The sequence below is a fragment of the Paroedura picta genome, chromosome 8 (assembly GCF_049243985.1).
Source record: "Paroedura picta isolate Pp20150507F chromosome 8, Ppicta_v3.0, whole genome shotgun sequence".
Taxonomy (NCBI): domain Eukaryota; kingdom Metazoa; phylum Chordata; class Lepidosauria; order Squamata; family Gekkonidae; genus Paroedura; species Paroedura picta.
Window position 1 is genome coordinate 17,333,792 of NC_135376.1, and position 72,089 is coordinate 17,405,880.

Here is a 72,089-nt window from a genome sequence, read left to right on the forward strand (position 1 = left end):
TGTCTTTCATCTCCTGTCACTTAGCATACCACTTTTGGAGGGGTCTCTTTGAACCTGAGCAGGTGTAAAGCAACAGCACATAGTGTTTTGGTGTGCAGCTCTGCAGACACAATGTGCATGTGAATTCTTCTATTCTTCTAGAGCCAGCTGTGAGCCGCTTTAAGGTCAGTTGTTGCTCAGTCCTTCTGTGACCTCTAATGATTTTGTTGCATAAGAAACACCTGAATCCATTGTGTCTAAAGTACCCATTCATAGAGACATCTAGACAAGTGATGGCTAAATGGGGGGGACATGATCTCTAAGTCATGTGGCTTTTGATTGTCATTCAGGGAGAGTAATTATTTTATAGGTATGCTGCAAATTTTGCCATACACATCTTCGAACAGACCATATTTTCCAGTAGCAATCAGAATAGCAAACAAAAAGGGACGTTTTGTATTTTGCAGCTTTGATGGTAGCATACAAACCTGGATGGCCCAGGCTAGCCTAGCATTATCAGGTCTTAGAAGCTAAAAAGTAGTGTTGATTCTTCTCTGCTGCTTTTCTCTACCCAAAGGAGTCTCAAAGTGGCTTACCTTCCCTTTCCTCTCCCTACAACAGACACCCTGTGAGGTAGGTGAGGCTGAGAGAGCCCTGATATTACTCCTCGGTCAGAACAGCTTGATCAATGCATTTTCAAAGCATTCTCCTGCAAAAGCACATTGAGATGACATTCTCCAAGGTGTGTGGGATGGGTCCAGTCTCTTCAGCTCTGAATGACTCCAATGCTTGATGAACATAACTGTTCTTTTGCATAACTGGGCAAGCACGGAAATACTGCTGCCACAAACAAATCCGCAGCCATTGATATCTCTAAGGACTAATTAGATGATCCCTGGATGATAGGATCCGTCTTCTTTCTTTCATTCCTATTACTATTTGTTCAACCCAGTGGTCTCGAACAGTCGCTGAGAGTTTATGGCTAAGCAATCAATGGAAAGGATGGTAGTGTATGCATGAAAACACTGATGGACAACTTTATGGCACTGCATTGTTAGGAAAGAAGATTTAAGCTACCTACCACAAAGCCATGAATATGTTAGTGATCCAGCAAACAGTCTGCCAAAAAAACGGTTCCTTGCTTGTGACTCCCAAGTGGGACATCACAAAACAGGGCTGGTCAATGAGACCTCCAAACTGGTGGCTGTTCAAGCATCCCTGTTTTTATTTTTATTTTTATTTTTATTATTATTATTATTATTATTATTATTATTATTATTATTATTATCATCATCATTATTATCATTATTATTCAATAATCTTGAAACCTGGAAATTTTAAATCTCATTCCTTCCACAACCAGAGAAGAACACTCATCTGGCTGCAGATTGTTCTTAATGCTGTTGATTAATTTCGTTTTATTAGTGTTGCTATTGGATTGTTGATTTTGAGACTCCTTCAGGTACTGAAAAGCATGGAATAAAACCCAACTCCTCCTCGTCCTCGTCCTTGTCCTCGAATCATAGAATAATAGAGTTGGAGGGTACCTCATGGGTCATCTAGTCCACCCCCCTGCACTCTGCAGGACACTCACAACCATATCGCTCATCCACTGTAACCTGCCACCCCCTTGAGCCTTCACAGAATCAGCCTCTCCGTCAGATGGCTATCCAGCCTCTGTTTAAAAATCTCCAAAGGTGGAGAAGCCACCACCTCACGAGGAAGCCTGTTCCTCCTCCTCCTCCTCCTCCTCCTCCTCCAAGTTCTTCCATATTCTGGTGAATTCTGTTTCGGTGGGCCATGCTGGGCGATTGCAATTTGTGCAGAAGGTTCTGCTACGGCTGTTTCATTATCAGATTTGACGGTTGCTTTATGCCCTGTTTGAAGTGTTCCTACATAACCATGCCGCTGGATCTAGCAGAAAACTTTGCTGGCGTCTCTCCATTTCAAGGTCATAAAACAGAGTCGTAGCATTGATTTCAGGCCTGCTCTGAGCTTCTTGAAGGATGTTGGGGGGGGGGGGGGTGAGAGGAGGTTGCCCCCTAAAACAGAAGCTCTTTTAAATGTGCGGGAACGCTTCCGGAGAACATTTGTTCTAAATACTTTTGCAGCCGTGTGCTTACTGAAGCTTCCAGCTCAATACTTCAATTACAGAAACAATATAAGAGAACGATGCCTTGAGTATATTCTGATGTATTCTATTATGCTCCAAAGGGTGCCATTATTGTTAGCTTGCTCGGAGAGATAAGTAATCACAAAAACAGATGAACATCCTTAAACCAGGCTAGCCCCATTACACGAAGGCAGTTGTTGGCCACGTCCGGCCAGGAGGATAGATTGACTAAAGAACCTTTGTACTTCCCCTGACCAGAGTTCACGGGAAAGAACCAAGGCAGGAGACGGGAATTGCTTCTGTTTCTTGTAAATAACTTTGCCGGTGCCATCGTGTCCCAATTGGGGGGGGGGAGGGGGAGGATGTTTCTTCCTCTTTCTAAAAGGCAATGAAAAGAGTCCCGACATCACTTTCATCACTTACATGAAAAAGAAAAAGTAAAAGCAATTGCATTGGCCTGCAATAGCTCCAGAGTGATGGATAGGATTCTTATTATTATTATTTGTCAGACTTTACCACGGGAGCCTGCCTGCCTTTCTGCTTGAAGCCACGGACAAGGGACTGAAAACAACCCCTTGTGTTTTAACACTGGCTTTTATTTTATTTATTTATCCCCAGAGTCTGTGTCCCATCTTTCTGCCGTTACAGGGGCCACTGAGGAAGCTAAGAATTTAAAATGCACCTGATAAAAAGCACATTCAGAAAACGTTAAAGTCAGTCCCCTGCCCTTCACACATGTCTGAATAGATTTTAAAACACAGTTTAAATAGATATACAAACAACGATTGATTAGGAGGGAAGAGTCGTTGAGAGACTGAAGAATGATACACTCTTTCTATCTGGGATAGTCACCTCTTCTTCCAAGTGTGCAGATTCGGAAGGGATGCACATGGAGTGGTGAGGAATGTAGGGGACACACCTGGCCAGATCAGTAGAATCAACCCTGGCAATTATGATGTGAGAGTCTTTGAGAGAATGCCAAATGAAACCGTCTAACCATCTGAGGGACCATCTAACTCCTCATGCCCCTTGCAGAGCTGTTTGCTCTGCAAATCTGAATAGTTTGGTGATCCCTGGCCTATGGGAAGTACGCCTGGCCTTGACTACTACTACTACTACTGCTGCTGCTGCTGCTACTGCTACTACTACTACTACTGCTACTATTACTATTACTATTATTACTATTACTATTATTATTATTATTATTATTATATTTAATTTATAGACCACCGTTCCCCAATTTGGTCTCACAGCGGTTCAAAACACAGCGTTAAAATACAATAAAATCCCCAATAAAACATCCCTCTTACATCATACAACATGTGTCATACATACATACATACATACATACATACATACATACATTGTTGTTATTGTTGTTATGTGCGAAGTCATGTCCGACCCATCGCGACCCCATGGACAATGATCCTCCAGGCCTTCCTGTCCTCTACCATTCCCCGGAGTCCATTTAAGTTTGCACATACATACATACATACATACATACATACATACATACATACATACTAAGGCCAGGGCCTTTTCGGGCCTGGCTCCTACCTTGTGGAATGATCTCCTGGAAGAGCTTAGGGCCCTATTGAAGCTATCACATATCCACAGGGACTTCAAGACAGAGCTCTTCCACCAGATATTTGGTTGAGGTCAGGGCAAGGAAGATCTGGTAGGTCCCTCCTTTGAACATCCTCCTTGAGGCATTGGGTTGAAGGCTCCATCAAGTCTGTTGGAGGGGTGGGACTATGCATTTGGGGGAGTTTTATGGGAATACAGGATTTTACTGTATTTTATGCTTACTGTTGTAAACTGCCACGAGCTGGATCGATCGAGAGCAGCAGTCAACAAATATAATATATAATAATTAATACATTAATTAATAAAACAAGAAATGTCATCTTCACCTGCTGGCACAGGACAGCAACAGAATATCCCTGGAAAGATAGTTCCAGAGCTTTGTGGCTATGTGTGAGAAGGCCCTCTGCCAGGATATCACTGACTTAATCTCATAAAATGAGTGTCCCTGAAGCAAGGTCTCCAAAGATGACTACAGTCATCGGACAGGTTCATAAAGGGGCTGCATATTACATCATATCTCCAGGGAATTCAGAACTGTGCATTCGAATCTCCATGATAACCCTGTGAGGTAGGTTAGGCAGAGAGAGGTAGAGACAGCTGGCAGAGGAATGAACATAGCAAAGGTGTATAACCTAATTGAAGAATAGATAAAGTTTTATTCTGTTATTAACATACTTGATAGGAAAGAGGAGAGAGGCTCCTAACTACATAGTCTGAGGAAGTGTGCTTGTGCTCAAAAGCTCATGCCTTGAATAAATCTTTGTTGGTCTTAAAGGTGCTACTGGACTCTGATTTTATTGTACATCTGTAACTGAGACAGAGAACCGAGTCTGGCACTTCTGAAAAGAAGCATGAAATTGCCCTGAGAGTAGCAATCTGGAGACAGACAAGAAATAACACTTAACTGGGGAGAAGGTGCTGTTGACCTCCCTATCATATCTCTTTGTTGTGGTTCTGCCCCCTGCGGGGTCATCACCTCTTCTTCTTTGTACACCAGATATTGCCTTTCCCAACAAAGAGAACCCCGGGTCTCCTCAGGTCTGTGTTCACTTGTTACACCACACCATGCTAACAACTTTCAGAAAGATGAGGACAGGTCAACAGCTAGTGACTTCCCTCCAAAGCTGCTCAAGAATAGCAATATTAGTTCCATAACAGGTTATTTTCTGGTGATAATTTTCAATATACCAGGCTTCTTTCTCACATGCCACTTCAAGAACTTTATCTGGAAAAGCAAGGAATATATTTTGGTAAAAAATCAATAATGAATAGTAAATGTCAATTCTCAAGACCTAGGATTTTTTTTAAGCTGTCCCACTTATTTTGTCCAGTTCTGTCAGTGAATTCCACACCCTCTATAAATACAGAGCTATACATAACTCATTGACGGAGCACATGTTTTGCATGCATAATGTTCTGGGTTTAATGCCTGACATTTGGAATGAAAGGGTTTTAAGGACTAAGACTGAGGCCCAGCCTGAGAAAAAGGTAAAGGTAAAGATATCCCCTGTGCAAGCACCAGGTCATGTCTGACCCTTGGGGTGATGCCCTCCAGCGTCTTCATGGCAGACTCAATACGGGGTGGTTTGCCAGTGCCTTCCCCAGTCATTACCAGCCTGAGATACTAGAAGACAAATGCTAGTGAAGATGCAGGGACTTGGATGGACAAAAGATTAGGGAGGACACCTTACTTCTTCTTTTTCCCAGTTGGATAGATTCAAATGAGTAGCTGTGTTGGTCTGAAGTAGCACAATAAAATCAGAATCCAGTAGCACGTCTACTAGACTCTGATTTTTCCCAGTTGTTGCTTATTTAGGGAGATGGATGGGCTGATAATCTGACTTGGGTTAAACCAACTACATATGTCCATTGCCTTTATGCCATTGCCTTTTCTTCCTTCTGCCTCATATGCCACATACAGAGGGGTGCAGGAGCAAAATTCATGCCCCCCCTTTCCATGGGTGAATTGGGTATATACAAATACAAGAAGGTGCCTGTGGTTCTCACTCCAAAATTTTCCACATATGTCATGAATTTCATGTTTCCAGTAGTGGTGGGGATGTGTGCCTGTGAGGAAACTTCTGCCCCCAGCTCCTGTTGCCTGCCACAATCTGGAACAGAAAAAAAGATGCAGTGGAAAAATGGAGTGACAAAGGCATCCTAGGAATCTCCAGAAACTCTTTGGTTTTAACCATATAATTTCCAGCAACTCTTAGAGCTACTCTTTGGCTCTTAAGGGATAACTCTTGCAACTGCAGGAAATGGTATGGTTTCACCTTAAAATTTCTGATGGCTCCGAAGGCCACCTATATCACTTAAAAAAAATCGGAAGTGGTATGATGGTGCATCCATGTTCATGCCCCTTTTGCAACCCTTCCCAAAGCCTTCCTGATAGTTGCTAGAGAATGACCAGCACCCTTATTACACATTCCTTTCTCCTAATCAGGAAGCTGTAGTTTTGTGCAAGGTCCCCCCTTGACATTACATGAGTAACTCACAAAATCTGTCATTTGTATGAGGAAGGTGGCTGATAGACAATGGAAACTAGGTGAAGCCTAAACTCTGTTCAAAGCATATGACTTTGTGTGCACATAGGAAGGTGAGTGGCCTCAGGCAACAGCCTTGTTGCAGAATCATCACAAATATTCAAGACATACAGTCAGCAATTAGATCCTTTCATCTGCCTTCCACAATGCCCTTTTCTGGATCTTTGGGGGGAGGGGGCATAGAAATGCTCCTAAAGTATTGTTGCTTTGTTTCTTAGTCACCCAACACAATGGATAACTGAAGGGGAGGAAAAAGAGCCAACTGGATTTAGCCTTAATCTAAACTTGGACCATTATCAGTACCTTATCCATCTTGGTCACTTAAGAAGAGGTTACAAAATCATTTTAGATAAGAAAATGTCACCCTGGTGGAGTGAGCTTTCTCAGCCTGCTGAGGTTAATCTGTATTGTGACAGTGCCCCCATGTGGTTGGAGTTTGATATAAAGATATACTTTGAACTTTTTTTTTTAAAGCCCCAAAACTAAGTTGTTTCAAAATGGTATGCTGTTTATATCTAAGCCTCTAGGGAGTCCCAAGAGAACTACAAGATAAGGTCATGTGCACTGACATTGGGGTTTTACTCTCAAAAATTGTGAGGTATGCACAGCCATTATATGCTCACAGATTGATGCAAATTCTCTTTCTCTCTCTCTCTTTCTCAAATACATGTGGGTCCCTGTGTTCTGACATGTCCCTGGAGTACATCTCTGCAAAATATGTTTAGACATTTCTATAAACTCACCTCTTTGTGCTCTTCACTGGAACATTGATGTTCATCATAATATACAAAATGATACACAAAATAGCCTCTAACGGATAGGTTCATACAAGTCGAAATCTAGAATTCTAATAATGTACATTAGATACTAGGAAGCCAGAACTCCCTATTTATATTGTAGAAAGGAAGCTCTCTCTTTTTTTGTTGGTGTTGTTGTTTCAGAAAAAAAATATTAAAATGTCAACTGATGGATGAACAGCAACTGTAAGCAGCAAAGGTTATCAGCTTGTCTCCATCTATCAGATGAACTTGCTAAGCATGAAGAATGTTATCCAGGAATGGTGGACATTTCTCAGCAGAAAGCCACATCCATCATAGGCCAGTCCAGCTGCTGAATAAGATGGAAGCTCTCAAACTTGTTTCAAAAAGCAGAAGTGAGAGACCAAGCTAAATCAGGAATCAAATGACCCCTTAAAGATAGAGTTCGCAAAGAGAATGTTTCCCTCCCTTTCTCAAAACACTGGAAAGCATGGGGATCCAATTTATTTATTTTTATTTATTTATTTAGATTTATATATCACCCTCCCCAAAGGCTCAGGGCGGTTTACATTAAAAATGAAGCAGAAGGGCAGTCAATTCAGAACGGACTAGAGGAAGTACTTCTTCACACAGAGAGTGATTAAAATGTGGAATTCACTGAGGGTGTAGTGATGGCCATAGGCACAGACTGCTTTAAAAGGGGATTAGACAGATTCATGGAAGATAGATCTATTGGTGGCCACTAGCCATGGTGACTAAAGGGAGCCTCCATGTCCAGAGGAGGACAGTCTCAGAATCCCAGTGCCAGAAGCCCACATCAGGAACAGGCCTCAGGCTCTATGATCTGTCGTTGACCCTCCAGAAGAACAAGCTGGCCACAGTGTGAGGCAGGATACTGAAACAGGTGGACCACTTGTCTGATCCAGCAGGGCTCTTCTTATGAAGAAGTGGGTAGCCGTGTTGGTCTGAAGCAGCAGAATAAATTTAGAGTCCAGAGGCACCTTTAAGACCAACACATTTTAATTCAAAGTATGAGCTTGTATCTGATGAAGTGTGCATGCCCACGAAAGTTTAAACCTTGAATAAAAACTTATGAAGAAGAGATGTTGTTTATACCCAGATTTTCACTACCCAAAGCGGATTGCAATGGTCTTCCATCCCCCTCCCCACAACAGACACCCTGTGAGGTAGGTGAGTGAGAGAGCTCTGAGAGAACCGTGACTGGCTCAAGGTCACCCAGCTGGCTGCATGGGGAGGAGGAGAGGGGAATCAAACTCAATTCTCCAGATAAGAAGCCGCCGCTCTTAACCACTCCACCACGCTGGCTCTCTCTCATATAGTCTTCTGTTACTGTCAACGTTTATTTCCACATAAATTTTTGCAAGCCAGATCCTATTACCTCAATACATCTATTCACAAAAACTTACATTGGAACAATTGCATTTCTCTTTTAAGTTGTCACTGGACTCCTGTTTCATTTGGCTGCCACCGGCTTACACGGCTACCTATCAAGACTGGAAGTGTTCTCTGTCGCAAGGACGATTCTTTAACACAGCCGTGTTTTGTTTGGTTTTGTTTTTTTGTTTAAGCTCCCATCATTTCTATCACTGTCCTCTCCCCCCACCGCAACGTACAATACAATCAGCATTTATCTCGTCTCAAAGGACCATTTAAGTTGACAGTCCTGTACTTACGTGCTGAAGTCTGAGAGTTGAAAATCACACTCGTTCTGTGTAATGGTGTGAGGTTATTGTTCCACAAACGTGCCTGATTGACAATGCAAGCCCAGAAGAGGTCACTGACTAGCTAACAGGCAGAACAGAAGAAGGTGTAGAGCAGCCATTGAAAAACCGTTGCAACATTCTTCAGGCTTCGAGAACCCCCAGAAGTGGTATAATTAAGCAGAATATCATTGGGAAGTATAGCTGTGTACATGCCCACCTGGAAGAACCCCTTCTCACCCACTCCAGGCCCATAATTGGCCATGGGGGTCAACATGACCATATATGGTCATATCACCCAATAAATGTTTAATAATTTATATATATATATATATATATATATATATATATAAATTAATTAACTCCCACCTATTTGGGAAACCCTTTCAGGGCCATCAAGAAAACCCAGGATTTCATGAAACCCTGGTTGAGAAAGCCCGGTGTAGAATATCCAGGTGGAGTATGAAGCTGCTAGTAATCAGTGCCTCTAAATATCTGAAGCAGCAGCATCTACCTGTGGAGGTGCATGGAATCTTGCCAGCTAGCAACCCTTCTGCATTATAGCAGGGCTGGCATGAGAAGCAAAGAAGGGCCCTGGAAAAGGATTCTTGCCAGAGGCTGCCCCCAAGTGAGGGAGGAGGGAGGAAGAGGAGGCCCATGCTCATCTTGCAGAGAAGTTGCTGGCTCGTGGTGACAATGGGGGTAGGTCATACCAACAAAACTTTCCTCTGTTTTCCTTAAAAATGGATGGAATATTGCTACCAAACAGCTTTTTATGCACACCACGGTTTAAATTGTAGTTATTTGCCTGCGTTATTAATGGTCTGCCTTTTCCATGGAGGCTCAGTGCAATAAAACAAGCCCAGTAATAGGACTACGACTATAGGAACCTGAAAACAAGGTATAGGTATGCAGCATGCTATGTTAATGCCCAGTAGTAGAATTACATAGAATTACATAGCGGGATAATAACGTAGTGAAAACAAGATAATACAGATAATATAGATAATACATAGTAGTGTAGCCCACTGTCTGACCCCTTTATTAAATCACTTTCTTGAACCAGTGGGTCATAATATAGCTAGTCCTATAGCCTTTATAAAAATGCTGTCCTAAGCAGTTTTGTTTTAAATATGAATGCCAGAACTGTAGGAGCCTTTGTGACCTTTTCAGGGGAGGCCATTCCACAAGGTGTGGCGGCCAGAATCACAATCTCAGACAGCTGGAAGAGACCACAAAGGACCATTCAGTCCACTTCTTTGGGACTTAAAAAATAACATACCTCTGACGGTTCTCATCCAATCTTCTAAAAACTTCCAATGAAGGAGAATCCATCACCTTCCATGACAACATATTCCAACTATGAACAGCCCCCACTGTCAGAAAATGCTTTCTAATATTTAGGTGGAACCTCCTTTCCAGTCATTGAACCCATTGCTCCTAGTCCTTGTCTCTAAAGCCGCAGTAAGAAAATTGCCCCCATCTTCAACACACAGCATGTATCTGTATAGGCAGTTGTTGTTCTCGCCCATTTGCAGGGCGATACCAAGTCCCTGCTCAGATGAGTGAAGCTGCCATGGTAGAGAATGGAGGGACCAGTGATCCTGCAGGTCTGAGGGTCCAATTCCCAGCCTTCTGGACATGCTAATTATATGGTTCTGAATCCCCATACACATTTTCTTGCTCATTCAAACACTATTGCATCCTTTCTCAACTTTTTTACCTTTGAGAAACCCATACAATTTTCTTCAGGTTTCAAGTGGTGTGATTGTGCAAAATAAGGTAGGGGAGCATGGATGTGTACATGCCCATCTGGGGCCGAACCCCTACCCTTCCCAACCACCCCATGCTCTTCATTGGCCATTTTGGGAGGGGGCAGTTCAACAGGACCATATATTGACATATCGCCTGATAAACGTTTAACAGATTTTAAAGGTATATACTCGCATATAAGCTGACCCGCATATAAGCCGAGATACCTAATGTTACCACAAAATCTGGGCAACCTTATTGACTCGCATATAAGCCAAGGGTGGGAAAAGCTCCATCATCACAGGCTCTCCCAACCAGCCTCCCCCCCCCCAACAAATACAGAAAAGTCAAGAGCTTGAATAGCTGCTGGTTTTTGTATCCCGCTTTTCACCCACAGAAACCAAAAGAATAGTTTGGACAAAGTGATTAAGAAAAGGAATAAGTGAAGGCAAAAGGGGAAAAAAAGATCAGAGTCACTCAGTCAAACCGTTGATGTCCTACAAGCTGCCAGAGCAATGATTGGCTGGCTGGAGCAGGCTTTTATTTCAATTACCATATATACCCACGTATAAACCGAGGAGGGCTTTTTCAGTGTGGGAAAAGGTGCTGAAAAACTAGGCTTATACACGAGTATCTAGGATAACTCATACCCATTCAGGAAACCCTTCCAAGGCTGTCAAGAAATTCCAGGATTTCACAAAACCCTAGTTGGAAAAGCCCACCCTATTGTATTAACTGAATGCATATATATATATATATATATATATATATATATATATATATATATATATATATATATATATATATATATATATATATATATATATATATATATATATATATATATATATATATATATATATATATATATATATATATATATATATATATATATATATATATATATATATTTAAATGTGGTTAAAGTTCCACTTAGACATGTGTCATCACCCATAATCTAAGGTAAAGGTAAAAGTATCCCCTGTGCAAGCACCGAGTCATGTCTGACCCTTGGGGTGACGCCCTCTAGCGTTTTCATGGCAGACTCAATACGGGTTGGTTTGCCATTGCCTTCCCCAGTCATTACCGTTTACCCCCAGCAAGCTGGGTACTCATTTCACCGACCTCAGAAGGATGGAAGGCTGAGTCAACCTTGAGCCGGCTGCTGGGACTGAACTCCCAGCCTCACGGGCAGAGCTTTCAGACAACATTTCTGCTGCCTTACCACTCTGCGCTACAAGAGGCTCTACCCATAATCTAGTGCGACTCAAAAGGAAGCATTTCATATCTTCTTCTCAATATTAGCATGTTTCTGTAATGTCAGAATGATTTTAAACCTGCTGACCTTGTGCTAATAGAATCTTTAGCATTCCTCTTCTCATCCCAAGCGATTATTTGCTTGAGCCGTCCGTCTTCAGAACAGGCCATTAACCCAACGCCTTTGACATCAATATGCCGATGCATCTCCTATACGGCCGTCGGCGCCTCTGCGGAATCGGAAACATATTGGACATCTTGTATGTGAAGTATAGGAAAGAAGGGTACCATTAAAGCTCTGGAGATTAGTGAATAATATATGGAAAGAACATTAGTGTTATTAATTAAGTGTCCTTTATTATTTAATCTCACACTGAGTAAACAAAAGGATGACTGAAACCTCCCGCCTTCCAAACTAATGATTTGTGCAGTGTTCACTCCGGGAAGCACATCCTACTTTTTGGGGTTGATTTAAAAACTCCACTTTGGTAAATATTTGACTTTGTTTATCAGCAGCTCCATACATTTAATAATGCATACAATTCTGGTATGCCTGATAGCCATGATATCAAACATCACCTGACCCCAGCCACTTCGATCGACACATGTTACTGAAAACTCTTTTAGAACTTGCATGCATTCAGCAGTTTTAAAATTTCATTGCTGTTTTGAAACCAGAAGCCTTCCTGGAAAGGTAGAAAGGATGCTGGACCACACTATATAGTCTGGACTGAAGATTAAACATTCAGCAGTACCCAGTTATCACAAAGCTCAATGATGCCTTCCAAGAAAAAAGAAAATAATGAGTACATAGTTTTGTGCACAGTTTCCTAACAGATGGACATTCAGGATTCTGGATTTGCCCACTAATTCCCTCTGGTAAAGAAAGCAGTGAAGTTTTTTTTTTTACATCCTTGTGGTACTAACAATAATCCAGGAAATGGTCAGGCATACTTCAGCCTATACGCCTTAATCTCTATGCCGGCTCTGTGTACAGAAGCTAATGAAGTTCTGCCTGATGTTGAGTAGGACATGTAGCAGTTGTTGATAAATATCCACCATGTAACTCCTGGCTAATATCAGACATGTCTGACATAAAAATGGAATTTTCAGTGGAGAAGAGGAGGCTGCGGAGGGGGTATGACTCCGCTCTTTAAGTCTTTGGAAGGCTGGCACATAGAGGAGGGCAGGGAGATGTTCCTGTTGGGAACAGAGGACAGGACTTGCAATAATCGGTCTAAATTATGGGTGGAAAGATTCCGGCTGGATATTAGAAAGGGAAATCCAAATTCAACAGTGGAACTGGCTGCCTAAGGAGGTGGTGAGCACCCCTTCACTGGCAATCACAGTGGCTGGATGAACACTTGTCAGGGATTCTTTAGGCTGATGCTGCATTGACCAGGGGTTGGACTGGTCACGTATGGCCTTTTCCAACTCTATGATTCTAGATAGGTGCAAAATTAATTTTTTCCCCATTGTATTACACTTCCATTACGTTTTTAATGTAATGGCCACATTTCTCACCGGTAACTGGTAATCGGGTGAGAAGTTACAATTTATATGAAGGAACAATTGCCAAATAAATAAATAAATAAAAATGCACGCACAGAGTGCAAAGCGTTTCTACAGCACAGAAATTGCATTCCAAGTGTTGAATTCTAAATGATTATTCCAGTTGGGACCTAACTGATCTACTTGCAATGCTGCTCTTCATTGGACAAATGGGAAGCAGACTCTCAGTAGTCTTTACTCCTCTAGCTGGCAACAGAAGGTAGAAATTGCTTCTTCTTCCTTCTCCCATTTTATGGCAACCAGCAACTGAGCAAAGTTCTTTCTGGTGTGGGGGTGGAGGGGGGCAGGATTTCTGCAACTAGGCCTCCTTTTGCTTGAGTCTGGAATCTGACTGGTGCTCCCTTGTTGGAAGGAGAGAATGAAGCCTCACAGGGGTCCTCAGCTGTCTGTCTAGTAAAACACCAACAACATAAGGTTGCCTATCCTTTTACCTCAGTAGCCTCAAGGCAACGTCTAGAGGCCGACACATTTTACTTAAAATGGTTCCTGTTGGGAGCAGAGAATACAGCAATGGCTTTGAACTTTGTGGAGTATAGTACTGGCTAGATATCAGGATTTTTTTTCCTCCAGATGAGACAAGGGAGCTGATGTAATGTAGAAGCTCGCACACGTGTAAATAACTTTTGTGATGTTATTATTTCCTAACCAGTTGCAACAGACATGGCGGGGGGGGGGGGCAAGGAATGGAATGAAATGTATAAATATAAAGAAGAAGAAGAGTTGGGTTTTATATGCCACTTTTCTCTACCAGAAGGAGCCTCATAGTGGCTTATAATCACTTTCCCTTTCCTCTCCCCACAACAGACACTGTGGGAGGTATAGATGGGGCTCAGAGCATTCTGACAAGACTACTCTGAGAGCACAGCTCTATCAAGGCTGTGACAAGCCCAAGGTCACCTCGCTGGTTGCATGTAGAGGAGTGGGGAATCAAACCTGGCTTGCTGGAGTAGAAGACACTGCTCTTAACCACTATACCACACTACACCATGTTATCTGTGTTGCATTGAAGAAAATTGTTTTTTGTCTGACTCTAGATGGTTTTTTGTCTCTTCCTTTACTAGCAAAACCTTAACCCTGAGACCACTCAGGTGGTCTCACCCCTGTTCCTCCACTTGGCTGGGAAGGCAGGGAGCACCCCTTTTTGCCTGGAACACACCTTTTAAAAATGTTGAGAAGATCTTCTCAAGGATCTCCCACCATCTGGTTTTGATCCTTAGGTACACGTGGTCAAGATCCTGGTGTCCTCCAACAATCATCATGCTCCTTTCCGGCTACAGCCTTATGTCAGTACCTGAGGTAGATCACAAGATTCATGGGAGAAAATTTGTATCCAGTTGGAGTTTCTCTCAGATGGACTGTATCCGAACCCTGTAGCACACCACCACACCAGAGAGACTCCACTTATTCGAATTTCCTCAGCACCAGGAAAGATGATCTCTAGTCGACTTCAGCTGATTGTGTGTGTGTGTGTGATAGGGAGAAGGCTGGACTCCTACTGCCCCATTTTCTTATTCCTATTCCTTCTTTCTTTCATTTTGGATTTCCATTCCAACTAGAGGTGGGACTGTCCTTCTTGGACTCTCACTGCATTTGCAGGGCATGGCAGTCAGCGAGCTTCTGTGACTCCCTGCTGTACCACAGATCAAGCATTTCAGTTTCGAAAGAGCTTTATTCTACTAAATGTCTAATTAAGCCAAAAGCAGAGATAGGAAGTTTTCTAAAGCAAAGAAAAAGATAGGATTGACAAAGAAAAAAGCAGAGATAAAACTGCACTAGCTAGTGTTAATTTACACTTTGCTGGATATCCCCCAGATTTCATGTGATGAAGGATGGGTCAATCACTTCCCCATTTCTGAATAGGTTCGTTAAGGTTCATTCCACTGAGACTAGAGTAGGCTGGCTTGATAAAGATGAGACAAAAGGAGCAAAATGTTCTGCATCCTTGTTTCTTGGATCGTGGATTTGGGAGTATTTCCCTATTTAAACCATTGGTAAATGGAGAGAGAGCTTACTCCCAAGTTCTTGCCACCAACCAATAACAGTTAGAGTTTAGGTCTTCCGCCTTAACCTCACCCCAGTTTTGTGTTTGGGCTCATTGGCTCCTAACATTCTCAAGGCAAAATTTAAATCTTCCATCAGAGAAGTATCAACTCAAGGATGCTTCAGTGCTGACCTGAATTTTCCCAATCCACGTATTGCCCTAAAAATGCCATTCTACCCCTTGTGGTCATTGGGGGGTCTGATTATCCATTCCAGGAAGTCAACTTGTATTATTTTAGTATCTGAATGACTGCTATTCATGACACATGTCAATTATCTCATTTACATGTAAAGCATAGTTATACCCTTCTAGGGTAATTGGTTTCAATGGACTTAGAAAAGCATAATTTTACTTAGGATATCACTGTCATTTTCTTTTCCAGGTATTACCCACCTCTTGAAATCCTGGAAGCAGATAAATGTCACTTGGATACACTCTTCAACTTAATATATGGCCTTGCTCTCATCTTTCTTTGAAATGAATGACAGTATGTCATCTACATAAAAACTGTTTCCCCCCTATGGCTGTCAAGTCACAGGTGACTTGTGATGACCCCTTGAGCTTTGCAAGAGATGTTTGGAGATGGATTCCCTTTGCAGACCTAGGGCTTAGTAAGAAGATGTCTAATGGAGAGACACAAAACACACAACATGTTGGGATAAAAATAGTCTGCAACATTTATTGATTACAGACCAAGGAGCACTGGTGAAGAATGGGGCCAGATCCCTAAAAACTGAGACTCCACCTGCCGATCAATAGATGGACCTCAGCCTACCTTTTGGGGAAAACCCAGGAGTGACAAATATGAGTGGAATCTCAAGGTGCAGCTGCCACTGAATGTACCATTTGATACCTGGGGGTGAGTCTGGTCATGGCCCCTGAGCTTGGCATACTACATGTTGCCTGAACCCCCCTCCCCAATACAATAAGGGAGTTTCCCAAAGGGGGGAGGTGGACATGCATATTTTCCCAAATGGTTACACCCCAAAACCACAAAACCATCCAGCTGTGACAAATAAGCAAATATGTACAGATACCAAGAAAAATTGGGAGGGCAGATGAAATATAGACACAGGGGAGTTCTCAGATCTGTGCACAGAACAATAGGATCACATAGAGTTAAATACCCTTTCCTTGGAGGCTGGCAAAGATGGCCCCTTGCGGGATGAGCCAATAGCTTGGGGTCTTTACCTCTCCACTACGCCTTCCTGGAAAACTTTACAGCCATTATACCAGCCTTCCAGGAAGTACTGACAGGGATCTGGGACTTTGCCTGGCATCATTCTCAGCCCCCTAGGTTTACATTTTGTAATGGCTTACTCATGTCTTCTGGCCCTGGCACACAGTATAAGACTGGCTTGACCCTGCTAAAAACTCATGGGAAGCTACATCCTGGAGAAGAACATACTGCTCTCTTGATAAGAACCAAGTGTTAAAAACAGTCTAACCAATATGCAGAACTGTAGTCAATTCCTAATAACTGTATGATTAATCAGAAGGTTGTAATAATTTTCTTTACTGCCACGCCATCATCATCAGTAGAGTCTGCCCAAACTTCTGATGCTTCTGCTACTTCACTGGGATGACTCCTGGATGACATGGAGCCAGCCAGCATGGTAGCCTGAGGCACCTTCCTTTGCTGTCCGGTGACCAAAGGGTGAGAAACCTCCTACAGCCCTCCTTCAAGCCTGTGCTGCAATCCTGGCCCTTTTAAGGTAAGTCTCTGCCATGTTTACCTGCCTCTGCATTGTGAGCCTGGTATCCTTTAGTGGTATTCCTTCCAAACACTGACCAGGGCCAACACTGCTTAGATTCTGAGGTCTAATGGGACTGGAGAAGCTTGGACTATCCAGGTCAGGAGTCAACTAACCATAATAAAGTGCCAAAAAATCTGAATGGCCTGACCCCCAAGAGTGCAAATGAAGAGATGTATATACTTCACCATGAGATTAAATAAATGCGAGTGCCTTCTAAAGGCATTTAATTGACCAATCGGTGCTCCCCTGGAAACCACGGTGCCTGACAAAATCAAAGCGTATCAGGAAACAATTGTCATGTTCACAGAGGAACGGACTCAGCAATTAGTTGACTTTGCTAATGGCTCTAAACGGCTGTGAAACCCTTTCCCGGTGAGGACGACCCGACAGATGCCAACGGTGACTTTGATGCCGCGATTTCAGTCTAATCGAGAAAGAAATCCTGTCACATCAATTGTCGTGGCGTAATAGTTCGTCTTGCGGCTTTAAACAGGCTGTTGCTGGAAAGCAGACAAATAAAACTTTAGTGCTGTTTTGTCATTTGTTTCCCAGCAGACCTTAAGATGAGATGGCATGCTTTTCTGAACACTTTGAAAGGTGTGAAGAGATGAAAACATCAGAATGTCAAAACTCTTTCGGTTTGGTATCCTGCATAAATACATTGTCGGCGTTCGAGTACCGCTTACAGAGCATAAGGAAATGAATCGGGGGCTGTTAGAAATAGCATGGAGAACGAGCAAGCAAACTCATCTGCTCTTAGTAGTGTGAGCCTGCTAGGGTGGATAATCTCAAAGCTTGTTTCTCAACCTGTGGGTCCAGACAGAAGCCTCTGCTAGTGAGTCGTGGACCAGCCCTCCCAAACCGCCATGCCTGACCTTTCTCTTACTCTCTTTTGAATCTTGAGCTGACTCTGGAAACAGCGACTTCCATTTTGTTTTCACTACATGTGCATTTTGATCAAGTAAAATTCATCCTCATTGTCACTAGAGGGAGTGAGAATTTTCAGGGGGAGTGGAGAGTGTAATGGAGAAGGAGAGGGTGGTCAGAGGTTGAATGTAACCTCCATTTGAAAGGCTGTGAATGCCGGGATGCCACTTGCTAGGAGTTCATGCTAGGGTCAGCAGTGCCCTTTGGTGCGTTGAACGAGATAGGTGCCAAGATTACAATTTGTCTAGGGCAGGGTTCCTCAACCCCCGGTCTGCGGCCTGGTACCGGGCCGCAAAGGCCATGGTACCTGGCCGCCAGCGGCCGCACATGCCTCCCCCCTGCTGGAGAAAACGCCCATGCCACCTAGTGGCGAAAACGTGCATGCGCAGCAACTGCGTGTGCACGTTTACATGCAGCTGCGGCAGCTGGGCCACTGGCTCTCTCCCACCCTTGGAGGTGGTCCCCGACTACAAGAAGGTTGGGGACCGCTGGTCTAGGGTAAAAAGAACCTTCAGCCATCCCTGGATGGGTCACCATACCAAATAAATTTGGACTTGTATATCACCGTACCAAAGGGTTTGGGAACCAAGGGTCTAGAACCTCAGTATTCAGGTTTTATAACACAATTGCCTTGTCATACTCAAAGCTGAGGATGGGAGCAAGGAGGAAAGAAAGCTGCTCAGCTATTCCCAAATCTAAGTATTGCAATATAGAAAGAAGGCTATTTCTACTTCTTATTGTAAAAGATATTTAGGGATGATGATATACTAAAGGACACTATGATTCTGTAACCTGTTAAGGACTTGTGCAGGCCAATTTCCCCTTTCAGTTCTGCTCTGGCTTTTTTAACTTCAACAGAAACTCAACAGAAACTCAACAGAAATTCAACAGACCGTTATGATCTATACTGGAGGACTGCTTCACCCCCTCCATTTCATTAACCTTTCATTATAGGACCTGGTCTCAAAACCCCTCACCATTTTTGTAGCCCTCCTTTGGACATGCTTCAGTTTCTCTACACCTTTCTTCAGTTGTGGTGCCCAAAACTGAACACAGTACTCCAAGTGAGGTCTAACCAGAGCAGAGTAAAGCGGTAACATCACCTTGTGTGATCTGGACACTATACTCCTTTTGATACAGCCCAAAATCCTGTTTGCTTTTTTAGCCACCAAATCATACTGCAGACTCATGTTCAGTGTCTTGTCTACTAAGACTCCTAGATCCTTTTCATACATTCTACTGCCAAGGCAGATCTCCCTCCTCGTATAATGATGCATTTGATCTCTCCTCCTTGAATGCAGAACTTTACTGAATGGCTAACATCATCATCAAGGGATAATTCTTGGAAAATGGACTAACAATCCTTCAAAGTCATGGCTAGTGAGTGGCTCCCTATGCAATGGTGACAGCTGGGTGCAATCCTGAAGCCTGCAACACATTTGGAGGTAGGAGGACCATTCACACTGAATGCCACCAATGTCTCAACTGGTCTTGAATTTGCAGTTTTAGAAATAAAATTTTGGAATGGGCCCATTTAGATCACACCAATGGCTTCTTCAAAATATCCGTTCACATAAGTTACTGGTTACCAATCCTTACTCATAGGTTTGAAGGACATTAAGAGGTTAAGCCTGGTGCAGGTGGGAAAAATGTTTCCATGTTAAGACCCAGATGTAAAATTTAACATGCTGCCTGCAAGCTAACTGCTGTTGAGAAGAAAATGTTTAACATATGTAGGAACTGCTCAGTAGCTATGCAACACAGAAGTCCATTCCCTGAGCAATTGTTACTAGAGGCCATCTGTCACGCCATATGTCCAACCCTGTATGTGCCACCTGTGCATTGTCTTTGAGAGATTGAATTGGGGAAAATCGTAAAACGAGATTATAGAGTTCCTTATTTCATTAGTTGAAATGCTCCTAAGAGTCTGCTATATTTACGATTTCTTATTGTTGATTGCTATTGTATAATGTTTGTGTTATCAGTTGACTCTTAAGTATATAATATGATGTAAAAGTAGTCATTTGGAGGGGATGTAGCTATGGATCAGTGGTAGAACATCTGTTTGGCATGCAGAAGATCCTGGGCTCAATCCCTGATGTTTCCAGTTAAAAGAACCAGACAGCGGGTGATGTCAACAGCCTGCATATCTGAGGGACCACTTTTCTGAATACATTCCTCAGAAAACACTTTGGTTGAGTAACACCAACCCACCAAGGATCCCTCGCCCTAAATAAATATGCTTGGTCTCATAGAAGCATAGAGTTGGAAGGGACCACCAGGGTCATCTCGTCCAACCCCCTGCACAATGCAGGAACTTACAACTACCTGCCTACCTACAGTGATCCCAATTTCATGACTAAGTGATTCCCCCCACCAAAAATTCCCATAATCAAGCCTGGCCTGGAGGAAATTCACCTACCATCCCACAGTGGCCCATACCTTCCTGCCCACCCACTCACTATCTGCCTAAGTTCATAAAATCAGCATTTTTGTCAGATGGCTATCTATCCTCCACTTATAAACTTCCAAAGAAGGAGAGCACACCATCTCTCAAGGAAGCTGTTTTCACTCTAACTGTCAAAAACTTCTTCCAGATGTTTGGCCAAAGATTCTTTTGAATTAATTTCAATCTCTTAGTTCTGGTCTGACCCACTGGGGCAACAGAAAACAACTCTGCTCCATCAGCCCTTCAAGTATTTGAAGATGGTTATCGCATCATTTCCACACCATTTACAAGCACCCTTTGAATGTGATATTTCAACAGTGATAGGATCCATACCACATTTTGCCAACTTGTCAATAAGAATATCAGGTGGAACCTTAACAAAAGTCTTACTGAAATTAAGTTAAACAATGTCTACAGCGTTCTTCTGATCTAACAAGGCAATAACTTTGTCAAAAAAAGAGATAAGCTTAATCTGATATGACTTGTTCTGGAGAAAATCATGCTGACTCCTAGTAATTATAACCATCCACTCTAGCTGCTCAAGGACCAACTATCTGATGATTTGTTAAAACATTTTGCCAGCTATAGACATCAAGCTGATAGGTCGGTAGTTACCTGGATCCTCCTTTTTCCCCTTCTTGAAGATGGGGACAACATTTGCCCGCCTCCAATCTTCTGGCACTTCACCTGTTACCCAAGAATTGTCAAAAATAATGAACAGAGACTCATAAATTTCATCTATAAATTATTTTAGTACCTTTGGATGCAATTAATCTGGCCCAGAGGATTTGGTTTCATTTAGAGAAACTAGGTGTTTATGAACTACCCCATACAGTGATCCCATCCCTCATCATATGAAATGATTTTGCCACATTGAACACAATTCCTTCCAGAAGAGAAGACTGAGGAGAAGCAGGAATTGAACAGTTTAGCCCTATCTTCATCACCTGTCACAATGTTACTTTCTTGTCCTCGCAATGGTCCTACCATCTTCCTATTCTTTTTCTTACTTTGAATATAACTAAATAAACCTTTTTGTTGTTGTTTTTAGTATTCCTCACTAGCTTAAGCTCATAGTGAGCTTTAACTTTTCAAACACTCTCTGTACATACCTTCTCAGCCCTGGCTCCAGTCTGGTGGAATGACCTCCCTGAAGAGATCAGGGCCCTGACAGAACTTCCTAAGTTCCACAGGAGGTGTAAGATGGAGTTCTTCCACTGGGCTTATGGTTGAGGCCAAGTCAGAATCAGTAACACCCCCACCAATGACAGGCCTCCCTAACCCCCCCATCCCTCTCCTCCCACCTTTCATCTCAACTCCTCCCGACTCTACTGCCCCTGTTGAACCAATAAGCTTGCAGCAGGCAGCAATTCCTTTAATTTTAATTCCAACGAAATTTTATGTTGATTTATTGTATTGCTTTTATGATTTGAAAAGTTTGTATATTTGTATCATATTCACCGTCCCAAGATGGCCCATCTGAGACGAGTGGTATACAAATTCAAGCATCAATAAACTAATTAATTAATTAATACATTTATAACTTTGGAAAGCAACTGTCAGTCTGAGTACATGATAGTGACCTTGTTAGACAGATGGCCATTAATATCCAAAAGGTGGCAGCTTTAATATCAATAGGAGCATAATAAAGCACAATGTTGCCTGAGGGCAAAATGTTGTGAGGGCCAAGGGAGGCAAGGGTTATTGGACACAGAAGCACAATATAGGTGTCATATCACTGAGCTGGAGTGCTTGGTGTTTTAAAACAATTTAGAGATAATAACTATCTCAGAAATATGGTGGAAAGGGAAAAATCTATGGGATACAGTCATTCCTAGATATAATTTCTCTCTTCTCTTTCTATACCAAGTTTGTTTCTCTTGACAATAAAACTATGTTATGCTTTTAGGCTCTCTAGTGCTCTCCCCTTTGGAAAATTTATACACTGCCAACATAATATAGTAGGGTTTCTCAACCAGGGTTTTGTGAAACCCGGCCTGGGGTTTCTTGATGGTCCTGTATGGGTTTCCTGAATGCGTGGGAGTTAATTAATTGTTATATATTTTTAAAATTTGCTAAACTTTTATCAGTGCTATGAGCATATGTGGTCATGTCAACCTGTCCCCCGTCTCCTTGGAGGGGGTGGGAAGGAGAGGGGCTCCAAGTGGGCATGTACACAGATATGTTCCCAACCATATTCAGCATGATTGCAATACTTCTGGTGTTTCTGAAAGCCTGAAGAATGTTTCATGGGTTTCTCAATGGTAAAAATGTTCAGAAAGCCTAGAATACAGGGAGTATGACCTGAAATGGCCATTATTCTTGGATTTCATACTTTGCCATTATCATCCATTCCTATCCACCCCAGTTTTATTGCTACTGTTAATGATGCTTTTGTTTCTTTTATGCTATTTATTTATTTATTTGCCATTCATGCCATTTTTGTAACATCCATCATGTACGCAGTTGACACAAAACAATGCTGAACGACACACGTACTTAAATTGGAAACTTTGGCGCAATAGAAGTGGAAATAAAAAAAAAAACTCTCAAGGGAGAAATGAAACAGAAATGGGAACATATGAATCAAACCAGCCAACATCTGAAACGCCATCTCATTCTTTGTGAAAACCTGATTGGATTCCTTGTTGGGAAAGTGATCCAAGAAACAACGGCTAATATGGATACAATGATGGAGCAGGAGATCAAAATTACTTGTGGTTCTGGTTGCTTGCAGTTCTCAGAGCACCGCCTAGCCGCTGACATAAGACTTACTGATGCTTAATAAAGCCTCATTGGTCTGAAAACCCTTCAGTATGAAAAGTTCATAAGTCTGAAAGACCTTTACCTTCCTAAGCCACCAACATTCTTACAAGCCACTTCTCCCCAAAATTGTCTTTGCAAGAAGAAGGATCTTTTCCCCCAAATCACATTATTTCTATAGATGGGTAGATTAAAGTTTCCCTAGAGCCTCTTGTGGCGCAGAGTGGTAAAGCAGCCGCCTGAAAGCTTTGCCCATGAGGTTGGGAGTTCGATCCCAGCAGCTGGCTCAAGGTTGACTCAGCCTTCCATCCTTCCGAGGTCAGTAAAATGAGTACCCAGCTTGCTGCTGGGGGGTAAACGGTCATGACTGGGGAAGGCACTGGCAAACCACCCCGTATTGAGTCTGCCATGAAAATGCTAGAGGGCGTCACCCCAAGGGTCAGACATGACTCGGTGCTTGCACAGGGGATACCTTTACCTTTACCTTTAGAGCTTGCAAGAACATGATGCTGTTGTATTGTCATCACATACCACTTCAGCTTCAGTAATTTAGCTTGGAAGCCAGTATCACCTTGGCATGCTACCCAAGCCTTTCAAGAGGTACCAGATCCCGTCTCTAGACCAAAGTACAAATTAGATGTTCTTTCTCCATTAAACCTTAAACTCAGCAAGGGCTGAATGGAAAGTTAGCCTGAACGGCAATTAAAAATGAATGCAAATTATTGTTTGCTTTTTTTTAAAGACACAATCAATTAGCATTATAATCTTGCTGGGTTCATTATGAGCCAAGATTTCAGATTTTTGGCAGTGAACCATAATGAATGGCTTCATTGACTTCTTCTTTTTCTTTTTCTTTTCTTAAAAAAAAAATCTTTTTGTCCTGTGGACATAAAAGTCAATACAACTACCTGAGATGATTCAACAAAATATCCTCAGTCGTAAGTCGAGAATGGTGCATTTGAGGTTAAAGACAAGAGGGGAAAACATTAAATGTTTTAAACGAATGTGTCGGAAAAGAAATTATAATTTATTTGTAACCACTAGAACAGAGCTTTTGTTCAGAAATACCTGGTTATATCACCCATTCAATCACACAACTCTCTAGGCGATCCTGGGTCCTTCAGCCTCTCACTCAGATCTTTTCCACACTGAGAATTTACCTCAATCCATTGCTTTTCTGGTGGTGGGGCAAATTCCCAGTTCCACTTAAAATTGGGACTGGGGCAGGATCATCCCAAACCCAAGCTTGCTCAGCAGCAAGGGAACTCAGATAATTCCATGTTCCCTTCTTTGCTCTGGGTGCTGACGGGGCCTGTGTTGGGCCTGGGCCATTGGGAAGATCAAAACCCTGTTCAATTTAAGGAGAAAGAAATCAGTCTATTCTATTTAAACCAGTGTGCTTAAAAGCTCTTAAATTTGGCCTGATTGCTCTACGACTCGATTGTGATGGACTGAGCATGTATTAGATGCCTCAAGCAGGCACTCTAGAGGGGCAGCAAATATGTATTTTAAATAAATAAATAAAAACAGAGTTTGTAGGCTGGCCTTTGCTGGTTTGTAACCCATTGTGAGAGCCCTGCCAGATCAGACTTGTGGTCCCTCTAGTCCAGCATCTTGTTTCGCCCAGTGTTCAGTCACCCAGTTCCCTGCAAGCCCAACTAACAAGTCATAGGGGACAAAGTCTTTTAACTGATCAAGAAGGACTAGTTGGAGGGTCTATTTTGCTACTTTCCAAAAGACATGGCTTCTTGAATAAATGGTCCACGGCCGGTCTAAAGAGCTACATCGCCAATAATTTGATTAACCCTGACTTACAATGACAGTAAAGTAATGGGTAAAGCAAACATTCATCAGAATGTACTCTGCGGCATGATTGTCATGTCAGTGGATTAATCTTCTTTATGCTATTGATGATGGGAAGCCTGATATTAGTTAATAATAGCCCCTTTCTTACAAAACCAGTAAATGTAGGTGCCATATTGAAACATCTCAATCAAACTGAAGTAGGGGGAGGAAATGACCTGTTCTTTAGGCATCAATTATTTCTTTGGCTGGGTACAACATCACTATTGATACCAATCGATCAGCGTTATTCTAAAGCTACATACTAATTTTGTAAAATGAATCTATGGCAATTATATATTCATTATAATTGAAGGACCAAGGACTTGAGGGGGGGAAAAAAATCTGTAGACTCTTCTGATAGAAGAGTAAATTACTTTCTTGGAACCATTACAAAGACTTGAATTAATTACCACTGAGATGCACATTAGTGGATTAACATGAACTTTTCATTCCACCTTCTGAGTTAATTGACTTTCAAACTCAGGCAGTGACCTTATTTTAATGGGCATGTTAGAAGCCTGTAAACTGTTAGAATGCAAAATGTACTTACATAACCCAGGACTACAGGACAGGGCTGAGATCAGGCGTGTGCAACAGCAACAATCACTTGTGATCTTTGAACTTCCTTGAGCAGTGAAGACAGAATGCTGCAAATAGAAATAGGAAGGACTATGAGGGACGTAGGCTGAGAGAAAAAAACTGGTGTACCTTCACTCAGTATGCTTCATGATTGACTGGGGATTTAAATCTAGACCTTTGAATCAGACCTTCTAACCCCAATGTCATACTGGGAATTTCAAAGGAAATGATAAACACCTGCCAGTTTCCTCATTTCCAACTCCCCAATGGATTCCCTGTTGTGTAACAGACAGTGTGCAGGGGTAGTCAAACTGTGGCCCTCCAGATGTCCATGGACTACAATTCCCAGGAGCCCCTGCCAGCAAATGCTGGCCGGGGCTCCTGGGAATTGGAGTCCATGGACATCTGGAGGGCCGCTGTTTAACAACCCCATAGATTAAATCCTATGGTCTTTATGGGTAATCTTGAGATTAGAACCTTGTGTTTAGTAATGTATATTGGTCAACTCAGAAAAGCCAAGAAATTGCTTTTACTGAAGGTGTACTGTAAATTCATAACTGCTTTTGAGAAGAAGAAAGTACTTCTTAAAAAAAATTATGATGTAAAATTCAGTAGCTTTTCTGCTACTTTCCATCCGCCTCTCCGACCCTGGACTCCAGACCATGAGAAGATAAGGATGATAACACTGGTAATGAACCAGCCACCGATTCTAGGGAGCTGGTGCACTTCCTGTGTGTGTTCTTGGGAGGCTAAAGATCGGACAATGCACACCAAGGCAAAAGGTGGAAGAAGCTTCTATCAAGCTCTGCAGACATCTGTCTGTGCTCATATGATTATATTTTCATGGTTGTCTTATGTCTGATAGATTAGAAGAGCTATAAGACTATTTCCTAGTACTGATGCAAATCATGACCTAGAAATAGAAGTATTTGTTTGGGTTATTCTGTGATCAGCATTTCTTTTCTTAAACATTAAACACACATGCACACATATGTATGCACACATTTACCAGCTTGATGTAGTAGATAAGACCAGCGACCTCTAATCTGGAGAACCAGTTTGGATTCACCACTCCTCCTCATGCAGCCAGTTGGATGATCTTGGGCCAGTTAAGGTTTGTTGTCAGGGCTCTCTCAGTCCCACCCACCTCCTAGGGCAGTGGTCCCCAACCTTTTTATCACCAGGGACCACTCAAAGCCGGGGACCACTCACCGGGGACCACTCAATGCCTTTTACTGAGGCCCAGTGGGGGGGTAGTTTACTCCTCTACTCTTAACCACTGCCCTAACGTTCTCTGATCGCCATGGTAATGTTTAAACATCCCTTCAAAATAAGATACAGACACGCCACAACAATGAAGTGTGTTGTAAAGGGCTGAGGGAGATGAAGTAAAGGGCCAGGGTGGGGGGAGAAGGTGTCCTTCGGGGCCCACCTCCAATTAGTCAAAGGACCACATGTGGTCCAGGGCCCACAGGTTGGGGATCGCTATCTTAGGGCATCTGTTCTGGGGAGAGGAAGGATAAGTGATTGTAAGCCACTTTGAGACTCCTTCAGGTAGTAAAAAGCAGGGTACAAAAAACAGCTCCTCTTCCTCCTCTACCATAATAGAGATTCATAAGGCAGAAAATTAAACAAGTTCTTCTAATGCCTCAATATTTCATTAAATTGTTTATAGCATTTGGGTGAAGTGATTCCCATACTAATCCAATGTTTTTCAACATCCCAACTTGCCTTCACGGAACCTCAGAAGAGCACGCTCTGTTTTTCACATGCAGATGAAATAGTTGGATGCATAGCAGATTTTCTTTCAGCCCAATGGGACATTCCTGATTACTCCCTCCCATTGCAGCCCACAGTGGAAATGCTATGAATTGGTCCTCCTGGGAGGTAGCAGACCCCCAGGAACAGCATCATGAGGGAATGCAGCATGGAATGGCCTGATTTCATCAGATCTCAGAACCTAAGCAGAGACATTACTTGGATGGAGACCAACAATGAAGACACTGCAGGAGAAAGCAATCACTAACCACCTCTCCTTCTACCTTGCCTTGAGAGCCCCTTGCTGGGGTTAGTTGCGATGGCACTTATGTATGTAGGGAAAGCATCAGGGTGGGTCTGCAGAGAGGAGAGGGAATCAGTGAAAATGCCAATTTAGACTGGACCCAACATGATACAACCTAATTGACCCAGAGGATTTATATTGACAGCTTGGGATAGTGGTTCAGAGTGGCGGTTTCGAATTTGGAGAGGCAGGTTTAATTCCCCACTCCTCCTCCACATGCAGCCAGCTGGGTGACCTTGGGCTAGTCACAGTGCTGTCAAAGCTGTGCTTACACAACAGTTCTGTCAGAGCTCTCTCGGCCCCACCTACCTCACAGGAAATCTGTTGTGGGGAGAGGAAGGGTAGGTGATTGTAAGCCGCTTTGAGACTCCTTCGCATAGCGAAAGACCTGACTCTTCTATTAAAAGTGGCTTTGTAACTGCTCTACTAAGGTTCCTGAAACATGGATGCTACATAATTCAGTCCCCACCCCACCCCAACTTTTCAGGAGCCAGGAAGCCTTGTCAGTTGCCTTCATTAAGTATGACTGAACACGGGTAGGAATTGCACTCTGTAGGGGGAGAGTGTCAAGAACTGGAAGCAGAGGCAGAGTTCTAAGGTCTACTCCTGCGATACCACGTTGGTATTGTTGATGTACCAGCAGGGCCTACTGCCAGCAAAGTGGATGACAGCATTAGATGGACACATGGTGTCCCGCTAGCTTTTTATAACCATGCATTGACATGAGGGTGTGCTAGCTTCCTACTGGTACTTTCTGGTTAGTGTGGCGGATTCTTCTTTCCCTTTGGTAGCATTAGCAGCTCGAGTCAACTGACATACAAGCCATTCTTTCATCTCCCTGCTTTGATCACATACTTACATGCTGCTTTCTTTTTAGACCTTTCCTTCGACTCCCTTTGTCGATGCTGTTTTGTTTTCCTGGGCGTCAGTTTGTTTATCTGATAAGACGAATTCATAAAAAATGTTCTATCTTCCTGTACTTCGTAACCCTGTCAGAGTGCCGAAAGGAGACTTTTTGTTTTATCACTCTCTTCTGTAGCCCTCTGCTATAATAAATGCCACCGAGTGAGATTGTAACTTGTTCTTCAGTCATCTGGCCAAGCAGCAGTATTTTCTCTAATTAGAGAATCTACCCAGCCGGCGATCAAGAGATCTAATGAATATACTAAGGAACAAGAAGGAGGCAGGATTTTAAAGGGCCATAACTTAGGCTTGGTCTGTATCCTTGACATTCTCTAATCAACAAACCCATAAAGGAAGTTTGGGAGGAAACTGGAATGGAATTGGGAGTCTGTGCAAAGACTGACAACCAAGATGAATCAGATTCTCTGTGGCTGATTGTGAAGCACAGAGCAAATTTTAATCCCCCCCCCTTCTTACATTTCATTCCCTAATTGACACTATTAGAAAGGTGCTACTTCCTTATCAGGTTCTTTCTCGGTTGTTTCCAAATGCTAACCACTTGATGCTTGATAAACCATCAGATGATCCTATTTTTCTCGGAGAGATAAAAAGGGAAGACAAGAGCTAGTTAGCAGACCAGTTTTGCTATCCTGCTGCGCAGAAGCCGAGAAGCTGGTGACAGTTCTACATTTTTGGGTCTTGGTTTCCAGTCTGATCACGTGGTTGATGTAAATATTACAATTGAGAAGAAAACAGGCCCCTTGGTTTTTCAAAGATACTTCACCACTGTTGAGAAGCAACACTCCATCTACAGTTTCCCCTCAGTTTGCTTGGAAGCGCTCTCCCATTCTACTGCTTCCTTTCTGAACGTTTGTCTTTCTGAACTGATGTACAGGACTGCTAAGGGGTATGGCAGCTCCCCTCCCCTTTCTCTCTTTCCCCTCTAACAACATTCATGCCAAACCCATATATTATATGAAAATAAATCACATGATTCAGCTGGCTCCACGGTCAGACAAGGTGACCAGGCCCCCGTGAATGTTATACCTCCAAGACCTTTCCTCTTGGCAGCTATGCTGATGTTTGTATGTGGCAAAATCTGATTCCGTTTGATGTATTATATTATCATTTTCACCATGTGAAGTCTGATGGTCCAGGATCACCCCAAGGTGATTAAAGTGCTGTTGCTTTTCTGTTTTAAAAATAGCTTTTAAAGCTACACATTTAAATGAATTTCATGCTAATATGTCAGTATATGAACTATTTTTGATACCCACCTTGCGTCCTGATTGTGTTGGGAGAAAGGTGGGGTATAGAAATTTCTTAATAAATTCATTTCATCAGCATAGAAAACCTGGTAGGTTGTTGCAGATATTATTATTGTTGTTGTTGTTGTCATTGCTGCTGCTGCTATTACGATTGTTATATTTATAAAGGTATCCTCTGTGCCAGTGCCTTCCCCAGTCATTACCGTTTATCCCCCAGCAAGCAAGCTGGATACTCATTTTACCGACCTCGGAAGGATGGAAGGCTGGGTCAGCCTTGAGCCGGCTGCTGGGATTGAACTCTCAGCCTCATGGGCAGAGCTTTCAGACTGCATGTCTGCTGCCTTACCACTCTGCGCCACAAGAGGCTCTTTTGTTATACACCAAGCTAATCACTGACTTCGGACCAACCAGTGAACTTCATTGTTTGAATTGGGTTCCCTGTGATCACAGTGTAAAACCCTAAACACTACACCATACTCAGTACATTCCTTCATTTCCATTAATTACAAATTAATCTCAGTCCGTGACAACCTGTGGCACTTCCTTTTTCTTGTTCTTTTCAGAAACTGATACTGTGTGATGTTCCTGCAGCCTTGCACTAACCTCTTCTACCATACCCATGCCTCCTCCTCTTTCATTCACTCTCTCACACATCCAGTACACAGGACAAAGCTTACACATCTAATCTAAGTGTATTTAACAGTTTTCTTTAAGCCTAAATTGCCTACAAGGTTGTTGAACAAACATTTCCCTTATTAATCCACAAGCTAATTGAACTGCAAGTCTACTAACCCTAAATTGTATTTGTAAGTGTTAAGTAAATATATACTTTTTATCGGAAGAGGTGAGAATCAAATCTAGGAAGAGGTGTTTGGAAAGGGAGCCAGGGAGAACTGATTTGGAATCAACAGCAAATAGAAGAAGAGTTGGTTCTTATATGCTGCTTTTTCTACCCGATGGAAGCTCAAAGCGGCTTACAGTCACCTTCCCTTTCCTCTCCCCACAACAGACTCCCTGTGAGGTGAGTGAGGCTGAGAGAGCCCTGATATTACTGCTCGGACAGAACAGCTTTATCAGTGCCATGGCAAGCCCAAGGTCATCCAGCTGGCTGCATGTGGGGGAGTGCAGAGTCAAACCCAGCATGCCAGATTAGAAGTCCACACTACACCAAACTGGCTCTCAGCAGGAGGATGGTGGTAGTGGTGGAGGGAAGTGCTATCAAGATGCAGCCAATTTATGGTGACCCCAGAAGGTTTTCAATGCAAGAGATGTTCAGAGGTGGTTACCATTGTCTGCCTCTGCCCCAGAATCTTGGTATTCCTTGGTGGTCCCCCATCAAAATACTAACCAGGGTCTACCTTGCTTAGCTTCCAAGACCTCATGAGGTCAGGCTAGCCTGGACCATCCAAGGCAGAGCAAACAGGGTCCAAAGCAGCTATTCCTGATTTCTAGTAGAGAAAAAACATAAGGGAAACTGTTTTCTGTTTTCTGTTGTCTGTGCCTGAGCCAGAATTCCAAAAACTCTCACTCCAGTCCCATCCAACTCTGCAAAAATAATGGGCAAAACCAACCCCAGGATACTCAGACCGATGCTGCTGGAGGGCAGGAGGGAATGGTTTGTTTGTTTGTTTTTCCCAAACAATTTGAATCTATGAGAAGGATGCCAAATATTTGGACTCAGAATATTCTGAAAAAATGATTATTCAGTGAAATCTGAACATTTCTTTTTTTTTTTAATTCAGTTTTTATTATTATTTGTTCTTATAAAAAGCATTTACAGAAAAGCAAAGAACAAAAACAGAAAAGCAAAAGACAAAAAAAAAAAGTGACCAGCTGATAGGTGTCATCAATACACGTATATCATACTTGATGTAGTCTGATATTATCTTAAGAGATATATAGTTAGTTCCCATTACATATTGGTCCTACTCTAACAGTTACTGCTGTCTTTCTTAAGGAAGTCCAAATAATCACTCCACTGTTCATCATATTCTTCCGGAGATCTCTTCTTAACCATGTTGGTCAGTCTTGCCATTTTTGCTAAGTCCGCTAATTTATCAAGCCATGTAGAAATAGTTGGAGTCTCAGTCGCCTTCCAGTGCTTCGCCCACACCAACCGTGCCGCCGTAGTTGCATGGAAGAAGAAGATTCTAGAAGAAGTAGGTAAAGCACTTGGGTGGAAGCTTAGCAGCATAGATTCAGGCTTCATTGGGTATTGCATTTTAAATATTTCCTGTAACACCAAATCTGAACATTTCTAAATCCAAATGGCACATCCCTATTCATTTGGTTTCCTGATCTTAACTTTGGAAATAGTCTCTCTCAGAACTCATTGGGTTTTTGTTTGTTTGTTTGTTTGTTCCTAAGCCAGCCCAATTGTTCTCCCCCCCCCTGTAGAAATAGCTGTACAACTTTGTCCTCTTAAGACATTATCTCCTGTACATGTGGGTGTTGAGTGTTATCTAGTGCTATCAAGTCACTTGTGACTTATGGTGACCCTGGGAATTAATATCCTCCAGATGTCCTATGCTTAAAAGCTGTCCTCGGGTCCTGCAAGGTGAGGGCCAAGGCTTTCTTGATTGAGTCCATCTATCTCCTGTGGGATCTTCTTTTACGACTGCCTTCAACTTTTGCTAGCATTATTGCTTCCCTCCCCCAGTCTTCTCATCATATGACCAAAGTACAGTAGCCTCGATGTAGTCATTTTAGCTTCTAGGGAGAATTCAACCTTGATTTGATTTGGAACTACTGCTTTATCTTTTTGATGGTACCCAGTATCCATAAAACTCTCTTTCATAACCACATCTCAAAAAAATCTACTTTATTCCTGGCAGCATTTTTTCATCATCCAACTTTCATGTATACATAAAGGTAAAGGTAAAGGTATCCCCTGTGCAAGCACCGGGTCATGTCTGACCCTTGGGGTGACGCCCTCTAGCGTTTTCTTGGCAGACTCAATACGGGGTGGTTTGCCAGTGCCTTCCCCAGTCATTACCGTTTACCCCCCAGCAACCTGGGTACTCATTTTACCGACCTCGGAAGGATGGAAGGCTGAGTCAACCTTGAGCCGGCTGCTGGGATTGAACTCCCAACCTCATGGGCAGACAGATTCAGACAGCATATCGCTGCCTTACCACTCTGCGCCACAAGAGGCTCTTTTCATGTATACATGGTCATGAGGAATACTATGGCATGAATTAACTTGGTTTTGGTCACCAGTGAAACAGCCTTCCACTTTAGGGTCTTTTCTAACTCCTTCATGGCTGCTCTTCCCAGTTTCAATCTCCTTCTGATTTCTTTGGTGCAATCTTGTATAGTTTAGTAGGAAACAATGTCCCCAAAGTACAACCAGTTACTCCTTACAGTCTATTTTTCTGAAGGAAAAAAAACACAGTAGAAAATAATCTAGAAATCTATGCATTTGTCTATTGGGATGGTTTTTTGAACCCCATAATGCGGTTCGAAAAATACCCCAACACAAAACTGTTAGAAATTATTAATTCAAAGGAACCACATGCAACATGGGAGAGGTAAATCTACATTAAAGAATCATTCTGCCTCATGACAATATGTGTTTTCAAGCACTGGAGGAGTTAGTATTGTGAAACATAATGATATATGCCAACCCAACCAGTTTTATCTTTGTGGGGATTTTGCTGACATAAAGATACATTGGGATTTGGCTTGGGCTAGATATATCCCATCGATGCAATGTCATGTAAGTCTGATTTTTTTTTTAACAGAGACCCTCTGAGATCTTCATCTGAAGAAATAGTTGTATAACCGGGATGTACATCAGCAATACTGTTTTTCATTAGTTTGTCTCAAAGATTCATTAATCAGTTTCCAATCTATTTTTCTTTGAAATGGATGGCTTCCACACAGCCCTTTGAATTAGGATGGAGTAAGAGAACTTAAAGGTGGAAGAGAATCAATTATACCATCTAATCTCTTTCTCTTTTCTACAGTTCAATTTTCTATCTGTTGCCAGGGCTTAATTCAAAGTAAATAAGCCAGTGGTTGCCCTTTTTCCCTGATGAAACTAGGCTACAAGTCCGCTTCCTGCATTTATTGTCTATGGATTAAGTTAGGAAATCACATTCATTTCCTCGATGCTGGTGTTGGAACAGATTCACATGTACATTTTCAGTTCGGAATTTCAGAATTTGCCATCCCAGAACCAGGATTTTTGATCCCATATTGAACTCTGAACATGGAGTCAACAAAATGCGAAAGTTTATGGAGCCTCCCAATGTAATTATTGGGGGTGGGGGTGGGGGAAGGAGTCTTAACATTTTCTGCATGACTCCTGGTAGATTCCATGTAATTCCCTCCTGCCCCAGGCAGTGGAAGATAGCAGAGCAATATGAGAGGTCCAGTTTATGCCAGGAAAGGTGTGGCAAGTTTGTGGTTTTCTAGCATCTCTTATCCTCTTGATGAACATGAGAGGCCTTCTTGTAGAATCTGCCATTCCCTATTATTCTCACTATTACTTGACAGCATATATTGAAGGCAGCAGAGGGTGTCCCAGCCATTCCAACAAGTGCTTATTAACTTCTAAGTAAATATGCGGTATGGATCCTATTACTGTTAGGTGGATTGAGAACTGTTTGACAGATCACCCCCCAAAGGGTTCTTGTGAATGGTTCATCATCTTCTTGGAGAAGAGTAACAACTGGAGTGCCTCAGGGGTCTGTCCTGGGCCCTGTGTTATTCAACATATCTATCAATGATTTGGATGAAGGAATAGACGGGGTGCTTATTAAATCTGCAGAGGTCACTAAACTGGGAGGGGGTAGCAAACACACCAGAAGACAGAATCAGGATACAGCATGATGCACACTCCAAATCTTACATATTCCAACACAAAACATCCCTTTTCTTCTGTAGTCTGGAGATGAGCTGTAATTCTCGGAGATTTCTAAACTCCACCTGGCGTCCCTAATATAAGGTAAAGGTAAAGGTAAAGGTAAAGGTAAAGGTAAAGGTAAAGGTAAAGGTAAAGGTAAAGGTAAAGGTAAAGGTAAAGGTAAAGGTAAAGGTAAAGGAAAAGGAAAAGGTAAAGGTAAAGGTATCCCCTGTGCAAGCACCGGGTCATGTCTGACCCTTGGGGTGACACCCTCTAGCATTTTCATGGCAGACTCAATACGGGGTGGTTTGCCAGTGCCTTCCCCAGTCATTACCGTTTACCCCCCCCCCCCAGCAAGCTGGGTACTCATTTTACCGACCTTGGAAGGATGGAAGGCTGAGTTAACCTTGAGCTGGCTGCTGGGATCGAACTATCAGCCTCATGGGCAGAGCTTTCAGACTCTGCGCCACAAGAGGCTCTAATATAAGCCCTTGTCAGATGTTACAATAACCCATATTAGGAGCCTGCCAGCTATGTGTATCAGGAGTGCATGCTACCCAAGATCCCTGTAAGACAGGTTGTTAAGATGGCAAGATCCTCCCTGGCCACCGTCAGGGGATGGGGGGGGGGGTTGCTAGGTTCAGGTTGGGAGATTTGGAGTGGAGCTTGGGAAGGGCAAGGACCTCAGTAGGATACAGTGCCATGGAATCCACCCTCCAAAGCATCCATGTTCTCCAGGGGGACTGATCTCTGTAGTCCATAATGGAGTTGTGATTCCAGGGGATCCCCAGGTCCCACCTGGAGGTTGGCATCCCTATTTGTGGTTGTTATGTTGTCAGGAAGAGACAATGCATGAGTTTTTCACATCTACACCTCTGTATATTCTTCATGAAACTCTGATTCTGGTTAGCATGTACCAGGGATGAAAATGTGCATGTTGCTTCTTTCAGTCAGCATATCAACACACCAGGAATACCTACATACGTGGTTGATGGGCTCCAAAAAACATGTGAACTGTACCATTAGAAAGGAACTTCAGCCTCATATCCTTTGAGGACTGGGAATGAATGGCCTTCTCCATTTCTATTGTATTCACATCACTTCAATTCTCCTAAGATGTAGGCAATTATATATAACCAAGATACTGTGGAATTAAAATAAGCTTCATGATTACTGCATTAAATTAGTCATCTCTGGCTCTGGACTCTAGCTTGAAATCACAATTGAGATGGCGTACATTCCTCTAATCAAGGATCCGACAGTCTAATGAAGATGAAAGCACCAAGAAATGCCTTTGTTTGAAGGCCAAAGTAGTCATTCTAGGTTTTCTTTTAAATGGGATATCTCTACTGTAATCTCTCTTCAGGACGGACTCCAAATCCAACAGATAATCAAGAGGCCACAATAATATGGAGGCTTCCATTCCTACCATGAAACCATAGTTTATTTTTAGCTATGATTAGTTTGTAAAAGCAAGACACATTGTGTTGAGGGCAGGACTTCCATGTTCATATATCACCTGTAGCCATGGTTATGACTACCTGGGGTTAATTAAGTAACTTCAAACCATGGGTGAGGATTGACCTAACCAGTCATAGATAGTGGTCCACTTCAGGTCAAGGATACAAATCTAATTCCATTAACACATGATTCTGTACAGTGACTTAAGAAAAGCTATGCTCACATTTAGTGAATCGTAGAAAACCCAAGTCAGCCTTTTAAATCCCCTTTGTGCAAAGTAGGTTTGGAAAGTTCAATTTAGAAACATACTATTAATCCCAAGGAAGAGCTGCTTTATGTCTCTTTCAGGTTTCATTAAGATCTTCCAAGAAGGACTATTGTTTTTGTTGTACGTTTCCATGATATGCTGTTTCTGTTCTCTGACCCAGTTCTATCATCATCATCAAAAAAAAAATTACCTGGTTTATTAAAACATTCTAAAATCCGAGACTGGGGGACAAAATTTTTCAATAAGATAATTTTAAAGACCCTAATTAGGTAGATGCTGAGCAAAGCAATCCTGAGCCACGGCACAGCAGTTGTGCCACTAATTGCCCCCCTAAGGGGAAAGTTAGGCAGTGGCCAAATGGGGGCAAAGGAAACCCAATAGTATCCCACAGCGGGGTCCATAGCAGTTCTGCCACAGCATTCCATTCTGGAATTGTTGTGAAGTGGGGGAAGCTTGATAGACAGGGCAGGCAGGGCCAATGAGAGTCATGTGTCAAGGAAGCTGAGCCAGGTGACTGTAACTGGTAGGGGGTGGAAAAGGGGGAAGGCACAAGAGAGGTGTTCCTCCTCTGTCATACACCAACTCTGTCTTACACCCAGCTTCCATCATAAGCCCTGGCCACCTGCCAGTGGGGAGGGGGACATCATCCATCAGCCCCACTGACCCTTTGGTGGCACTCTGCATACAGAGTGCACAGGGCACCAGAAGCTGACAACGGACAAGAATGTGGATGCCAGAAGACCATGGCAACCAGATACCTGCCCACATCATCGAAGGCATCTCTATGCCAACCAGCAGGCCCATGCCACTGGAGGAACAGCAGGAGGAGGGGTGGAGGATGTCAGGTATGCCCAGGAGCTTCTCAATGCACTCTCATCCCTCCCCAGCACCCCTCACGATTACAAGATGCATCTTCAAGGGCTCAGCAGCCATCATCACAGTTGCTGACAGCCTCTCCATCCATTGTCTCGCAGGGAATGACAGAGTTGCTAGCAACTGGCTCATGATGCCTGAACCTCCTCCTTCAGGGCACCTCTGGCCCTATATGGCCTTTTCTTGTCCTATGAGGGCTGGACCCCCAGCAGCCGGCATCATTCAAAGTCATCAGAATTGAAAGAATGGCCTTCTTGCCACAGCAGAGTGATCACAGTAGAGTCCTGGGCAAGCTGCATATGTTCTAAGATCACATGGCAGGGTGGCATGCTGTGCTGTGTGCCTTATTTTTAGAGTTGTGGGGTGACTTGAGTTGTGCACAGGACATCATTGGGTGCTATGGAGGAGCAGGGCTAGAATGGCATGTGTGCTCATTGGGCGCACACTTGGTTGGTATCCTGTGCTACTTGGGTTCTTGAGGGTATGGCCACACCTGGGTGGAAAAGGAAAACAGGAGTTACCATGACTGCCAATGGGTTGTGCTGGCATTTTTTTCTAGTGCAGTTTTGTGCCTATTCCAAGGGGCATTCCCATGTATCTGCTGGCACAGAGGTTCATGCCTGCTCCATTGGTGCGAATGGGCTGCACACCACCGCTCACCCTTTGCACCAGCATAAACACTCCTTACACTGACATATGCCTAAGTTATGCCAACATGGGGGTCAGTTGGCTCTCAGTTGACACACACACACACACGTATCAGGATAGTGCTGTTAATTGTGTGAACTTCACAGAATCACAGAATCTCAGAATCACAGAATCATAGAGTCGGAAGGGGCCATACAGGCCATCTAGTCCAACCCCCTGCTCAATGCAGGATCAGCCCTAAGCATCCTAAAGCATCCAAGAACAGTGTGTATCCAACCTTTGCTTGAAGACCACCAGTGAGTGAATGGGAAACAAATTTCTAGGTGATTGCACAGTATCTCCTTGCAAATTAAGGAAAAGAGAAGATCCAAAAATCTGGTTTTCTAGTACATGGTTGGTACTGGATGCCTTTTCTGCATCAGTACACTGACAAGAGAAGATGAATCAGGACTGGAAGCAAATGAAGGATGAGCAGGATTTTTCGGTTCCATTCCTTTTTAATACCCCAAACGTCCCCCTATGCTGCATTCCTCATCTTAATTCTGTATTAAATAGCAAAAATCCCTACAGATATCCCTTTATTGAGTTGCACACAATTTGTTGAAAATAGTGTGTCCAGTTTATTTGCATTTTCTCATCTTCCTATATTTCAAATGAATACTTTGATTAAACCAAGCATAAAAGTGACCTTGACATGATCTCATGCATGATGGCATCGAGAGTCTTGTTGTGTAAATGTTTTTTTTTTCTTTTTTCCCTGATGCACATTGTCAGTGAATTAAAAGAAATGCAAATTGTGGTAAACCACACATGCTTAATGCCCTGCACGCATTATGAACAAAACAAGGGACCAAGCCCTATGAAGATAGGTTGAGGGACTTGGGAATGTTCAGCCTGGAGAAAAGGAGGTTGAGAGGGGACATGATAGCCCTCTTTAAGTATTTGAAAGGTTGTCACTTGGAGGAGGGCAGGAGGCTGTTTCTGTTGGCTGCAGAGGAGAGGACACACAGTAATTGGTTTAAACTTCAAGTACAATGATATAGGCTAGATATCAGGAAAAAAATTTTCACAGTCAGTGTAGTTCAGCAGTGGAATAGGCTGCCTAAGGAGGTGGTGAGCTCCCCCTCACTGGCAGTCTTCAAGCAAAGGCTGGATACACACTTTTTTTGGATGCTTTAGGATGCTTTGGGCTGATCCTGTGTTGAGCAGGGGGTTGGACTAGATGGCCTGTATGGTCCCTTCCAACTCTATGATTCTATGATTCTAATGAAGAGTGCTTATAGCAACGGCTGGAGTTCTGACACCAGTCATTCATAAATCCCAAATAGAGGGAGGATTTCAGATGAGGTGAATTTGGAAGCAAGCCGATTAAGGGTCCACACCACACCACAGAGGCAAATTCCAATGTCACTGGCTACCCAATCCAGATCGGACTCCTATCTGGATTGGTATGTGGACCAAAATACATCATTTGAAACCGTCGCTTGCTGTTCTTTATGCATATCGCTATTTGCATGTGTTATAGCCTGATATGCTTAAGATCCTTTGAAACAGACAAACCAAAATATCTTGCTGCTTGCAAGATCAAACAGACTCTTGAATTTAATTAAGGCTAGGTTCCATCCGTGAGAGAGGGCTTCAGCAGTTCCCCACCCCCTCTCTTCCAGTGCTGCATTTGGATCGACGTTGCTCATTATTAACTGGCTTTTTTCACATAAATGTGTGTGTGTGTGTGGGGGGGAAGTGATGAATTCCAGATTTCACTGTATCATTCTGGAGATGTCGGCATTGCAAAAAAATGCAGGTCAGAAGGAATGAACATAAGCGTGCTGTCCCCTAGGCCTACCTGTGATCAACGGCATGTGAACAGCCAGTCTACGTGCATGAACGATTCTTGCACATGGCCTCCATCTCTGGAACACGGTGTTTTCAAATGTTTCCCATCCTGAATGCATCGACACTTCCCACACATGTCGATTCCACGCTCACGAGCCGGCAGTTGTTTTGATCGTGGCCTTCTGTTCATGGCTTGTGTGAAATCTGTTTTGAGTCATCTTATGGGCCGCTTTGACTGTTTTGCGGGGAGAAGCGGGATTTTATTTATTTATTTAAAAGAAAGCTTAAAAATAAATCAGAATGATGTGCCAGATTCTGCACCATGGAAGGATGCTGTCATCTTATTAAACATGAACGGGATTGTTCATTGTGGCCCCCGTGATCGGTTGTCTTGCCAAAGAAAATGCTGGGAGAGCCGCAGGGATTGTTTTCAAGGGTGTTTTGCTAATCCTGGTGAACATAATCTTTTCAAGGGTCACAGATATCGCTTTAAAGGAGGATGGCCCAACTTTGGAAGGTAAGCAGGACAGGCCCGGCTTAGTATTTGGACGGGAGATGACCCAGAAAGAAAGGGTAGGATTGTTACAGAGAGGCAGGCAATGCCAAACCACCTCTGAATATCTCTTGCCTTCAAAGCCCCATGCGATCGCCATACATCGGATATGAATTGATGGCTAAAAAGAAGAAGAAGAAGACAGAAAGACCTAGGAAGCCATCAAACTATCTTGTTGCCAGCCTTTAGCCTACAAGAAAAGGGGAAGAATCTATGAAAAGGATTACAAAAAAGAGGGCCCAAAGCATTATATCCTTTTTGGGTTTTTTAATTATCATAAAAGCATATATTAAAAAAAAGAGAGCCAGTTTGGTGCAGCGGTTAGGAGTGCAGACTTCTAATCTGGCAAGCCGGGTTCGATTCTGTGCTCCCCCACATGCAGCCAGCTGGGTGACCTTGGGCTCGCCACAGCTCTGATAAAGCTGTTCTGACTGAGCAGTGACATCAGGGCTCTCTCAGCCTCACCCACCTCACAGGGTGTCTGTTGTAGGGAGAGGAATGGGAAGGCGACTGTAAGCCGCTTTGAGCCTCCTTCGGGTAGGGAAAAGCGGCATATAAGAAAAAACTCTTCTTCTTCTTCTTCTTCTTCTTCTTCTTCTTCTTCTTCTTCTTCTTCTTCTTCTTCTTCTTCTTCTTCTTCTTCTAGGTAGCGGGTTTAAGGAAGAAGCATGGATGCACTGGACTCTTTGGGATAATTTTAGGCTCTCTGTCTTTCTAGTTCAGTGTGGTTAGTGGTTAGTGGTATAGTGGTTAAAGAGCGCCGTCCTCTAATCTGGAGAACCCGGTGTGCAGCATGCTGGGAGACCTTAGGCAAGTCACAGTTCCCTTAGAGATGTTCTTGCAGAGCAGTTCTGTCAGAGCTCTCTCAGTCCCACCTACCTCACAGGATATCTGTTGTGGGGAATGGAAGGTGTTTGTGAACCATTTTGGACTCCTTTGGGTAGTGAAAAGCAGAGAATATATCTACTTTATATACTACCTTTCTTGAACTGGTTAATCAAACTTTATATGAAGCTTCACAGAGTGAAGGATGTTGTGACTCCATTCCCAAAGTAAGTGCAGAATCAGCCTTGGTTGGGAATCCCTGCTTTGAAGGGATGACACTGTACCCTGCTGAGTCCAGGGAATTCTCCAAGTGTTTCTCAACCGAGAGCCAGCAAACCCTACTCACAAATCTGTATCTGTCACACCAGGGTGGGGTTGGGTGTATGTTTTTAAAAACAGACTAGGGACTAGCCTCTTGTGGCGCAGAGTGGTAAGCGCTAGAAATGCTGTCTGAAGCTGTCTGCCCATGAGACTGGGAGTTCAATCCCAGCAGCCGGCTCAAGGTTAACTCAGCCTTCCATCCTTCCGAGGTCGGTAAAATGAGTACCCAGGTTGCTGGGGGGTGAAATGCTAATGACTGGGGAAGGCACTGGCAAGGCCACTCTGTATTGAGTCTGCCATGAAAACGCTGGAGGGCGTCACCCCAAGGGTCAGACATGACTCGGTGCTTGCAAAGGGGATACCATTACCTTTTTAGGGATATAGTTTGCAATTTTTTGGAAGAAAAATTAGGAAATCCCCCCCCCCATACTGCATAGTTCATTGGATATAATATACTGTATTTTATCTTAATTATGCAATCCCATTTCTCAGATTACATTGTATTTCATTGGTGAGTCTAGTTTCATTGTGTTGGTTGTTGCATGCATTATACAACCCTCCTTTTCCCTTGAAGTTTAAAGTCTATGAAGCCAAATTCACATTTTCTGACCACCTGTATGTATATGATAATAGATAGGATCACTTTGAAACAACAGGCCCACGATTAAGATAGTTGTTCACTCAGAGTATCTAGGAAAGTATGTGAAAATATAGGTAAGCATTTTTGAGTCGTGTCTCCTTAGCTGAGGTCAGATGACTGACTCTCTCACAAGCTTCATAGATTTTTGTCTTTAGCACTTGGTTTATGACAGAATAAATTTCTCCTAAAGCCACGGATGCATTGCTGCATCATATCAGAACTGACACGCTTATGAACAGCAGGCTATTCCAAAAGTGAGGTTTCCTGAAAACATGTTTTTTCTATGCGGGATGGAAGTAATAGACTGCAACCAACCCGGTGACAAAAAGACAACAAACAACAAGATGTTTCACCTGGTTTTACAAAGTGAATCATCAGACAGAATTTACATTGGGCAGAGGTAAATGAAAAGGCCAATGGTACGTGAATAGAATAGAACCTATATCAGGTTCTGTAAAAAAGCAGTATTCAGTTTTATGGTTATGTGCCCAGTGCTATCCTTAGTCATTTCAGGGCCCAGAACAGGATCCCAATTAGACACTATCATTAAAAAATTCTGATCGTTGCCAAAGCATATCTTTAAAAATAAGAAATTAAACATGACACGAATAAAGTTAATAAGGATACAGAAAAGGCATTTAAAGTGTTCAAAGAGCTCATCTAAATCATTTTTGCAACCACCCTATAGGGAAGGTGATTTTTTTTTACTTTATAGACCACCTTTTTCACTGAAGTATTTTGCTTTACTTCTCCCTGCAGTGTCTTCCTTGGTGGTCTTCCCTTCCAAGTACCAACCTCACTTAACTTCTGAGATCTGTTGAGATCGGGCTATACCATTCCATCATTACATGAAGCAACAATCCTAGACTTAACTGGGAAATGTCTGCAACTTTGGTGTGGAGCCAAAGGAGGACAGGGTCTTCAGTGAGGTATTGTATGATAGAATCTACCCTTCAAAGCATCTGTCTTCTCAAGGGGAACATATCTCCCTTAGTCTGGAGAATAGCTGGAATTCTGGAGGCTGGCCTCCCTACCTAAACTGGAAGCCCAAAGCTCATTTGAGGCAAACACCATCTCATCTTAAAATGAAGGACAGCTCAGTCCTTCAACTATTGCTCACCTCAACCTTTATGGACTGCACTGGCCCCTGGAGGGGGTTCCTGGTAATGTCTGGAATTATTTAAAACTATTGTGGACCTTCATAGTTAAAATTCTATATATACTTTGCTGGAAGTAGTTCCAATAAAATAGCAGAACATGGAGTGCTGTTGCCAACTCTAGGCCTTTGAGCAAGCTGGCTTCCCACCAACCACATTGAAAATATATCTAATTATTCCCGACTGAAAAGAAAACAGTGCATCATTTGATGTTACTTTAACAACTGCCAGTATAATGCATGGTCTGGGATTTGGATTCTGTGTGCCTACCCAGGTTATTCTAGAGCAGCTGCCCCATTACGTCTCCAGCCAAATTACACTATCCCATTTCTAGAAAAAAATCAGGAAGTGCTTTACTCAGTACTTAAAAAATGAGTTCCAGGGATAATACAAGGGTCTGGTTTGTTCTTATAAATCCCTGAACAGCTCAATTCTCACACCCCTTAGGGATCATATATTTCCTTGTGTTCCTGTAAGAGTCATCTAAATATGTCCTCTTGGATATGTGACAGATAATTCATGCCAGATGAGCACCAAACATGATGTGCTCTGTAGGCGCTAAGAACAACAGTGTAATCCCACAATGCAAAGTATATTAGACCAAGTTTAAACAATGTTGAGGCGTGTGAGCTTTTTAATGTTCTCTTGAATATCATGTCATTTTTAGGGTTAAGAGCATTGTACCAGCAACCCCTCGTGTTATCCAAACTGAAGAAGAGCTGGTTTTCATACTCCAATTTTCAGGGTCCGAAGGAGTCTCAAAGCCGCTCACAAGCACCTTTCCCTTCCTCTCCCCACAACAGAGACCCTGTCAGGGAGGTGGGGTTGAAAGAGCTCTGACACACCGTCAGGAGTGTGACAAGCCCAATGTCACATGTTGAGGAGAGGGGAATCAAACCAGGCTCGCCAAATTAGAAGCTTCTGCTCCTAACCACTACACCAAGCTGAACCCAGAGGAGGTGAAATAAGCTGAAAAAGGACTCCAGTGAGAAATACTGTGAGACCTTTGGTCCATGTATACTAGGGTGGATCTTGGTAGTGGTAGCCCACAATAAAATTATGAAGAAAGACTGAGTGTGTTTGTGTGTGACACACACACAGATATTGTAAACACTAATAGCTTTTTTGTATACAAAAACACCAACAAGAGAGCACCCTTATAAAAGATAGTAGGAGGAATTTGGGAAGTTTTAGGGGAGGGACATGTGACCAGAAATCCTAGCCTTGAGATCTGGAAAGGTCTACAGGCAAACACGACTGAGGTCCAAGGAGCAGAATGAGGAGAGTAAAAAAGTTGTCCGCAATGCAGTTCTTTTTATGGGAACTCCCTTTCCTGGGACCATGATTGGTCCCAGACATGAAACTTGAATTTGACTGGGCCCTTTGAAAGTAAGTGCTGTCAAAATCTGATGGGTAGATTAGTGTGGAAATAACTGACACTCTAAGGTGACAAGATCAATAGACGGTTTTGGCATATTGACAAAGAACCAGCAGGGAACGATGAGTTTAAATATCCTCTTGATGACCCAAGAGGCTGCCTTCATCAATAGCTCTATTGGATTAGTGATAATTAAGGGTTACCCACCTGTCTATAGCTGAAAATATAGCCTTGATGAAGTTTCCCTTGGAGTAAGGGATATTATTGTATTATGCATACCTTGCATTTTAGCAATGAAAAGTCCCCCCCCCCCAAGAATAAAAATGGCCCTTGAACAGGAGAAGATTGTACTTACTCAGTTTGTAATGCTAGAATACTCTTTGCATCCTTTCCTGGGATTTTCCAATGACATGGCTGTACCCAGTTGCCTTTATGAGTCTCCCCAAATCTCCTGTCACTTAAGCTGTAAAAGGGGATGCCTATTTGAACAACTATATTTAATAGTGGAATTTCGTCATTCCGCATACCTTTAATTCTAGTGGACTATTGATGTCCCAGTAGTGGTCTATTAATTCCCCACATGTTTCCTGTCTCGCTGGAATTGCAGCAAAGGAAGCGATATTTTCCCTTGCCTTTTCCCGCCCCCGGCCATCAGTCCAACAGAACAGCCAATGAACTGTTGTGTTCGTGCTCCTGAAAAGCCCCCTTCCTTTTAAAAACTGTTTTTTAAAAACCCAAACACACCAGTCACAATGAATATTTGTTCATTCATTGTCTCAAAAAGACCTTTTTTGCTGGCGTAGGAGCTGGCGCTTAATCATTTACACGCTCTTCAAGTAAAAAAAAAAAAAAAATCCCCCCCTAATGGGCGCGATTTGTGGCCAAAATAACGGGCAGTGTCGACCAGGGGGCTCTATTGTGCTTGGGAACTTTAAAGACACTTGCAGTAGGGAGCTTTGTTTTACTGTTAAGCACTTCTGTGGAGGGACTTTAGCCATGAGAAGCCTCATTCGTTCATTGCTTTTGCTGATCTAAGGAAAAAAATGGTGATCGCGTCTCTGGAAGCTCAGGGGCGAGAGCGAGGGAGGGACATTCTTTCTATCGCTACATTGAGAATGCACATGTCTTTTTCGGATGCGTTGCAGGTTGTTCTCAAGAGTCTAGCATTTTTTTTTAGGGTGAATCCACTTTTCTGGATTTCCCGAAAAGCACTACAACAAAGCGATTTTTGCGGGAGTGTTGCAGGAGTGTTGCAGATTGTGTACGACATCATGCGGAACATTGAATTAATAGCGTTTACCAAAGGTAAGACTTCTGCTACATTCAGGTCATGCAGAATGGCCCTCAGTTGCAGGACAGGGTGGGGTTCTTAGAGCTTTTGACGGACAGCACACGGAGAAGGAATATTGTTGACTAGGGGCAAAGCCCATTGTATCCAAGAATACAACGGGCGCTAGAGCTTGGCAGTGGGAAGAGGAAGGGGAGGAGTTGTCCATTCTGTAAGGGCATGGGGTTGAATGTGTGTGTTGTGTGGGAGGTCGTGGTGGCATGGTGGCAAATGAGGGCATAGGTGTGGAGATATGGGTGTCAAGAACCTGCCCCAACCCAAACACCAGGTGACAGCCTGGCATGATGGTCTCCATATAGTAAAGGTCCCTCAGAGATTTCTGAGTCAAAGCCTAAAGCCATCTCAGTGGGGGAATAATAAATTCCTAGAGTGTTCTGGCTGCAATAATTGGAAGTGACAAGAGCAGGCAGACTGGCCAAAGCTCAATGGCAGAGCATTGGTTTGGCATGCAGAAGGCCTCAAATTCAATTAGGGGGGAAATAACAAAAGTCCTTTATTGTTAATAAACTACATACTAATACAGGAAAGAGCATTCAAGCTATAGATCAAGGCTAGGATAGAGAGAGATTGCTGAAAACACATCTTATGGTGGTTAGACAAAGAAGCAGTCAGAAAATAAGATTAGATGGATGGAGAATACATGAGAATAACAATCTGGATAAACCAAGGAATAGCTGCAGCACAGACAAGAGGAAAGAGAGGGAAGAAAAGAAGGTTGAGAGGGGACATGATAGCCCACTTTAAATATTTTAAAGTTTGTCACTTGGAGGAGGGCAGGATGCTGTTTCCGTTGGCTGCAGAGGAAAGGACACGCAGTAATGGGTTTAAACTACAAGTACAACGATATAGGCTACATATCAGGAAAAAAATCTTCACAGTCAGAGTAGTTCAGCAGTGGAATAGGCTGCCTAAGGAGGTGGTGAGCTCCCCCTCACTGGCAGTCTTCAAGCAAAGGTTGGATACACAGTTTTCTTGGATGCTTTGGGTTGATCCTGCGTTGAGCAGGGGGTTGGACTAGATGGCCTATATGGCCCCTTCCAACTCTGTGATTCTGTGATTCCGTGATTCTGAACTGACCAATCTCCATGTTAGCTCTACTGCCACCTCTGGTGTGCTTTGTAGACATTGCACAGTCCTTTACTTTCAATATATTCCCTGTGGATGACTGTAATGAGAGTCAAAAACCATAAGAGCATACAGTAGTAAACCAGATTTTCTTTGTATTTCATCACTAGCAGTCATTTATTCATAACTAGCAAAATATCTTTATGACGACTTGCATCCAGCCACATAGATATGAAGATTTACAGGGAATAAAATGGACTACTCTGGGATCCCAGGCTGTCCTGATCTCGTCAAATCACAGAAGTTCAGCAGAATTGTCCATGGTCAGTATTTGGATGGGAGGCCACCAAGCAAAACCAGAAACAGTCAATGGCAAACTACCTCTGAACATCTCTTGCCTTGAAAACCCTACGGGGTCACTGTAGGTTGGCTGCAGCTTGACAGCCAACAAGACAAAACTTAAATTTGAACAGTGTTGGAGGCAAAGTGGGAGGAGATAACTCTATGGAAATCACCAGACTTTCTTCATGAAATCTTAGATAACCTTAAGGCTGATGTGTGGAATCTGTGTATTACAGGGCTCCCTCCCAATGTTTCCATTAGGGGAAGGGGGTTAGCTTATTTCACAGTGGGCAGTTTTGTGAAGGCTACAGGGAATAGTTTGAACTTTTGAGCTTCCTGACACATCATAAGCATGACTAGCTTATCTTATCCATTTGGTGCCTCTTAATAATTGTGAAACAGCCTTGGGGGATGGACGGTCCGGCCTGGCTGCACCCTGATTGGCCCTGCCCCTGCAGCTCCCGCCCTCCCTGTCCAGGTTGGAATAGGGCCCTACCCCTACAACTCCCACCCTCCCTCACCAAGCCCTCACCCCTTGCCTCACAGACCTGCCTGCCTTTTAGAGCCAGGCATGTCTGAGACTCCGCCACGGGTGGGGGGGGGAGAAGGAGCGCTTCCCAAAGTCCTGGAAAGCACACCTAGGGCCTTGCAGAGGCCCCGGGTGAGCTTGCCAGGCCCCCGGGAAGTACTCCCTCTCCCCCACCCCTCCCTCTCCCTCAGCGCTTCCCAGCGGCCTGGAAAGCAGCCGTGAACTTGACAGGGAGGACCCTTTCAAAGCCCGTTCTTATGAACAGGCTTTGAAGCTGCTATGGAATAAAGCTGAAGTATACTCAGGAACATAATTAGGGTGGAAGCTAAATGTGTCCCTTCTCCTTTTATTACCGATTTCAATTCATTTTCTTTGACTCACAAAAACTGGTAGGTCCCACTGAGATTTTTGCCCTCCTTTCTTCTTTCATATCACGGGGTGCAGCAAAGAGAAGAACCCAAAACTGCCCCTTCATGTTCAGTACCAAGGGGCAAAACCGTGCTTCTCCTTCAATAGACTGCCTTCTTATTGTGACGAGAACATGCTATCATTTTCAGTGCTTGACATACAAATACCACATATATGTGTGTGTGACTATTTTAACTGCTATTTTAAAAGCAAGAAAGAAAAAGTTTAAGCAATGTTAATATTTGACAAACCTCACAAAACTCAAGGGATTCACACCCTGAAAAATCTAGTAAGGCAAGCCATTTAAAACGGCTTCTTTTCCATTTTGAAGTCAGGTTAAAAATTGTGTCTTTTTTTTCCGCCTTTCTTTTTTTTTTTTTAGTAGCTAAATTAGAGGAACAAGTCCTCCAGTTTCTGATAAAAGCCACTCTGCACCAGATTTAGGATTAGTAAAATGTAACCTAAATCCTTTCTCTTGCTGGTGTGTGCACATGAAGATAAGTGTTCCGGGGGGGGGGGGGGCTAATAATAACCCGGATTCTCCTATGGATAATTTCGCACAGCTCTAATTTTATTGCAAGCATTTTTTTTTTTTGCTAGCTCGGTTGACATGAAACTGTACTGCTTCTCCATTTAATTGTTTTACGCTATGATGTCACAATTATGCTTATCTTTATTAAAAGAAGAAAATTAATCAATATTAGGGCAAATGGACCTAATGAGGGTAATATTATTTTTAACAGATTTCAGCGGCAGAAATTTCCCCCATCATGTTTAGAATCGGTGAAATTAGTAGTGGAAACGACCAAATTGGGTCAGCGATCTCATTTTGCTGCCAGTGCTGAAATTGTCCCTAGTGTATCTTCCCCGATGCCCTTTCCTAATTATAATGGGATTTCTACAATCCTAGAAAAAATAATTAAATGAGTGCAAATATTAAGAGCTAGCTTCCATGCCATTATCAATCTTGACTATCACAAGCAGGACAAAAAGCCTTAACATGCACATGCTTGCGCCCATGGAGATGTGTGTACACACACACGGTACACACATGCATACACACACTGACCCATAGGTGGAGAAATAACCATGGAAATAATTGAGTCGGTATTATCACTGCAATTAGTCAGTGATCCAGAGTCTTCCCTGCATCCCCAGAATATGATACGAAAAAGCACAGAGCTCAGCATCATCTGCATCTTGACAACATCGAAGGTCAGCTCCCCAGTTGACTTCCTTAGAAGCTCCATGTAATATTAATGAACATAAGAGACATGTTAGAAAGTTGGGGAAACCAACAAGTGTTGCAAATGTCTCAGCGAACTTGTTCAGTCAATTAATTTACATTGTTCGATTCTCATGATCAGACTGTGAGCCCAGAACTGGTGGCAGGTTTTGAGGGACTTCTGGTAGAGAGTTCCAAGCCCCCTCTACTCACCAGCAGGACACTTGTTCTCATTCACCTTTTCATCCTGTCACCACCATATGCATCCTTCTATTATCCACCCACAATCTCCTTTCGCCACCCCTGCATTTTCTCTCCTCAAGGACACTCTGTGCGCTGTGATTGGCTGTCCAGAGAAACTGGTTGGCCACTGTGTTAGGCAGGATGTTGGACTAGGTAGACCATTGGTCTGATCCATCAGGGCTCTTCTTATCTTCTCACGTTGTTAAAAGATACAAACAGGAAAACAGTCTGTCAATGAACAGACTACCTGATCGCCACCTGATCTCATGAAGAGCTCTGAGCTGAAAGGTGTTGGAGCACACAGCAGAATGTATTGGCGCACAAAGCGGAATAGTTCAATGTGCACTGGAGCTTACAGCAGAATATTCTGTGGCTGGGATGCACTCCATTGAGAATAATGCAAAGTCGGGACAGGCATCTATAATTAAATGCACGCTCGAGCAGGCGTTCCAATATGCATTCAGCATGCAGTTTCTACCTGTTCTCACTGTTTGGACCTAGTTTTTGGAAGGGGGGGAATACTGCCACAGCTTGAATGCATATTAGAAAGAATCCAATAAAAGGTGTGGTTGCTATAACAGACAGCATTAACAAAGCAAGAACATCTGCTCGATCTTGATTACTACAGTCCACAAATGTGACACAAACTCAACAAATAAAGCAGCATTGTGTGCAAAGAGTCTTTTCGCCAAGGGCTCACCTCGACCGTTTACGCACTCGAGGTTTCATGCTGGGCTGCAGGCTGGAGTTTTAGTTGTGGCAGGTTGCCCCATCTCTTCCTGCACCCGCATGGGGGAGCATTTGCCCTGGTGCACCTCATCCGCCCCCTATTTGTGCTCCTGCATGGGAACTGGGGCAGTAAAGTTCCCAGTGTATAAACAGTTGAGAAAGCAAGATCCCACTTCTCATTGCTAAATGATTATTAGTCCTCTTTATATTAAACTAGGAACAAAGCCCATTTTTATAGATGGGCATGTAGAAGGTTGGGGAAAAGGCAGCTTCAGGCTGGGTCTGGAGTTTGCATCAGTGCAAAAGTGCTCCCTGGGCTCCGGAGAGGACGCCTTCCCCAGGGGCCGGGGAGCTTTTTCCCTTTCCCCCTCCGCGACTTGCAAAAACACTCCCCAGGCCCCAGGGAGGGCGGATCGCCTTCCCCGGGCCCTGGGGAGCATTTTTAAAGGTGGCTGGTGTTGCAAAAAGGCTCCCCAGGTCCCAGGGACAGCGATCCGTGGCTCGCTGAGGTGCAGATCATGCTCCCCGGGGCCTGGGGAGCTGTTCTGGGGTAGAGGGCAGGGGCCAGCGGGCCTACCTTTGCTCTCGGCGGCCAGCTGAGTAATGGGCGCCGTGGAGCGAAAGTTCACTCTTGTGGGGGTGGGGCGGGTTGGGAGGCACTTTGCGCCTCCCAATTGGTTGTTGGCCGGGTAAACAACTAATCAGCAGCCGTGCTGAGCACGGCTGCTGATTGGTAGTTTGGGGCTGGACTGACACGCGGAGGGCGAAGCGCCTCCCGATTGGGCCCTCCACTTGTCAGTCCAGGGGAAGGGGCTTATCGGCACCCTTCCTCATCCCGGACAGGGCCCGCCCTCGGGGCCCTTACTGTTTTATTTCTTCCGCTCTGCGAGGAGCGGTTAAAGATTAGTGTCCTAGTTGTTCTCTTTGTTTCCCTGCAAATCTCCCTTCGGTTGCTTCCTTCTTTTCCAAAGCTCTAGCATTTGCAGAACTCTAATAACTGCAAACCTTGTTGGGATGTATAATGGCCATGAAATATGGCCATTTTAAAAACTAAATGAACTGTAGGATGATTGTAAACTGAAGATGACAAGTTCAATTTGCTACCAATGCTTACACCAAGTGATGTGCTTTTTCTTTCCCCTTCAAGCTTTTAAGCATCTCAACTAATAGCCAAAATCTCTCTGAAGTGACCTTTAAATTTCATCCTCCCTCCCCTCTTCAGAAACTGCCTGCATTCAATTGGTTCCAACCCTCTAGGCAGCTCCTAATATTGGATATGCACTTGCTACTCTTTCTAAGATCATTTTAATGGCCAGAGTATAATAGTTTCATGTCTGTCTAAATAAAGGGACACAGCAGCATGATCTAAACAATTTAGAGGGAAAAAATCCTGGAAGTTCAATTGCATCTTACAATAAAAGCCATGAGAGATATAACTCCGCTTGCTTCTGTATAAAAGACAAACTGTATTTTTTTTTCCAGGTTCACAGTGGTAAAAAGGAACCTGATCCTGCAGCCATTCCTGGCTTAGAGTTGCTACTTAGTAACACAGGTCTCATTAAGAATTGAATGGAACTGTTTTATACAGTACTAGCAAGAAAGCCCATTGCAACCAGGAATGCAATGGGCGCTAGGACCCAGGGGACACCAGGAGGTGCTTTTTTTTTCTGCTGCGTGGAGCTGTGAAAGGCTCCTACAGGGTTTTTTTTTTCTGCTGCTTGGAGCTGGGAAAGGCTCCTGCAGGGTTTTTTTTCTGCTGCTTGGATCTGCGAAAGGCTCCTACAGGGTTTTTTTTTCTGCTGCGTGGAGCTGGGAAAGGCTCCTACAGGGTTTTTTTTTTCTGCTGCGTGGAGCTGGGAAAGGCTCCTACAGGGTTTGTTTTTTCTGCTGCTTGGAGCTGGGAAAGGCTCCTACAGGGTTTTTTTTTTCTGCTGCGTGGAGCTGGGAAAGGCTCCTACAGGGTTTTTTTTTTCTGCTGCGTGGAGCTGGGAAAGGCTCCTACAGGGTTTTTTTTTCTGCTGCGTGGAGCTGGGAAAGGCTCCTACAGGGTTTTTCTTTTCTGCTGCGTGGAGCTGGGAAAGGCTCCTACAGGGTTTTTCTTTTCTGCTGCGTGGAGCTGGGAAAGGCTCCTACAGGGTTTTTTTTTTCTGCTGCGTGGAGCTGGGAAAGGCTCCTACAGGGTTTTTTTTTTCTGCTGCCTCTCGTGGGCGTGCCGGCTTGGAGCTCCTACAGGGGTTTTTTTTTCTGCTGCTTGGATCTGCGAAAGGCTCCTACAGAGTTAATTTTTTTCTGCTGCCTCTCGTCGGCGCGCCGGCTTGGAGCTCCTACAGGGGTTTTTTTTTCTGCTGCTTGGAGCTGGGAAAGGCTCCTTCAGGGTGTTTTTTTCTGCTGCTTGGATCTGCGCAAGGCTCCTACAGGGTTTTTTTTTCTGCTGCCTCTCGTCGGCGCGCCGGCTTGGAGCTCCTACAGGGGTTTTTTTTTCTGCTGCCTCTCGTCGCGCTAGCGGCGAAAGGCTCCTCCGGGGGTGTTTCTTTTTTCTCTGCAGCTTCTCGGCGGCTGGAGTCTTGTGTTGTGTTTGCGGCGGGGGCTTCCTTGGGGCGGCAGAAGGCTTCCCTTCCCCCCCCACCCATCCCCCCCCGAGGCTCTCTGGAGCCCGCTGCGGCCGGCGGCAGAAGGCTTCCCTTCCCCCCCCCCACCCATCCACCCCCCCGAGGCTCTCTGGAGCCTTCTCTCGGCCGGCGGAGCGGGCTCGCAGCGTCCACAACGCTGCGAGGCCGCTCCGCCGGCCGAGAGAAGGCTTCCCGGCCCACCCCCCAGCCGAGGCTCTCACCAGGCGGGCCGCCATTTTCCGAGCGAGTGAAGCAGGCAATGGGGAGCCGCGCTTCGCGCGGCTCCCCATTGTCTGCTTGGGGCGGGATTGACACTCGGAGGGGCCAATCAGGAGCCACTTCGCGGCTCCTGATTGGCCCCCCCCGAGTTTTTATCCCGGACCGGTCCCGCCCTAACTCCTCCCCACTACCCCTTACTCCTTTATACAGTCCGTGGCGCCCGTGGCGCCACGGGCTGTTTACAGATATATGACGTGGCTTATTGGTACATGCATTTTTTCTTTATCTGGTTGCCATAACAGTCAGCATTAACAAAGCAACATTATTTATGGATATGGTCATGCTAAAGTATTGGAAGTTTTGATAGAGAGAGAGAGAGAGATGCTACCAAATTTCACAACCTCACCATTTCAATTTTCTCCCCATCATGACATTAATTTTGTCTCATTTTTCTCCTGGCTGTCATGTTCCATGTCATTCTGTAGTTGTCCAGGACTGGAGATGAGTTCCTACAGTCTACCCTTCCCTTCCAGGCTCTTTCCTGTTTATGCTTTGCATCACCAGTAAAAGGCGAGTGGTATTGCTGTGTTCCCTTTTGAAATGTTGAACAACTTTATAGTAGCTAGGGGGGGGAAGCCATCTGAGGAGATAGCCCAGGATGGCTGGAACCAGTATTTACACTTTGGAGTGCAAACACTTTTCCTTGAGAACCACTTTTCCCACCTAGATTCTGAGGACAGGGGGTCAAACATATATATACATCTTTAGGTCCTTTCTTTAAATTGTCTTCATCAATTTCCTTGCTGTTATGAACTTCCATTGATTCCTTTCCTGTATGATCCTTCTAGACTGATAATGCATGGAGAGGAAAAGCTGGGCTGGCAGGGGCATGGCAGCAGGGCTAATCCCCGCTTATGCATGATGTTGCTGCCAGCCCAGCCCCTCTCAACCCTGACCTGAGTTACAGTCTCCAATAGTCCATGGCAAAAGAATGCTGATTTTTCAGCATTCCTGGTTTTACTGTGGCTGCCATCAGAGCCCAAGATGGGCCAGGCATACGGAAAGAGATGAGCCTTCCAGGCCTGTCTCTCCCCTCCCCACCTATGGTATCCACACAGGGACACAAAATACCCCTTTCAGCTTTGCGGTGTTGAGGAGCTGATTGGGGCATTGTTACAACCCAACAATGGTGGAATAGTGGCATGTTGCTAGTCCACCATTGTGTGGTGCCCCTGCACCACCCACCCACCCTGCTGCTGGTGCCACCACAAGGCACCGTGGAATCTTAAAGCCCTGGAGTTGTGCATGCACACGCATAACTCTGGCGTGGGCCATGTGTGCTGAGGGATTTCATCATCCTTGTGTACATGGGAAGCCATGGGACCTGCTAAACTGTTGGTGATCCTTGGCCCCCGAGAGATATGCCTGGCCTTGACCCAGGCCAGGGCCATTTCAGTCCTGGCCCTGACTTGCTGGAATGAGCTCCCAGGAGAACTGAGGCCTCTGATGGAGATGACAAAGTTCCACAGGGCCTGCCAAATGAAGTTCTTCCTCCAGGTCTATGGTTGAGGCCAGGCCAATAAGACCAATGGCCCCCCTTAGGCTCTGCTATACATCCTTTAGTGCAGCCTTTGTTAAATGACTATGGGAGATAGGAGGGTGTTATATGGGTTAGTGGGTTTCATGGAATTTTATGGAATTTATATTTTTATGTACCCCGCCTTGAGTCCTTGGAGGAAGGTGGGCTATATATTTTAATAATAATAATAATAATAATAATAATAATAATAATAATAATAATAATAATAATAATAATAATAATAATAATAATAATAATAATAAGCCTCAAGCAGTAGACCAGAAGACCTGCAGGGGACGCCTCCAGTGGCTGCACTGAGCAAAGAATGAAAGATGGTTTTATTTCAGAGGGTTTTTGGTGGAGGCAAAATTGTCCTGGCAGATCTGGCTGCATTGTTAGCCTAGGCCTTCCAAATCTATGCGCTGTTTTAGCTTGCTAATGGACTGTTATGTTATTTTTATGTCATTGCAACTTCTCGTTGCATTGTCTGCCACCTTGAGGCTAAGGAGATAAGGCAGTATATAAATATTTTACATAAATACATAAATAAATGAATTTTCTGGCTATAAAGTTTTAACCACCCTTCTGTGGAAGAATAGGAATATGGTGCAGGGGTGACCTGGATGCATCTCACGCACAGTAACTGAACGCCCTCTGCAGCAAGAATAAAGGAAAATGGCTATATGGGAAGCCGTGCAACATCCTGGGCTTGAAACCTCTTAAGATCCTTTCAGTTGTAGCCTGCAAATAATTTCCCTATCATTGCAAACCTCAGCAGAGTTATACCCTTTGAGGTCCACTAAAGCCAGTGATCTTAAAGGACTGTAACTCTGTTTAGGATTGCACTGGATGTTATTCCCAGTATATGTGAATTATCTTTCGTACTTCAGTCTCAGAGGATTGAGTGACCCTGAACTCCATTCTGCCAACACTGAATCTGCTCCTCCTGCCATCTAGTTCCACCCTGACCTGGGCTTTCTCTTGATCATGGTGACCTCTAGGGAGATAAAGTTCCACAGGTTTTGTTTACCATACTATCCAGCCTTGTTTCCAGGGGAACAAGTATGGCTTTTATTTACAACCAACTAGCATGGTGTAGTGTTTAAGAGACTCTAATCTGGAGATCTGGATTTTGATTTCCTGCTCCTCCACATGAAGCCTGCTGAGTGACCTTGGGCCAGTCATGAGCATTCTTCTCCAAGGTCTTCTCGGGCATCTTCATTTGGACTGCATGGAAGTAGTAGAGATGGTACCTGTTTCCTAAATGCCAGCACCAGGTGAGGGCACAACCAGGTTATTTAACTGTATCCAGCTTAGGTAAATGGCTGGTCTATGTCCATGCTTATCCTCATAACCATTTGAAGAGAGGCTGCACTAGGTATCCACAGGGCCTTCCTTTTGGAAAGAAGCCACCCAAGCTGCTAACTTGGCCTTGCTCATCACTACTTACAGATTCCAAAGCCCAGCATGGTGCCCTGCTTCATCCTTCTCCCCAGATGGGCCACGAGGTTGCTACCAGGTTGGAAAGATGCTGCTTGACATGAAGGGCACTCTTTCACAGCACACCCAGCTGCAAGGCATGTGGTGGCCTGTGATGGATTCTCTCCTATGTTAGGGGCTTGCCAATCAACCCTACTCATCAAAATCAACCAACTCTATTCCTGATGACTAGTTGCAACCCAGCCAGATATTAAACCAGGCCTATTAATAGGAGGGGAGAATCCCACAGGCAAAATATAGGCTCCTGGCACAACCAGTTTCCAGGAATCCCCAACATTTCTGCTCAGTCCTATATAGCAACCATGCTGCACCCAGGGAGGGTGAATGTCTCAGCTGCAGTGAGAAAGCTGAAGAGGAGAGAGAGCTGCAGGGCAAACACCCTTCTGCCCTCATCAGATTGGTTGCTCTGTTTCCCCCCTTAGCCAATGGAGTCTCTTGCTTCATTAGAAGCAAGCTAGGGGAGTGGAGAAAATCAACGTGTTACAGTCCTGATAGTGTTGTTGTTCTCTCTGCTCCACAAGGTGCCTGTTGTGGGGAGAGGAAGAGAAGGGGATTGTAAGCTGCTTTGAGACTCCTTCCGGTAGCAAAAAGCAAATTCGTCTTCTTCTTCTAGGCAGAACCAGGTCAAATGTAAGGTACTTTATACTACTCATAACACTATTCCTTAGGGTTCACAAGGCCACATTAACAAAAGGTATTATAGTTTTTAGTGGCGTCTCTTCAAAAATTTACTACGAATTTCCTGTGGAGTCAACATGAAACACTTGAACCAGCTAGAACCGAAGATACATTTGAAGTAACTGCTTCCTTAAGTCTCACCCAAATGTTCAGATTCCGAGCATATATGGATGCTTCAACAGGAGAGGATTATCAAATATTCCATCAACTACTTTCATTTTAAGTAAAATTGAGCGGCAGCTTAAAACAAGGTAGACCCTCCAGCTCTTTAAGAAATTGATTATTCTTGTGGAACTCATTTCTGCTTCCTTTAAAAATCTGCAGATACTTCACTCAAGGACTTGTAAATCCATCTCGAAAGTACACTGCAGTCAAAATTTAATGGTAACTGTACCCATTATAGATTGTAAGCCGTGACTTCTTCGGGTAGTAGTATTATAGCTACAATGTGAATGGTCTACAAGGCTAGAAGTTTGCATTTCCTTGAATACCGGTGTGTCCCCCCCCTCCCCCCCCAGCTTTGGCCAGTCCTCAAATGTCACTTATTACTTTGTTATTATATACTTCTTATTTTTTTTGCCCAAGGTTATATTGTCAAACCATTGTAAGGTACTTGACAGTGCAGGTGACATTGCACAAAAAGCTATACCTCTAGATGGTTGACCAGCACTCAATAGTCATTAAAGCTGCCTTGCGAAGAAAAATAGGGGGCTAAAGCGATGATCAAACACCTCCTGAAGTCACAAGAGGAAAAAATGATGGCAAACGTTAAGGACACACTTTTGCTCCCGCTGTACTTTATCAAAAAGATGATTTTGAATACAGTCCTAGCACACCTTTAAAATATAAGGTATGGGTAATAGATTACGCTAAATGTGAGCTTGGGACAGTGGCAGCAACCCACTTTTCATTCTACTCCATGCTATAAACTGAAGAATGATTGGACTAGTGTATGTAGATGGGTTTGCTAAGAATGTACAGACGTGCCCGGTTTCTTCCTTCCAACTGTTGTTGTTGGAAGCCTTTTCTGTTCTATCGGTTTTGCTACCTGGATTGACCATTTGTTTGGTTTTGCAGTATATAAGCCATTTATGCGTCTTTGACAAATTGCAATAATTGCCATCACTTTGTAATAATTATTAATACACATAATAAATTATGCGACATGATGAGTGGAATCAGCAACAATGTGGGGGAAATGGGTTCAATGCAGAAATGGCAAGGGTTGTAAAAACAGTGACATTCGTTTCAGTTTATGCCATGGCACAGCGACAAATGCTTCTGAGGGGCACCAGCAAGGACTAGGAGTCTGGTAGCATCCATAGTATTTGCCAATGTGTAAAGTCCAAAAATACTATTTTGTCCCCCATTTCCTATCTTAACAAGAAATTCAGATGGGGAGGCTTTTAAAAAAAGAATATCTAATATTCCATGTTTTTTTAAAAACACCTTTAACTATGTGGCACATTGATTAAGAGTGGCTGTTTCTAATCTGGCAAGCCAAGTTGATTCCCCGCTCCACCACATGTAAACAACTGGGTGACCTTGGGCTTTTCATAGCCCTGATAGTGCTGTTTTCACAGAGCAATCCTGTCAGAGCTATCTCAGCCTCACCTACCTTACAGGGTGTCTGCTGTGGGGAAAGGAAGAACAGGAGATGGTAAATCGCTTTGAAACTCCTTCGCACAGTAAAAAATGGGGTGTAAAAACCAACTGTTCTTGTAAACTGTTATCAAAACAAGTTTACACAACCTCTGAAAAACTCAAGATAACAACTGCAAATTCAATAAACAGCTGTAAAATAAGAACAATTCTCAGATTACCTAATGGATCTAAAGCAAAACTCTTCAAGCAGCCTTAAATGTGAGATTTTAATAATCCTTCAGGTCAAAAAAAAGTGTGGGCTTCTTTGGAAGGCTCATTTCACAAGGTGGATAGCCATGTTGGTCTGAAGTGAAAGAGCAAGTTTGGCCTCCAGCTACACCTTCAGATCAACAAGACCTCCATGGTATTGGTTTTCTGAGTCAAACATCCCTTCTTACTTGTATCTGACTCTCTAGAGCATGGGTAGTCAACCTATGGTCCTCCAAATGTCCATGGACTACAATTTCCATGAGCCCCTGCCAGTACTGGCAGGGGCTCATGGGAATTGTAGTCCATGGACATCTGGAGGACCACAGGTTGACTACCCATGCTCTAGAGTTTATACCATGTTGATTTTTCTTGTACCACTGGACTTGAATATTGATTTTATAAGGCAGGACACCCGTTGAGAAGATACTTTTCTTCGTAGGCACCTGCCCTCATTTCACAATGGAGAGTCCAAGACACAAGAAACCATGGTCAATTGTTCGTATGTGACCTGCAAATCGAACAGCAGAGAAACTTTAGCATAGAAAGGCTTAAGACCTCAGTGTGGCATAGTGGTCACAGAACAGAATGCAAGTCTCCAGTCTGTTGCTAGAGTTCATCTGATGTCTATGTGCTGGTCTCAACTGAGCCAATTGTATAGGGGTTTTGTGAGAACAAAATGGAGAGGAGACCTTGACCTCTGCCCTGAGCTCCTTGGAGGAAAGGTGGGATAAAAATAAATGGCTCCTTTAGGATTTACTTGAACTTGCTATGAAAACTACTACACATGAAAGACATGGAGGGAATGCTAGTTTAGAAGGCATACTAATATATACATTAAAGTTTAATACCACAATTACATGCAATAGTGGGTGAGCCGCAATTCGTTGGTGGACAAATGAAAGTCAAAATACTTTAAGGTCACTTTGGCTTCCTGAGTATTTTGTGGATGTTCCATGGTTCCGAATGGTCAGCCCAGTAGCAGAAACAATAGACCATTCTGAATCAGTATATCATCTACTCCTGCATTGTCTGGGAGAAACATGTTTACAGCATCTCTCTATGATTTATCTAAATGTCAAAAATGCTGGATTATGAATGATGGCCTGCACCCAATCACACATTCCAAGGACTTAAGGGAAATTAAGTGTTCGTTATGGGGGAGGGGTCTGCGATTCCCACCAACATCTCCCCTCCCATGACAGACTTTAGCTGCTATGCTGTTTTTGAAGGCTGTTGAACCCCAGGAAGAAAATTTGGAGAAGGTGCAGAAGGAAGGGAGATGAGTGCAAATCAAAGACTCCTCTTTATGAAAATAGGAGCATCCTTGAGAGTTTGGTGGGGCTCCTGTCCCAAATACCTCTTGAAATGCTGCATCTGGGGGATGGGACTCCTCAGAAACAGTGCTTTGGAGGGTAGTGTGAGCTGCATCATGAAGACAAGGAAGTCATGCTTCACCTGGAGAAGATCCACTGAATCCAAGCCAATACATTTAGAAGAGTACTTGAAGATCCCCACAAGACTCGTGAGGGGAATTCCGTTTTGCCTTCTCCCTTGCATGGAGGCCCAGGCCGCCTGGTGTCGTGGTTCGGTCCTTGGTGGCTTGGGAACCGGACCGAACCCCGCCATCAGAGGCGCCCGCGATCACGGAGGTAGGGCATGGTGATCATAGGCAAGCCGGCAGCTGGGCGCCCCACCCGATCGTTGAGGTGGCAATGGCCGCTAAAGAACCTCAATGTCCCCCTCCACCTTTTGACAAGGGCCCGGAGATGGCCCTTTGTTCCAGGAAAATGGGCCATCAGGAACCCCGGAAAACCTCGCATATGTGCATGAGTCATGATTGTATCAGCATGTTCCCTCCGCAAGTACTGGGTGGGGCAATACAGCCTAAGGAGGTGGGTTTTGTATAAAAGGGAGCTTCCACCTGGAGTTCGGTGGAAGCTCTTACTCCATACCAGCGGACTCCACGTTGCTGAAATAAAGCTTGTTCCTGTTGTATCGTTCACCAGGCCTGGCGTGACGTTTTCTTCAAAGGGGCACCCTGTTTTTTCAGTTAGCAAGCGGGTTCCCGACATCGTAAGAGCTTCCCACCGAACTCCAGGGTCGGCATCGCATCCGAGCGCTTATCGGGACGGATCCAGAGATGGCGTTTTCAAGCAACGGGGCGGTCTCGACCCCCACGAACCCCGGGAACATGAGTTTAATGTCCCCGGGAGATTTCCTCCGAAAATCGGGGGGCCAGGAGCAGCTGTCCGGGACCCCGAGACCCTCGGCAGCGGCGGCCAAGGGAAGGCGCCGGGCCATGGGGTTCCCAAGCACGGCGGGGAGCGCGCCGAGGTCTGGGGGGTTGGCCCCAACCTGGGACACCCAGCTGAGGCAGGCGCTTCGCCCGGTAGGACCTGAGGAATCCCTAGAGGACCTGCGGCGGGCCATGGCGGACTTGGCCAGGCGCTTGCAGGCAGCTGAAGCCCGTGAGCAAGCTCGGGCCGGGCCCGGAGGGACTGGTAATACAACGGCGGGGGGGATCGCGTCGAGTGAGGACGTCTCCAGCGACGAGGACGAGCCCGGCACTGGTGAGCGGGCCCCGGACCCCGACCCGGAGCAGTTTTCAGTCCCGAGTAGGCGAGACGGCCAGCGGAGAGGCGAGACAGCAGAGGATCTCGGGGGAGCGGGTGAGCCGACGGGGCGGCGAGAGCCGGACCAACGCAGGAGCGACGTGCAAGGCAGGGAGCGGCACGGCGTCGTTGGGCAAGTTGGTAGCCGGTGGAGCGGAGCAGGACGAGACGGCGGACGCCGAGAATCCCGGATCCGGAGGGGGTCGGACTACTCTCCAAAACGTTCCCCCCCAGAGCTTAAGGCGCGTTTCGACGGGACGCCGGACGACCTCCCGCAGTTCCTCCTCCACGCGCTGACGCATGCCCGGAGGTATGGAGACCGGTATGAGGACTCCGAGGACTTGGTCTGGGGGGTGGCCTCGTGTCTCCAGGGCAAGGCGGGTCAGTGGTACCTAGGGTTGGCCGAGCGCGGCGACCCGGCAACTCGGGACCTGCAGGACTTCGTGGTCGCGCTCCGCCGACGATTCCAGGACCCCCAGGCTGAGGACAAGGCAAAGAGTCGGATCAAGGGACTTCGACAGGGTACTAGGGGGGTTATGGACTATATAGACATTTTCCGGAGGGAAGCAGGCAAGGTGTTCTCCTGGAACGAGGAGACCCAAATCGAGTACTTCCGGGAGGGCCTTAACCCGAAGCTCAGGGAATGGGCCGTGATCAAGGGGACGGAAGAAGATCTGTCTACACTGGAGGGGTGGTGTTTTGTGGTCGCCAAGCTGGAAGCCAGCCTGGGTTGGGCCGCCGCACCCCCCCGGGAGGCCAAAGGCGGGTCAGCCGAGGCGCCGAGACCGGGCCCCGACAACTCTCGCCCCAAACGACCCCCGAACCCCGAGCGGGAAAGGAGACGCCGGGAAGGTCTGTGCCTGAAATGCGGGGGGTCAGGACATTTCGCAGCAGCGTGCCAACGGCAAGGGGGGAGGACCGCGGGCTCTCCCAGGGGGGAGGTGCGACACGCCCCCAGCAGGCACGCCGGGCGGAGGACCTCCGCAACGAACCGGGAAGCGCCCAGGCGACGGGAAACGGCCAGGACCTGCTGTAGACGGCGCCGGGCAGCAGGTCCCGCGGTGCGAGGGAAAACCCCTACAGCATGAGGCGCGACCTCCGAACGTGGTAATTTTAGAGCTCCGGAACCCGGAGAACGGACTAAGTTGGGTGGGGGAGGCTCTTTTGGACTCTGGATGCGACCACAGCATGGTCCACCCCCAGATAGCCCGGGCTTTGGGGCTACCGAAGCGCATTCGGAAGGTTCCCCTGGTTTTCGTCCAGATGGACGGCAGCCCGATTCAGGGGGGACCTTTCGGGGAGGAGGTGGGTCCTATCGCCATCCACATAGGGGACCACCAAGAGCTGCGGTGGCTGATCCAGGTCCCCGTAGCGGGATATCGGGCGGTGTTGGGCCTGGATTGCCTGAAGGAACACAACCCCGTGGTGGACTGGCGGGCGGGGACCCTGAAGTTCGACTTGACGGTGGGTGCACGGCATCGGGTCCCCCACGAGAATTCCAGCCACAAGAGGACGGCGGCGCGTCCCAGGAGAGCGGCGGCGGCGCAGCAGGAGATACCAGAGCCCGAGGTCCCGCCAGAGTACCGAGACCTCGCAGCCGTTTTCAGCGAGCGGGAAGCGGACGAGCTACCCCCACACCGCCGCACGGACTGCGCTATCAACATCCCAGAGGGGGCGGTACTACCCAAAGGGCGCATCTACAAGATGAGTGAGGGTGAGCTCAAGGACCTCCGGGAGTTTTTGGGTAAAAATCTGGCCCGAGGTTTCATCCGGCCCGCTTCCAGTCCCATGGGAGCTCCAGTCTTGTTCGTCCGGAAAAAGGATGGGTCCCGACGGCTGTGCCAGGACTACCGGGGCCTCAACGCCATCGCAGCGGGGAACGCTTACCCCCTCCCGCTGATCCCGGATTTGCTGGCCCGGCTGGGCAAAGGGACTCTGTTCACTAAGCTGGACCTAAGGGAGGCGTACTACCGGGTACGCATCCGGGAGGGGGATGAGTGGAAAACAGCGTTTAACTGTCAATTGGGACAATTCGAATTTAAAGTGATGCCGTTCGGTTTAAGCGGGGCACCTGGGGTTTTCATGAGTCTAATTAATGAGGTGTTGCAGGACCTTCTGTTTCAGGGGGTGGTTGTTTATTTGGATGACGTCCTGATCTACAGCCAAGATCCCCAAGAGCACGTGACCCTGGTGAGGGAGGTGTTAAAGCGCCTGCTGGCAAACCACCTATACGTGAAGCTGGCTAAGTGCGAATTCCACCGTCCCTCCCTGGACTATTTGGGCTACCGCATCTCAGCCCAGGGCATAGCTATGGACCCCGAGAAGGTGCAGGCGGTGCTGGCCTGGGAAAGGCCCCGCACCCGGAAACAGCTACAAAGCTTCCTGGGGTTTGCTAACTTTTTTAGAGGCTTCATCCCCAGATACTCCTCCGTAGTGGCTCCCCTCACGGACTTGCTAGGTACCAAGGGGAGAGGTCCTCGCGCCACGCGGCCCAGCGCAGCGCTCGGCTGGAATGAGAAATCGGAGGCAGCGTTCCTGGCCCTCAAGCAAGCTTTCGCGTCTGAGCCCACGCTACTGCACGTCGACCCAACCCAGCCGATGGTGGTACAAGTCGACGCCAGCGACGCAGCAGCCGGGGCGGTTCTCCTGCAGCGAGACAAGGCGGGACAGCTGAGGCCGGCGGCCTACCTCTCACGAAAATTCGCCGAAACGGAGCGGAACTGGTCTACCTGGGAGAAGGAGGCGTTTGCGATTAAGTTCGCCCTCACCGAATGGCGGCATTGGCTGGAGGAAACGGAGGAGCCGTTCGAGGTCTGGACAGATCACAAGAATCTGGAGGCGCTCCGGCAACCGCGATCCCTGAACGCCAAGCAGATGAGGTGGGCGGAGTTCTTTTCGCGGTACAATTTCAAGCTTGGTCACATCCCCGGCAAAGAGAATTTCCTCGCGGACGCCCTCTCCCGTCTGCCGCATTATGGGGAGGGGTACGCTCCCTGCACCAGGTCCGTGTTTGGTGAGGAGCAGCTGGGACGGGGGGTCGTCACCAGGCGTCGGGCCAGGGAGGAATGGGAGCCCGACCCGGCGACCGCCCCGCTCCGAGACCGCCTAGTGGCAGCCTACGGGACAGACGAGGAGCTGGCTGAGCTCCGGGACTCTTTGATTTTGGACTCCGGTCTCTGGCGGAGGGGGGAGGCTGTCTACGTCCCGGAAGGGCTACGACGGGAAGCCCTCAGCCTCTGCCACGATGCTAAGACCGCCGGGCACTTCGGTTTCGTAAAATCCTGGAAGTTGGCCCGGCGGCGGTTTTGGTGGCCCAGTCTGCGGCGGGACACAAAAGCTTACGTCAGTGGTTGTCCTGTCTGCCTGACCTGCAAGCCGGGGGTTGGCAAGCCGAAAGGTCTGCTGCACCCGCTCGAGGTCCCGACCCGGCCGTGGTCAGTGATCTCCATGGACTTTATAACAGACTTGCCTCCCAGCAAGGGGAAAACGGTGATCTGGGTGGTGGTAGATCTATTTTCCAAACAGGCCCATTTCATTCCTTGCGCCAGTGTCCCCAGTGCTTCACAGTTGGCTCGGATGTTCCTGGATCACGTGTTCCGACTGCACGGGCTGCCGGACAAGGTGATTTCCGATCGGGGCTCACAATTCGTGTCCCGGTTTTGGCAAGCTTTCCTGCGCCTGTTAGACATCGAGCAAGGGCTGAGCTCCGCTTACCACCCCCAGACGGACGGGCAGACCGAGCGGGTTAATCAAGTACTGGAGCAGTACTTGCGGTGTTTCGGTTCCTATCATCAAGACACCTGGGTGCCCCTGCTCCCCCTGGCCGAGTTCGCGTACAACAACGCAGACCACAGCAGCACGGAGATGTCGCCTTTTGCCGTCGTCTACGGGAGAGACCTGAGACACTTCCCGGAGCTTGGAGAGGTCCCCGCCCGGGAATCGGCCGACCTTCGCGAGTGGGGGAAGCGTGCCGGGAGCTGCTGGAAGTCGCTGCAGGAGCAGCTCCACAAAGTCAAGGCAGCACAGAAAGAGGACGCCGACCGGAAGAGACGACCAGCTGAAGAGATCCGACCGGGGGATCGAGTTTACCTTTCCACCCGGAACCTACGGTTGAATTTGCCCAGCAAGAAGCTAGGCCCTCGGTTTTTGGGGCCTTTCGAGGTCTTGGCCCCGATCAACGAAGTTTCGGTCAAGCTCAAGCTCCCCAAGAACCTCTGGCACATCCATCCCGTCTTTCACGTGAGCCTTCTAAAAAAAACTCCGGACGGTGACGTTTGGCACCCCGTGTTTTCCCCGCCAGCGCCCGAGGTCCTGCCGGGGGGGGAGCACCACGAGGTGGCGGATATCCTGGACTCTAGACTCCACAGGGGGAGGTTGCAGTACCTCGTGGAATGGAAGGACTTCGCTTTGGGGGACCGGGAATGGGTCTGGGCAGCGGACGTCCTTGCGCCCCGACTCACTGAACGTTTCCACAAGCGGTATCCTGGCCGTCCCGGGGGGTTGGAGAATGGACCTTTGGGGGGGCAGAATGTCGTGGTTCGGTCCTTGGTGGCTTGGGAACCGGACCGAACCCCGCCATCAGAGGCGCCCGCGATCACGGAGGTAGGGCATGGTGATCATAGGCAAGCCGGCAGCTGGGCGCCCCACCCGATCGTTGAGGTGGCAATGGCCGCTAAAGAACCTCAATGTCCCCCTCCACCTTTTGACAAGGGCCCGGAGATGGCCCTTTGTTCCAGGAAAATGGGCCATCAGGAACCCCGGAAAACCTCGCATATGTGCATGAGTCATGATTGTATCAGCATGTTCCCTCCGCAAGTACTGGGTGGGGCAATACAGCCTAAGGAGGTGGGTTTTGTATAAAAGGGAGCTTCCACCTGGAGTTCGGTGGAAGCTCTTACTCCATACCAGCGGACTCCACGTTGCTGAAATAAAGCTTGTTCCTGTTGTATCGTTCACCAGGCCTGGCGTGACGTTTTCTTCAAAGGGGCACCCTGTTTTTTCAGTTAGCAAGCGGGTTCCCGACACCTGGCAGCTTTTTGTTATTTGCCCTTAACAGCTCTGAGACATCCCCCAGAAACTCCTCCCTCCACTTCATGCGGTTAACCTGGAGAAGCTCCGGTCAAGCCAGAGCATTGTCTCTGTGGCTCAATGGAATTCTGGTTGGTTGGTTGGTTGGTTGGTTGGTTGGTGGGTGGGGGCGAAGAGAGACTGTGTTTGCTTTCCTGGAGCAGCTCTGAGTAAGCCACACACAGAGACGGAGCAGGGCCAGACCCAGGAAGGAGGGGAAGGGGGGGATTTAAATTCTTCTATATATTTTTTAACATTTCAGATTTTTCTGCACACCTGATGAATCTCCCAAGTGTCCAGAAAGGTCTGTTTAGCATTGGTGTGGCCCCAATCAACAGATTTAGTTATCCACAGATCACACTTGTGAAATAGATAACTCTGTTTAGGATAGTATTGCAACTCGCCTATATACTAAAGGAAGATTATATATACAAAATCACAGTTTTGTGAGTTTTTTAAATATTATTTTCATCTTCCGTCTCAACGTCCCTGCCATCATAATAGCTATGCATCCAAGAAAATGATTATCAAATTATAAACATTGTTCTTCATATTTAAATTTTCAAGGACATTCTCCTCGACAGTACAAATCAGTGAATTCTTTTTTCTCCCTCATATTTTTTTTTAAATTAGCATAGGATTCTTGGTATTTGGCTATTCTAAATTGCAGCACACAGCAGGAAACGCAAGGAAGCATTATGCGCTAGATATGCATTGAAATAACAAGCTCGGCTAAATCTTAAAGGGTCACTCAACATACAATTGGCCTGTCAGGCAGATTAGTGGAGCATTGCAGGTTTGAAAACAAGCTGTTGGGGAAATATGATTCCTCATTTAACATAAATACCTCCAACGTTCCTCTCCTCCAGATGAATAAATGGAAGGGGTTGGTCCTCTAGCATTCATTTCCTACTCATTCCTTTGGGAGAACAATCTGCCCAGTGATCTCTGGATGATCCATTGTGCTGTACAATAAACGGAAGGAAGAATTTCATTATGTTCAGCTATGAAAGCCTATTTCATAGCATTCCAAATTGGGGATTTGCATGAGATCCTACATGTGTGTATGTGTGTGTGTGTGTGGGTGGGTGGCTGGGGGAGGTTGACAGAATGAAACCTAATTTGTGACCAGTTATGTGCTGTTTGAGCCTCTTGTGGCACAGAGTGGTAAGGCAGCAGACATACAGTCTGAAAGCTGTGCCCATGAGGCTGGGAGTTCGATCCCAGCAGCCGGCTGAAGGTTGACTCAGCCTTTCATACTTCCGAGGTCGGTAAAATGAGTACCCAGCTCGCTGAGGGGTAAAATGGTACTGACTGGGGAAGGCACTGGCAAACCACCACATAGTGAGTCTGCCATGAAAACGCTAGAGGGCATCACCCCAAGGGTCAGACATGACCCAGTGCTTGCACAGGGGATACCTTTACCTTTTATGTGTTGTTTAATGGAAGTTAAACAGTGGAAACAGGGAATAACGATGGCATCTATCTTGTGCATAATCACTGGGGGATAAATCATGTTGAAATCAGTTTCTTCTCTGTTAATGTGCATAGGCTGCATGGGAAATTGGGATGGGAAACTCTTAGGCATTCCTGAGCATTCCTGTCAAATTTTATTAAATTGTGTAATGCCCTTCACCTTCACCTCAGAAACACACCTGTGGAGCCTACCAAATACCTTCTGTTGCAAACTTCTTTGCTTCCTTGGTGTAGTGGTTAGAGTGCGGACTTCTAATTTGGCAAGCTGAGTTTGAATCTGCGCTCCCCCACATGCAGCCAGCTGGGTGACCTTGGGCTCGCCACAGCATTGATAAAACTGTTCTGACCGAGCAGTAATATCAGGGCTCTCTCAGCCTCCCCCACCTCACAGGGTGTCTGTTGTGGGGAGAGGAATGGGAAGGTGAATGTAAGCTGTTTTGAGACTCCTTTGGGTAGAGAAAAGCAGCATATAAGAACCAACTCTTCTTCTTCTTCCTGAACTGAACCATAATCGCCTTGATGAAATGGTCATCGCTTCCCTCCCCTCCGTGTCTTCAAGCATACAAGTGAACGTTGCCATTGTCAGCAGAAAAAAAAATGCAGTTTAGCTTTAATAATAAATGTGCTGCACCTGAGGGCAGTAATAGCCTTGTGCATAATTTGAGGGTTGTTTTTACCTCCTTGGGAGTAACTAATACATAAGTTGCCGATGAGCTAGTATTGCATAGTTGCATGGAAAAGTGTCACGGTCAGCATTCAAAGAATGTAAATGCAGCCACAGTAGAGGACTGAGGGTTTTCTTCCCATCCTTTAATTAAGCAAATCAAATTTCCAGTCCTCTGATATGTTGCCAAGTCCCCAGTGGTCACCGGGGGTAGTGGTTGTGGGGTAAGGTTGCTGGATACAGATTGATCTGGAGACAGAACTTGGAGAGGACAGCGACCTCAGTGAGTTACAATGCCACAGAATTCACCTTCCAAAGCATTGATTTATCCAAAATTAATCTCTGTAGTCTGGAAATGAGCTAGAATTCCAGAGGCTGACATTTAAAAATAGGGATGTCAGTCTCCCAGTGGGACCTGAGGATCTCCCAATTTTACAGCTCATCCTCAGATGGCAGAGATCAGCTCCTCTGGAGGAAACAGCTGCATTGGAGGGTGGATTCCATAACATTACAGTCCAGTGAGGCCCCCGCACCACCCCAAATCCTGTCCACTCCCAGCGCCACCCCCAAAGTCTCCATGCATTTCTCAACCCTATCTATAAACCCTTAATTAATTTATAAACCAACATGTATAGAAATAAGTCAATATGTATATAATCAGGCCTGGAAAATATGGCCTCTGGGGTTGCAGGCAATGCAGCTTAGGGATGCTGAAATTCCTGGGGGAAAGGATCATCTCATAATCACCAGGTACGAAAACGTCACTTGATGAGCCTTCACTAGGCTCCATTTTAATAGACTGGGATTTAATTAAGCCCAGTTGTTTTGCTGACAGTTGCTGAAGTTTATTAGGTAGCTCTTCATACCAGCCAGGATCCTGCAAGGACTCACCGTCAATGCACTGCCCTGTTCTGCTGTTGCATACAGCCAACCTGGCACTTTGTCCCCTTTGTGCTGTTTTGGCTCAGGCCCTCTACCACTAGCATTCTTACAGACTGCCAAAGGGTCCTGGGAAGCCAGTGGTCTGGGCATGAGTCTTGCATGTCATACGCCTGGAGACTAGTGGAGTGGTTTCCCTGGTGGGCTCTGGCAGGGCAGCATCTGTTGGTGAAGAAGTGTTCTCTGAGAGTAGCTTTGCAGGGTTAGGCCTGTTGCAGTCCCTCTGGTCCTCCTTAGTCACTGATCTTGGCTCCTCCCCTAGGGATTTTGAGTCAGCGTCATCGAGAAGGCTGAAAGAGCCAATATGGCATCCTCAAAGTGGTGATTGGAGATATCTCAGAATTATATCTCATCTCCAGACAACTGAGATCAGTTCCCTTGGAGAAAATGGTTGCTGTGAAGTGTATGGTATTATACCCCAGTGATGTCCCTCCCCTTCCCAAATACTCCTCTCCACAGACTATACCACCAAATTGCCAGGCATTTCTCAAGCTAGAGCTGGCCAACCCTACATGCATTGCATGTGACCCCACCCATCCAACCACAGTCTACCAGTCATGCATGGTGGCCCAACAGAATGTCATAGCTCTTCTCTTTTCCTCTTTTGAATGGGACTACAAAGCTGAAGGAGTTGTTTAGCATCTGGAAGGCCTTATTACAGAGCAGGATCCATTCTATCCCACCCTCCATATTTTTACATGTAAAAAATATGCTTCTTTCACCATGGACTTTTTAGGGCAGAAATCCAAGCAGAAAGGCCACCTCAATTCAGCAGTTAAGCCCCCTTCCTCTCCTCGGCCTTTTAATCAATCACTCCTTGCTGACAGACCCGAAATGCTCCTGGCCAGCGAAAAAGACATCATCTTGGTTAGCGTGATCAAGCTGCTTAACCCGAGAGACTCTTGAAAGAACACGCTGCCTTTTCTGCTGTTGACAGGCGTCAGGACTTGAAAAGAGAAATAATGTATTTATTTGGAATTTGAAATCAGTACGCATTGCTGAAGATCAAAGATGGACGGGTGTCACCTGTCTCTCTAAAAGGATAAGCTCTGCATTTTTCTGTTCACAGGGCCATAATCATTGATATCAGATCTCTCCTAATCTGAGGGTGAAGGGAGGGGGGGGGAAGGCCTTTAGAAAAAAGGATATGACAAGCAGATGGCATATCATTTTCCAGCCGGGAGATTTTTTTGGATACCGTTTGTCATTCACGGAATGGTGACAGCAGCCCCCCCTTTTTTATTATTATTTATAGCACGGTGAATAGCTGGCACAGTTTGCTATCATTCCTGATAGTGTTGGGTTTATCGAAGCTGGAGCACATAAATTACAAAGATCGACGCATTTATGCTCCTGTTTCTCTTATAAATATTGTGGCGGTTGGGTGCTGTCTCAGTGTTTGGCTCCGAGTCTTCTCGAGCGAAAACGGGCTTTGGAGTTTGGTTGCAGCCACCGGCTCACTCCCTCTCTTTTGTGCTTTCCAACTGGCAGCACAGCTGAGCCTCTGATGCGTCAGCACAGAGATGTACAGAAGGCCTCTGTGAAGCACCGGCTTTGGCTTGTTCATTAGTCTGTGGCAAGAATACTTCTCGTCTTTAGTTTTGGGGTAGATTTCCAGGTGTCTGAATCATGTCGTTTCTTTCCCAGGTTCCAGCTAGGGATGTACAAAGATTCCTTTTTTTGTTTCTGTCTTCTCCCTGCATCCTTGCTAGCATTTGTTTTTTTTTGTTTCACATAGGGTTGCCACTGGCTAGACTGTTAGTTTGGTGTAGTACTTAAGAGTGTCAGATTAGGTGGCCAGGTTAAAAATACGTGAAGTTGAATCAGGGCACTTTGCAGGACACGGACACAAACTTCCCTCCTTGGGACATGCTGGTATCTTCCTGCTAGGAAGTTCGAGGGAACACAGCTCATATTTGCCAGCATGAAAACTCTACAGAGGGATGGATTAATAAGATTATAAAAATAATAATTCACAATTTTCCCTTGATTTGATCAGATCTCCAGGGCAGAGGTTTATTCTTCTTATTATAGGTCCCCAGGTTTTAATGCCCACCCCCCACCCCGTGAAATAAATTAAATAAATTGAATTAAATGAATAGGTAAAAGACTTCAGCCTGAGACTCTGGATCCAGTCTGAGTAGATATGAGTAGATAATAGTGATTTTGATGGACCAAGAGTCTGATTCAGAACAAGGAACCTTCACGTGTTCAAAGGTCAAGTGGGGACTGAATCTATTTGCCCTTTTTTACTTCATCTTTGATTTTAGCTGGGGATGTTTTAATTATTGTTGTGATTTGCCTTGAACCAAGAA